Source organism: Panulirus ornatus, chromosome 67 (genome assembly GCF_036320965.1).
Source record: "Panulirus ornatus isolate Po-2019 chromosome 67, ASM3632096v1, whole genome shotgun sequence".
Taxonomy (NCBI): domain Eukaryota; kingdom Metazoa; phylum Arthropoda; class Malacostraca; order Decapoda; family Palinuridae; genus Panulirus; species Panulirus ornatus.
The window spans coordinates 14378438-14450526 of record NC_092290.1 but is presented as its reverse complement, the minus strand read 5'-3'; the positions used below and the strand labels follow the sequence as shown (position 1 = coordinate 14450526).

At 42.3% G+C, this 72089-nt stretch overlaps 1 protein-coding gene across 1 annotated transcript; it reads left to right on the top strand.

Moving 5' to 3' along the window:
• Positions 1–31758: 31758 nt before the first annotated feature.
• LOC139747024 (uncharacterized) lies at positions 31759–64444 on the top strand. Its single transcript, XM_071658761.1, has 8 exons — positions 31759–31829; positions 32270–32479; positions 57744–57825; positions 57973–58147; positions 58774–60070; positions 60964–61178; positions 61319–61546; positions 62773–64444. The coding sequence occupies exons 1-8, from the start codon at positions 31796–31798 to the stop codon at positions 63112–63114; spliced, it is 2583 nt and encodes an 860-aa protein (XP_071514862.1). The 5' UTR covers positions 31759–31795; the 3' UTR covers positions 63115–64444.
• The last annotated feature ends 7645 nt before the right edge of the window (positions 64445–72089 follow it).

Genomic DNA, 72089 nt, shown 5'->3' with positions numbered 1-72089 from the left:
CTCAAGTTACTGATGGCTGCAAACTTAGGCCATATTTCAGGGAAATTTAATCATAGATTGATAATTTTACGTCACTTGATTACAGTAATCAGGTTGGAAAACTTAGGATATTGAGTGCTGTTGTAATCAATTCACCTATCCTTGGTAATTAGTGATAACTAGTCATTAAGGCTCCGCATGCCAATTAAGTGGAGTAATTAACTGATTACTGATTACTGGCGACGGACACCTCACTATGGGAGTACGTGAGGTGGGTGGAGGTAGCCTGCCCCGTATATGTCAACAGAGGAAAGGTCCTTATGGAAGTCAGACTCGACGTCGTGTCGATCTTCAGTACCCGGGTCTAGACCTCAGTACCCGGGTCTAGAACTCAGTACCCGGGTCTAGACCTCAGTACCCGGGTCTAGACCTCAGTACCCGGGTCTTGACCTCAGTACCTGGGTCTTGACCTCAGTACCCGGGTCTAGACCTCAGTACCTGGGTCTTGACCCTCAGGACCAGGGTCTTGACTTCAGTACCAGGGTCTTGACCTCAGGATCAGGGTCTTGACCTCAGTACCCGGGTCTTGACCTCAGTACCCGGGTCTAGACCTCAGTACCCGGGTCTTGACCTCAGTACCTGGGTCTTGACCCTCAGGACCAGGGTCTTGACTTCAGTACCAGGGTCTTGACCTCAGGATCAGGGTCTTGACCTCAGTACCAGGGTCTTGACCTCAGTACCCGGCCTTGACCTCAGTACCCGGGTCTTGACCTCAGTGCCTGGGTCTTGACCCTCAGTCCCAGGGTCTTGACCTCAGTACAAGGGTCTTGACCTCAGTACCCGTGTCTTGACCTCAGTACCCGGGTCTTGACCTCAGTACCTGGATATTGACCTCAGTATCCGGGTCTTGACCTCAGTACAAGGGTTTTGACCTCAGTAACTGGGTCTTGACCCTCAGTAACCGGGTCTTGACCTCAGTACAAGGGTTTTGACCTCAGTAACTGGGTCTTGACCTCAGTACCCGAATCCTGACCTCAGTACCTGGGTCTTGACCCTCAGTACCCGGGCCTTGACCTCAGTAACTGGATCTTGACCCTGAGTACGCGGGTCTTGACCTCAGTACCTGGGTCTTGACCCTCAGGACCAGGGTCTTGACTTCAGTACCAGGGTCTTGACCTCAGGATCAGGGTCTTGACCTCAGTACCAGGGTCTTGACCTCAGTACCCGGCCTTGACCTCAGTACCCGGGTCTTGACCTCAGTGCCTGGGTCTTGACCCTCAGTCCCAGGGTCTTGACCTCAGTACAAGGGTCTTGACCTCAGTACCCGTGTCTTGACCTCAGTACCCGGGTCTTGACCTCAGTACCTGGATATTGACCTCAGTATCCGGGTCTTGACCTCAGTACAAGGGTTTTGACCTCAGTACACGTGTCTTGACCTCAGTACCCGGGTCTTGACCTCAGTAACTGGATCTTGACCCTGAGTACGCGGGTCTTGACCTCAGTACCTGGGTCATGACCTTAGCAACCGGGTCTTGACCTCAGTACCTGGGTCTTAACCTCAGCACCCGAGCCTTGACCTCAGTACCCGAGTCTTGACCTCAGTACCCGGGTCTTGACCCTCAGTGCCAGGGTCTTGACCTCAGTACTCGGGTCTTGACTTCAGTACCCGGGTCTTGACCTCAGTACCCGGGCCTTGACCTCAGTACTCGGGTCTTGACTTCAGTACCCGGGTCTTGACCTCAGTACCCGGGCCTTGACCTCAGTACCCGGGCCTTGACCTCAGTACCCGAGTCTTGACCTCAGTACTCGGGTCTTAACCTCAGTACCCGGGTCTTGACCTCAGTACCCGGGTCTTGACCCTCAGTACCAGAGTCTTGACCTCAGTACCCGGGCCTTGACCTCAGTACCCGGGTCTTGACCTCAGTACCCGAGTCTTGACCTCAGTACCTGGGTCTTGACCCTCAGTATCACAGTCTTAACCCGTGTACCCGGATCTTGACCCTCAGTACCAGGGTCTTGACCTCAGTACCCGGATCTTGACCCTCAGTACCAGGGTCTTGACCTCAGTACTCGGGTCTTGACCTCAATAATCGGGTCCTGACTCTCAGTACCACAGTCCTGACCTCAGTACCCGGGTCTTAACTCTCAAAACCTTTGTCTTGACCTCAGTACCGGGGTACCTGGTTGTTATCAACAGCTGTTTCCTTCCACACTCATGAGTCATCATTATCAAGAACTGTGTGAACCCTTATCTTATCTCCATTATCAAGGGAGCCGCATTGTGGCGTTGCCTCACAGTAAGTACCGTGGGTAAAAACATGTGCTCACAATCGACCTAATGTTGCTGTGGAGTCGCCAAAGACAAAGCATCATAATTACACGTGATGCGATCCTTTTTATCATGAATATATAGGTGACTCAATCCTCATTATCATGAATATATAGGTGATTCGATCGTCTCCGTCATGGATATATGTCATACGATCGTCTTTGTCAAGAATAAACGTGATCCGATCCTCTTTGTCAAAATCACACGTGATTCGATCCTCTTTGTCAAGATTATACGTGACACGAAACTCTTTGTCAGGATGATGCAAGACTCGATCCTCTCTGAAAGGCGTTCACATCTGACCTGTGACGCTGCGGGTAGTGGGTTATTACAGTACTTCTTGTCCTGTGTTATGTTTCCTGGAAGACGACTTGAAAAGTGGATTCGAACATCGAATTTGTTGTCTAGAGTTTCTCCTAGTGAGACTGAAACAAAAATCAACATAGTGTTTCCCGTCAATCCTACGTACTTCATTGTATCTCGTTCCGTTTCATTGCTTACTCTGATACTCTGTTGGACATTTTCTCTATCTAATGTCTTCTCACCAACACTATTACTATTACTACTATTACTCCAAGTTTCATACCACAAACCTAAAAATCCTCAACACATTTCAAAGTATTATGAATAAATCTATGGCCATCTATCATCTCTTTCATTACTTACTCGATCAAACCACCTCACATCACATATTGACCTCAAACATCTCATTTCCAGCACATCCACCCTCCCCGCACAACTCTATTTATAGCCCACGCCTCGTAACCATATATCATTGTTGGAACCACTATTCCTTCAAACATACCCATTTTTGTTTTCCAAGATAACGTTCTTGACTTCCACACATTCTTCAGGGCTCCCAGAACTTTCGCCCCCTCCCCCACTCAATGATTCACCTCTTCCTCATGGTTCCATCCGCTGCCAGATCCACTCCCAGATATCTAAATCACTTCACTTCCTCCAGCTTTTCTCCTTTCAAACTTACCTCCCAGTTGACTTGTCCCTCAACCCTACTGTACCTAATGACCTTGCTCTTACTCATATCTACTCTCAGCTTTCTCCTTTCACACACTTTACCAAACTCTTTTACCGGTTTCTGCAGTTTCTCACACGAATCAGCCACCAGCGCTGTATCATCAGCGAACAACAACTGACTCACTTCCCAAGCTCTCTCATCCACAACAGACTGCATACTTGCACCTCTTTCCAAAACTCTTGCATTCACCTCACTAACAACCTCATCCATAAACAAATTAAACAACCATGGAGACATCATGCACCCTGCCGCAAACCAACATTCAATGAGAACCAATCCATGAGTCATTTTCCCCGTGGACTCATAGGAATATTTACACACATATATATATATATATATATATATATATATATATATATATATATATATATATATATATATATATATATATATATATATATATATATGAGAAGGAGATGGAGTGAGTATTTTGAAGGTTTGTTGAATGTGTTTGATGATAGAGTGGCAGATATAGGGTTTTTTGGTCGAGGTGGTGTGCAAAGTGAGACGGTTAGGGAAAATGATTTGGTAAACAGAGAAAAGGTAGTAAAAGCTTTGCGGAAGATGAAAGCCGGACACGCATCAGGTTTGGATGGTATGCAGTGGAAGTTATTAAAAAAGGGGGTGACTGTATTGTTTACTGGTTGGTAAGGTTATTTAATGTATGTATGATTCATGGTGAGGTGCCTGAGGATTGGCGGAATGCGTGCATAGTGCCACTGTACAAAGGCAAAGGGGATAAGAGTGAGTGCTCAAATTACAGAGGTATAAGTTTGTTGAGTATTCCTAGGAAATTATATGGGAGGGTAATGACTGAGAGGGTGAAGGCATGTACAGAGCATCAGACTGGGGAAGAGCAGTGTGGTTTCAGAAGTGGAAGAGGATGTGTGGATCAGGTGTTTGCTTTGAAGAATGTATGTGAGAAATACTAAGAAAAGCAAATGGATTTGTATGTAGCATTTATGGATCTGGAGAAGGCATATGATAGAGTTGATAGAGATGCTCTGTGGAAGGTACTAAGAATATATGGTGTGGGAGGCTAGTTGTTAGAAGCAGTGAAAAGTTTTTATCGAGGATGTAAGGCATGTGTACGTGTAGGAAGAGAGGAAAGTGATTGTTTCTCAGTGAATGCAGGTTTGCAGCAGGGGTGTGTAATGTCTCCATGGTTGTTTAATTTGTTTAGAGATGGGGTTGTTAGGGAGGTGAATGCAAGAGTTTTGGAAAGAGGGCCAAGTATGCAGTCTGTTGTGGATGAGAGAGCTTGTGAAGTGAGTCAGTTGTTGTTGGCTGATGATACAGCGCTGGTGGCTGATTTATGTGAGAAACTGCAGAAGCTGGTGACTGAGTTTGGTAAAGTGTGTGAAAGAAGAAAGTTTAGAGTAAATGTGAACAAGAGCAAGGTCATTAGGTACAGTAGGGTTGAGGGTCAAGTCAACTGAGAGGTACGTTTGAATGGAGAGTGGATCTGGCGGCGGATGGAACCATGGAAGCGGAAGTGAATCATAGGGTGGGGGAGGGGGCGAAAATCCTGGGAGCCTTGAAGAATGTGTGGAAGTCGAGAACATTATCTTGTAAAGCAAAAATGGGTATGTTTGAAGGAATAGTTGTTCCAACAATGTTGTATGGTTGCGAGGCGTGGGCTATGGATAGAGTTGTGCGCAGGAGGGTGGATGTGCTGGAAATGAGATTTTTGAGGACAATGTGTGGTGTGAGGTGGTTTGATCGAGTACGTAACGTAAGGGTAAGAGAGATGTGTGGAAATAAAAACAGCGTGGTTGAGAGATCAGAAGAGGGTGTTTTGAAATGGTTTTTGCACATGGAGAGAATGAGTGAGGAAAGATTGACCAAGAGGATATATGTGTCGGAGGTGGAGGGAACGAGGAGAAGTGGGAGACCAAATTGGAGGTGGAAAGATGGAGTGAAAAAGATTTTGTGTGATCGGGGCCTGAACATGCAGGAGGGTGAAAGGCGGGCAAGGAATAGAGTGAATTGGATCGATGTGTAATACCGAGGTCGACGTGCTGTCAATGGATTGAATCAGGGCATGTGAAGCGTTTGGGGTAAACCATGGAAAGTTCTGTCGGGCCTGGATGTGGAAAGGAAGCTGTGGTTTCGGGCATTATTGCATGACAGCTACAGACTGAGTGTTAACGAATAGGGCCTTTGTTGTCTTTTCCTAGTGCTACCTCGCACACATGAGGGGGGGGGGGGGATGTTACTCCATGTGTGGCGAGGTGGCGATGGGAATGAATAAAGGCAGACAGTGTGAATTATTTGCATGTGTATATATGTATGTGTCTGTGTATGTATATATATGTGTACATTGAGATGTGTGGGTATGTATATTTGCGTGTGTGGACGTGTATGTATATACATGTGTATGGGGTTGGGTTGGGCCATTTCTTTCGTCTGTTTCCTTGCGCTACCTCGCAAACGCGGGAGACAGCGACAAAGCAAATATATATATATATATATATATATATATATATATATATATATATATATATATATATATATATATATATATATATATATATATCTTGATTTGTCGCTATCTCCCGCGTTAGCGAGGTAGCGCAAGGAAACAAACGAAAGAATGGCCCAACCCACCCACATAAACATGTATACACATACACGTCCACACACGCAAATATACATACCTATACATCTCAATGTACACATATAAATACACACACAGACGTATACATATATACACATGTACATAATTCCTACTGTCTGCCTTTATTTATTCCCATCGCCACCCCACCACACATGGAATAACAACTCCCTCCTCCCTCAGTCTCTAGCTGTCATGTAATAATGCACCGAAACCACAGCTCCCTTTCCACATCCAGGCCCCACAGAACTTTCCATGGTTTACCACAGACGCTTCAAATGCCCTGGTTCAATCCATTGACAGATCGTCGACCCCGGTATACCACATCGTTCCAATTCACTGTATTCCTTGCACGCCTTTCACCCTCCTGCATGTTCAGGCCCCGATCACTCAAAATCTTTTTCACTCCATCTTTCCACCTCCAATTTGGTCTCCCACTTCTCCTCGTTCCCTCCACTTCTGACACATATATCCTCTTGGTCAATCTTTCCTCACTCATTCTCTCCATGCGACCAAACCATTTCAAAACACCCTCTTCTGCTCTCTCAACCACACTCTTTTTATTTCCACACATCTCTCTTACCCTTACATTACTTACTCGATCAAACCACCTCACACCACATATTGTCCTCAAACATCTCATTTCCAGCACATCCACCCTCCTACGCAAAACTCTATCCATAGCCCACGCCTCGAAACTATACAACATTGTTGGAACCACTATTCCTTCAAACATACCCATTTTTGCTTCCCGAGATAATGTTCTCGACTTCCAAACATTCTTCGAGGCTTCTACAATTCTCGCCCCCTCCCCCACCCTATGATTCACTTCCGCTTCCATGGTTCCATCCGCTGCCAGAGCCACTCCCAGATATCTAAAACACTTTACTTCCTCCAGTTTTTCTCCATTCAAACTTACCTCCCTATTAACTTGTCTCTCAACCCTACCGTACCTAAAATCCTTGCTCTTATTCACATTTACTCTTACCTTTCTTCTTTCACACACTTTACCAGACTCAGTCACTAGCTTCTGCAGTTTCTCACATGAATCAGCTACCAGCGCTGTATCATCAGCGAACAACAATTGACTCATTCCCAAGCTCTCTCATCCACAACAGACTGCATACTTGGCCCTCTTTCCAAAACTCTTGCATTCACCTCCCTAACAAACCCATCCATAAACAAATTAAACAACCATGGCGACATCACACACCCCTGCCACAAGCCTACATTCACTGAGAACCAATCACTTCCTTCTCTTCATACCCGTACACATGCTTTACCTCCTCGATAAAAACTTTTCACTGCTTCAAAAAACTTGCCTCCCACACCATATATTCTTAATACCTTCCACAGAGCATCTCTATCAACTCTATCATATGCCTTCTCCAGATCCATAAATGCTACATACAAATCCATTTGCTTTTCTAAATATTTCTCACATACATTCTTCAAAGCATACACCTGATCCACACATCCTCTACCACTTCTGAAACCACACTGCTCTTCCCCAATCTGATGCTCTGTACATACCTTCACTCTCTCAATCAATACCCTCCCATATAATTTACCAGGGATATTCAACAAACTCATACCTCTGTAATTTGAGCACTCACTCTTATCCCCTTTGCCTTTGTACAATGGCACTATGCAAGGATTCCGCAAATCCTCACGCACCTCATCATGAATCATACATACATTAAATACCCTTACCAACCAGTCAACAATACAGTCACCTCCTTTTTTAATAAATTCCACCGCAATGCCATCCAAACCTGATGCGTGTCCGGCTTTCATCTTTCGCTAAGCTTTTACTACCTCTTCTCTGTTTACCGAATCATTTTCCCTAACCTTCTCACTTTGCACACCACCTCGACCAAAACACCCTATATCTGCCACTCTATCATCAAACACATTCAACAAACCTTCAAAATACTCACTGCATCTCCTTCTCACATCACCACTACTTGTTATCACCTCCCCATTAGCCCCCTTCACTGAAGTTCCCATTTGCTCCCTTGTCTTACGCACTTTATTTACCTCCTTCCAATCATTTTTTTATTCTCCCTAAACTTTAAAGATACTCTCTCACCCCAACTCTCATTTGCCCCTTTTTTTTCCTGTCTTGCACCTTTCTGTTGACCTCCTGCCTCTTTCTTTTATACATCTCCCAGTCATTTGCATTTTTTCCCTGCAAAAATCGTCCAAATGCCTCTCTCTTCTTTTTCACTAATAATCTTACTTCTTCATCCCACCACTCACTACCCTTTCTAATCAACCTACCTCCCACTCTTCTCATGCCACAAGGATCTTTTGCGCAAGCCATCACTGCTTCCCTAAATACATCCCATTCCTCCACCACTCCCCTTCCCTCCTTTTTTCTCACCTTTTTCCATTCTGTATTCAGTCTCTCCTGGTACTTCCTCACACAAGTCTCCTTCCCAAGCTCACTTATTCTCACCACTCTCTTCACCCCAACATTCTCTCTTGTTTTCTGAAAACCCATACAAATCTCCACATTCGTCTCCACAAGATAATGATCAGACATCACTCCAGTTGCACCTCTCAGCACATTAACATCCAAAAGTCTCTCTTTCGCGCGCCTATCAATTAACACATAACCCTATAACGCTCTCTGGCCATCTCTCCTACTTACATTCGTATACTTATGTATATCTTGCTTTTTAAACCTGGCATATATATATATATATATATATATATATATATATATATATATATATATATATATATATATATATATATATATATATATATATATCTATATACATATATTTATATATATATATATATATATATATATATATATATATATATATATATATATATATATATATATATATATATATATATATATATTTCTTTTTTTTTTTTTTTTTGCTCTGTCGCTGTCTCCCGCGTTTGCGAGGTAGCGCAAGGAAACAGACGAAAGAAATGGCCCAACCCACCCCCATACACATGTATATACATACGTCCCCACACGCAAATATACATACCTACACAGCTTTCCATGGTTTACCCCAGACGCTTCACATGCCCTGATTCAATCCACTGACAGCACGTCAACCCCGGTATACCACATCGCTCCAATTCACTCTATTCCTTGCCCTCCTTTCACCCTCCTGCATGTTCAGGCCCCGATCACACAAAATCTTCTTCACTCCATCTTTCCACCTCCAATTTGGTCTCCCTCTTCTCCTCGTTCCCTCCACCTCCGACACATATATCCTCTTGGTCAATCTTTCCTCACTCATTCTCTCCATGTGCCCAAACCATTTCAAAACACCCTCTTCTGTTCTCTCAACCACGCTCTTTTTATTTCAACACATCTCTCTTACCCTTACGTTACTCACTCGATCAAACCACCTCACACCACACATTGTCCTCAAACATCTCATTTCCAGCACATCCATCCTCCTGCTCACCACTCTATCCATAGCCCACGCCTCGCAACCATACAACATTGTTGGAACCACTATTCCTTCAAACATACCCATTTTTGCTTTCCGAGATAATGTTCTCGACTTCCACACATTCTTCAAGGCTCCCAGGATTTTCGCCCCCTCCCCCACCCTATGATCCACTTCCGCTTCCATGGTTCCATCCGCTGCCAGATCCACTCCCAGATATCTAAAACACTTCACTTCCTCCAGTTTTTCTCCATTCAAACTCACCTCCCAATTGACTTGACCCTCAACTCTACTGTACCTAATAACCTTGCTCTTATTCACATTTCCTCTTAACTTTCTTCTTTCACACACTTTACCAAACTCAGTCACCAGCTTCTGCAGTTTCTCACATGAATCAGCCACCAGCGCTGTATCATCAGCGAACAACAACTGACTCACTTCCCAAGCTCTCTCATCCCCGACAGACTTCATACTTGCCCCTCTTTCCAAAACTCTTGCATTCACCTCCCTAACAACCCCATCCATAAGCAAATTAAACAACCATGAAGACATCACACACCCCTGCCGCAAACCTACATTCACTGAGAACCAATCACTTTCCTCTCTTCCTACACGTACACATGCCTTACATCCTCGATAAAAACTTTTCACTGCTTCTAACAACTTTCCTCCCACACCATATATTCTTAATACCTTCGACAGAGCATCTCTATCAACTCTATCATATGCCTTCTCCAGATCCATAAATGCTACATACAAATCCATTTGCTTTTCTAAGTATTTCTCACATACATTCTTCATAGCAAACACCTGATCCACACATCCTCTACCACTTCTGAAACCACACTGAAACCCCAATCTGATGCTCTGTACATGCCTTCACCCTCTCAATCAATACCCTCCCATATAATTTACCAGGAATACTCAACAAACTTATACCTCTGTAATTTGAGCACTCACTCTTATCCCCTTTGCCTTTGTACAATGGCACTATGCACGCATTCCGCCAATCCTCAGGCACCTCACCATGAGTCATACATACATTAAATAACCTTACCAACCAGTCAACAATACAGTCACCCCCTTTTTTAATAAATTCCACTGCAATACCATCCAAACCTGCTGCCTTGCCGGCTTTCATCTTCCGCAAACCTTTTACTACCTCTTCTCTGTTTATATATATATATATATATATGTATATATATATATATATATATATATATATATATATATATATATATATATATATATATATATATATATATATATATATATATAGATATATTGATATATAATGAGTAAGACAAGGGAACAAATGGGAACATCAGTGAAGGGGGCTAATGGGGAGGTGATAACAAATAGTTGTGACGTGAGAAGATGGAGAGAATATTTTGAAGGTTTGTTGAATGTGTTTGATGAAAGAGTTGCAGATAGAAGGTGTTTTGGTCGAGGTGTTTTGGAAAGTGAGATGGTTAGGGAGAATGATTTGGTAAACAGAGAAGAGGGAGTAAAAGCTTTGCGGAAGATGAAAGCCAGGAAGGTGGCGGGTTTGGACGGTATTGCAGTGGAATTTATAAAAGAAGGGGGTGACGTTAGCGTTGACTGGTTGGTAAGGTTATTTAATGTATATATGACTCATTGTGAGGTGCCTGAGGACTGACGGAATGCTTGCATAGTGCCACTGTACAAAGGCAAAGTGGATAAGAGTGAGTGCTCAAATTATAGAGGTATAAGTTTGTTGAGTATTCCTGGAAAATTATATGGGAGGGTATTGATTGAGAGGGTGAAGGCATTTACAAAGCATCAGATTGGGGAAGAGCAGTGTGGTGTTTGCTTTGAAAAATGTATGTGAGAAATACTTAGAAAAGTAAATCGATTTGTATGTAGCATTTATGGATCTCAATAAGGCCTATGATAGAGTTCATACAGATGCTCTGTGGAAGGTATTAAGAAATATGGTGCGGGAGGTAAGTTGTTAGAAGCAGTGTAAAGTTTTTATCGAAAAACTTGTAGGAAGAGAGGAAAGTGATTGGTTCTTTGCGAATATTGGTTTGCGACAGGGGTGCGTGATGTCTCCATGACCGTTTAATTCGTTTATGGATGGGGTTGTTAGAGAGGTGAATGCAAGAGTTTTGGAAAGAGGGGCAAGTATGCAATCTGTTGTGGATGAGAGAGCTTGGGAAGTGAGTCAATTGTTGTTTGCTGATGATACAGCGCCCTTGGCTGATTCGGGTGAGAAACTGCAGAAGCTGGTGACTGAGTTTGGTAAAGTGTGTGAAAGGAGAAAGCTGAGAGTACATGTGAGTAAGAGCAAGGTTATTAGGTATAGTAGGGTTGAGAGACAAGTCAATTGGGAGGTAAGTTTGAATGGAGAAAAACTGGAGGAAGTGAAGTGTTTTACATACCTTGTAGTGGATTTGGCAGCGGATGGAACCATGGAAGCGGAAGTGATTCATAAGGTGGGGGAGGGGGCGAAAATTCTGGGGAGGGTTGAAGACTGTGTGGGAGAGCAGGACATTATCTCGGAAAGCAAAATTGGGTATGTTTGAAGGAATAGTGGTTCCACCAATGTTATATGGTTGCGAGGCGTAGGCTATAGATAGGGTTGTGTGGAGGAGGGTGGATGTGTTGGAAATGAGATGTTTGAGGACAATATGTAATGTGAGGTTGTTTGATCGAGTAAGTAATGTAAGGTTAAGAGAGATGTGTGGTAATAAAATAAGTGTGGTTGAGAGAGCAGAAGAGGGTGTATTGAAATGGTTTGGTCACATGAAGAGAATGAGTTAGGAAAGATTGACCAAGAGGATACATGTGTCAGAGGTTGAGGGAACGAGAAGTGGGTGACCAGATTGGAGGTGGAAGGATGGAGTGAAAAAGATTTTGAGCGATTGAGGACTGAACATGCAGGAGGGTGAAAGGCATGCAAGGATTATAGTGAATTGGAATGATATGGTATACTCGGGTCGACGTGCTGTCAATGGAGATTGAACCAGGGTATATGTGAAGCGTCTGGGGGTAAGCCATGGAAAGTTCTGTGGAGCCTGGATGTTGAAAGGGAGCTGTGGTTTCGGTGCATTATACATGATAGCTAGAGACTGAGTGTGAACGAATGTGGCCTTTGCTGTCTTTTCCTAGTGCTACCTAGCGCTCGTGCGGGGGGAGGGGGTTGTCATTTCATGTGTGGCGGGGTGGCGACGGAAATGAATTTAGGCAGCAAGTATGAATTATGTACATGCGTATATATGTATATATCTGCGTATGTATATGTATATGTATACGTTGAAATGTATAGGTATGCATATGTGCGTTTGTGGACGTGCATGTATATACATGTGTATGTGGATGGGTTGGGACATTCTTTCGTCTGTTTCCTTGCGCTACCTTGCTAACGCGGGAGACAGCGACAAAGTATAATAATGATAACAATAGTAATAATAATAATGATATTAATAGTAATAATAATAATGATAATAATAATAACAATAATAATAATAATTATAATGATAGTGATAATAATAATAATAATAATAATAATTATTTTTTTTATTTATTATTATACTTTGTCGCTGTCTCCCGCGTTTGCGAGGTAGCGCAAGGAAACAGACGAAAGAAATGGCCCAACCCCCCCCCCCATACACATGTATATACATACGTCCACACACGCAAATATACATACCTACACAGCTTTCCATGGTTTACCCCAGACGCTTCACATGCCTTGATTCAATCCACTGACAGCACGTCAACCCCGGTATACCACATCGCTCCAATTCACTCTATTCCTTGCCCTCCTTTCACCCTCCTGCATGTTCAGGCCCCGATCACACAAAATCTTTTTCACTCCATCTTTCCACCTCCAATTTGGTCTCCCTCTTCTCCTCGTTCCCTCCACCTCCGACACATATATCCTCTTCGTCAATCTTTCCTCACTCATTCTCTCCATGTGACCAAACCATTTCAAAACACCCTCTTCTGCTCTCTCAACCACGCTCTTTTTATTTCAACACATCTCTCTTATCCTCACGTTACTTACTCGATCAAACCACCTCACACCACACATTGTCCTCAAACATCTCATTTCCAGCACATCCATCCTCCTGCGCACAACTCTATCCATAGTCCACGCCTCGCAACCAAACAACATTGTTGGAACCACTATTCCTTCGAACATACCCATTTTTGCTTTCCGAGATAATGTTCTCGACTTCCACACATTCTTCAAGGCTCCCAGAATTTTCGCCCCCCTCCCCCACCCTATGATCCACTTCCGCTTCCATGGTTCCATCCGCTGCCAGATCCACTTCCAGATATCTAAAACACTTCACTTCCTCCAGTTTTTCTCCATTCAAACTCACCTCCCAATTGAATTGACCCTCAACCCTACTGTACCTAATAACCTTGCTCTTATTCACATTTACTCTTAACTTTCTTCTTTCACACACTTTACCAAACTCAGTCACCAGCTTCTGCAGTTTCTCACATGAATCAGCCACCAGCGCTGTATCATCAGCGAACAACAACTGACTCACTTCCCAAGCTCTCTCATCCCCAACAGACTTCATACTTGCCCCTCTTTCCAAAACTCTTGCATTTACCTCCCTAACAACCCCATCCATAAACAAATTAAACAACCTATGGAGACATCACACACCCCTGCCGCAAACCTACATTCACGGAGAACCAATCACTTTCCTCTCTTCCTACACGTACACATGCCTTACATCCTCGATAAAAACTTTTCACTGCTTCTAACAACTTGCTTCCCACACCATATATTCTTAATACCTTCCACAGAGCATCTCTATCAACTCTATCATATGCCTTCTCCAGATCCATAAATGCTACATACAAATCCATTTGCTTTTCTAAGTATTTCTCACATACATTCTTGAAAGCAAACACCTGATCCACACATCCTCTACCACTTCTGAAACCACGCGGCTCTTCCCCAATCTGATGCTCTGTACATGCCTTCACCCTCTCAATCAATACCCTCCCATATAATAATGATAATAATAATAATGATAATTATAATAATAATAATAATTTACATTATTTCTATTGTGATCCTTATTGATGTCGATGAGTGACTCCTTATGCAAAGTTCCACAGACTTCAATACTGAGCTGGATATTCGGTTCTGAAATCTCCTCAAAATGATCGAACAAGGATGAGAGATCACTCGTTTGAGAGATATAACCACCATGTACTAACTACGAGGTGCATATAAGAGGGTCGAAATGCTTTTTGAACTCTTCCAAGATGTTACATTTGATCCATTATCCATGATGGAGTTTTGTGTGGCTAAATCCGCCAAGGTCTACAGATGAGATTCTTTACTGTACATATAAAAGCTATTGGGTTTGAAGACGTTTATTTTTTGTGATTTAGGTCAATAGACTGGCTGGGCCATAATGGCCGTCAAAATCAAGCTGTAAACACAATAGAAATATCTTGAGCATCTCCTTCTATTCCTCAGTCTAATTATGATATCATAGATACTTTCACTGCCAATTTGTCGTCATCTTTAGGTCGAAATTCTCAGTAATATCAACCTGTCTGGAATGTTTAATAAGGGAATATACTTTGATTCTGTGACTAACATCAAGCTTACCTTGGTTTTTCAAGACAAAATTAGGAAACAGAAACTCTGGTCAGTATAATTTCCGAATAAAAATCTAGTTTGTCAGAATGAAATTAGGAGTCAAGACCAAAATCATAAGATTGAATTTGTTTGTTGAATTTAACATCAGAGTTCCTGTGAAAACGTTTTCTGTTAGACGTCAATTTAGATACAAAGAAAATGTTACTTTAATGTATAACCATTGTAAATGGTCTGATCTTATGAAACATTCATAGATAAACGAAAGTAACTTAGATTAAGGCACAAACGCGTGAAATGACTCAAAAATAAGCAGAAATATACATTCAGGACATAAGAAATGTACCTGAAGTTAAGGAATTGTGCGGTAGAAGTGAAAATTTAAGAGATGGGGCCCAACGAGTGTAGAACCCCTCTAAGTACAAGTAGGTAAGTTACATACACATGCATGAACATTACACATATGCATACACTTAAGAAAAAGAGACAGAAAACAGGAAAGTTAATGGGAAATGCTTGAACAAGATAAAGAAGGGCAAACAAACGATTGAAACAAAACGTTAGAAATTGAGTGAATGAAAAGCAATTTATGAAGTGAATATGCACACATATTCAGAATATATATGCTAAACTTTCATCAGGACCATGAGCCTTATATGAATCAAGATCCTTTACTATTTTGTTAATATCTCCTCTAGAAACATCAGTGCTTTCCAAGCTCTCCTCATATGTGTGAGATTATTATTCATTTCGTGGGCCAACTCTAGCCTTTTTGGAGGCATAAGCTAAGTCTCTGCTTTGGGGCTTTCCCCCCCTTCAAACTCTCCCTTAAATCGTGAGCTTAACGAGTGGGGTATGTGGGGAATGTCCTCTGGAGAATTTGAAGATTTAGTGTGTTCGAGATGCGATTTCCTACTTTCTGAAGAATGGCATATAATGGTCGGGACTAAGACCCTCCCTTATCGTCGGGGTTCTACGTTATGAGTTTATACAGCGTATAAGAAGGGCCGACTCTGTTTGTGATTACTGTCTGTGTTACAAGGAAAGAGGTTACACTGGTGTTGCCTTGTCGCCCAACCTAGTATACATGCACTATTTCTCTACTCATTTGTATGTATGCATACACACACACACACACACACACACACACACACCGCAACCTAAGCCAGGTACCTATTTAATGCCCAGTCCTGAGGGAAGGATGAACACCTGGGTTGGGTGTAGGCCTACTGCCACGCCCAGGATTCGAACCCATGCGGATCCGACCCCTTGGCCGGTCCGTGCAGACTCATATGTAAAAGAGTCACCAACTAAAAGCCAAGTAGAGATTCATGGCAATGCTAATCCATTCTCTGGTGTACCATTACTGGCACAGGGCGCGTCTAAATGGATATTGGTCAGTTACATGGACTTTAGGCCTGTCAATAGCCAAGGTCATTGACAGCCTTTCGTCCGATGTTATGTTCCCTCCTGTGCATATACCTATACGCATGTCTGTACTTCAAACGCAAACAAAAAAGTACTCAAAAAGAATATATATATATATATATATATATATATATATATATATATATATATATATATATATATATATATATATATATATATATATATATATATATTAACAGAAACATGAAAGACACAAATTTCATAACATTGTTAACATCTGTTATTTGATCAGATTCCCTATAAGCTTATGGTAATTATATGAATAGATTTCCCTTATAAATATATATAAATTCAGTTCTTTTGCTGCCCTGTATGAGTTTTATTTTATAGTTTACAATCATTATCATTTCTGCCTTAAATTATATTACTTCACGTGAAGGTAAAGGAGCGTACTAATGAATTTTTTTTTCATTTATATCTATGGGAAGTTTCATATGTGTTTCAGTACATCATATTAAATAGAAATACATATTTGTAATCTTAATTTGATTGAAAGCTTTTGCTGATTGTTAGTATGGAAAAGATTATAAATATTGGTGAGCATATGAAAAAGGATAGGCTATTGTGATAATTTTAGGAAAATGTTCAGAGAAAAAGGTTGGAAATATTGGTCGAGATATGTTAACTAGCACAAAATTTAAAGCAGAATTGATTCCAATTATAAAGAAGGTAGAACTGGTGCTCAGCCCCTTAAATTTTACAAAGGCAGAAGTAGAACTGCTTCCAAGCAGTAGTATTGAATTAGAATTTTTGTGCAGTGCAAAGATGCTGGCAAAACTTTAGCCCCTCATAATGGTTTAGGCAAAATTATCATATGTACAAAGGGGAAGGAAGATCTGTTACAGACCACATTACCATGACCAGATCGAATCATTACCTTTTAGAAAGGTTGCTGCAGAACTATATCCCAACATGCTGGTTTGGATAGAAATGTTACCTTCTACAAAAATGCAGATTTGCTTGTATCCCTTCACCATTGTACAAGATAGATTTGTCGTCCTGTATAAAGTAGTGGGTAGAACTATTACCTACCTCTGTAGTTTTGTATGGTATAGTTTGTCTTTACTAAAGTGTTGGTAAAACTGCTACTTAGCACTGTGGTTCAGAAGAAGGTTGTTGTCCCTTAGAGATGTGCATTCATGAATTTCACAGCATTATGATTAAGGATAGAAATGTTTTACCTTGTATAAAGGTGGAGGCATAACTGTTTCCAGCAGTGCAGTTCAAGATAGAATCATTACCTTGAACACAGATGCAGGCGTAACTATTAATCATACTGGTTCAAAATAGAATTCTTGTTTTGTATATGTATTTAGGCATAACTGATGCTGAGAACCATACTTAAAGATAGAATTATTGTCCCTTAAAGAGTTGCAGGCAGAATTGTGTGGAATGGTACCTAATATGTACAAAGGTGCAGGCGGTGCTGTTTTACCCAAAAATATAACATAAATCCCCTATCCCTGGGGATAGGGGATTTAGAATACTTCCCACGTATTCCCTGCGTGTCGTAGAAGGCGACTAAAAGGGGAGGGTGCGGGAGGCTGGAAATCCTCCCCTCTCGTTTTTTTTTTTTTTTTAAATTTTCCAAAAGAAGGAACAGAGGGGGGCAAGGTGAGGATATTCCACAAAGGCCCAGTCCTCTGTTCTTAACGCTACCTCGCTAACGCGGGAAATGGCGAATAGTTTAAAAGAAAAAAAGAATATATGTATATATATATATATATATATATATATATATATATATATATATATATATATATATATATATATATATATAGATGGAAGATGGAAGCCGGCAAGGCAGCGGGTTTGGATGGTATTGCAGTGGAATTTATTAAAGGGGGGGGGGGGGTGACTGTATTGTTGACTGGTTGGTGAGGTTGTTTGGTTTATGTATGACTCATGGTGAGGTGCCTGAGGATTGGCGGAATGCGTGCATAGTGCCATTGTACAGGGGCAAAGGGGATGGGAGTGAGTGCTCAAATTACAGAGGTATGAGTTTGTTGAGTGTTCCTGGTAAGTTGTGTGGGAGGGTGTTGATTGAGAGGGTGAGGGCATGTACAGAGCATCAGATTGGGGAAGAGCAGTGTGGTTTCAGAAGTGGTGGAGGATGTGTGGATCAGGTGTTTGCTTTGAAGAATGTATGTGAGAAATGCTTAGAAAAGCAAATGGATTTGTATGTGGCATTTGTGGATCTGGAGAAGGCGTGTGATGGAGTTGATGGAGATGCTCTGTGGAAGGTGTTGGGAATGTATGGTGTGGGAGGAGAGTTGTTGGAAGCAGTGAAAAGTTTTTGTCGGGGATGTGGGGCGTGTGTACGTGTGGGAAGAGAGGAAAGTGATTGGTTCTCGGTGAATGTAGGTTTGCGGCGGGGGTGTGTGATGTCTCCGCGGTTGTTTGATTTGTTTATGGATGGGGTTGTTAGGGAGGTAAATGCAAGAGTTTTGGAAAGAGGGGCAAGTATGAAGTCTGTTGGGGATGAGAGAGCTTGGGAAGTGAGTCAGTTGTTGTTCGCTGATGATAGAGCGCTGGTGGCTGATTCATGTGAGAAACTGCAGAAGCTGGTGACTGAGTTTGGTAAAGTGTGTGGAAAAAGAAAGTTAGGAGTGGGTGTGAGTAAGAGCGGGGTTATTGGGTACAGTGGGGTTGAGGGTCAAGTCAATTGGGAGGTGGGTTTGAATGGAGAAAAACTGGAGGAAGTGGAGTGTTTTAGATATCTGGAAGTGGATCTGGCAGCGGATGGAACCATGGAAGCGGAAGTGGATCATAGGGTGGGGGAGGGGGCGAAAATTCTGGGGGCCTTGAAGAATGTGTGGAAGTCAAGAACATTATCTCGGAAAGCAAAAATAGGTATGTTTGAGGGAATAGTGGTTCCGACAATGTTGTATGGTTGCGAGGCGTGGGCTATGGATAGAGTTGTGCGCAGGAGGATGGATGTGCTGGAAATGAGATGTTTGAGGACAATGTGTGGTGTGAGGTGGTTTGATCGAGTGAGTAACGTAAGGGTAAGAGAGATGTGTGGAAATAAAAAGAGCGTGGTTGAGAGAGCAGAAGAGGGTGTTTTGAAGTTGTTTGGGCACATGGAGAGAATGAGTGAGGAAAGATTGACCAAGAGGATATATGCATCGGAGGTGGAGGGAACGAGGGGAAGAGGGAGACCAAATTGGAGGTGGAAAGATGGAGTGAAAAAGATTTTGTGTGATCGGGGCCTGAACATGCAGGAGGGTGAAAGGAGGGCAAGGAATAGAGTGAATTGGATCGATGTGGTATACCGGGGTTGACGTGCTGTCAGTGGATTGAATCAGGGCATGTGAAGCGTCTGGGGTAAACCATGGAAAGTTGTGTAGGTATGTATATTTGCGTGTGTGGACGTATGTATATACATGTGTATGGGGGTGGGTTGGGCCATTTCTTTCGTCTGTTTCCTTGCGCTACCTCGCAAACGCGGGAGACAGCGAAAAAATATATATATGAGAGAGCTTGGGAAGTGAGTCAGTTGTTGTTCGCTGATGATACAGCGCTGGTGGCTGATTCATGTGAGAAACTGCAGAAGCTGGTGACTGAGTTTGGTAAAGTGTGTGAAAGAAGAAAGTTACGAGTAAATGTGAATAAGAGCAAGGTTATTAGGTACAGTAGGGTTGAGGGTCAAGTCAATTGGGAGGTGAGTTTGAATGGAGAAAAACTGGAGGAAGTGAAGTGTTTTAGATATCTGGGAGTGGATCTGGCAGCGGATGGAACCATGGAAGCGGAATTGGATCATAGGGTGGGGGAGGGGGCGAAAATTCTGGGAGCCTTGAAGAATGTGTGGAAGTCGAGAACATTATCTCGGAAAGCAAAAATGGGTATGTTTGAAGGAATAGTGGTTCCAATAATGTTGTATGGTTGCGAGGCGTGGGCTATGGATAGAGTTGTACGCAGGAGGATGGATGTGCTAGAAATGAGATGTTTGAGGAAAATGTGTGGTGTGACGTGGTTTGATCGAGTAAGTAACGTAAGGGTAAGAGAGATGTGTGGAAATAAAAAGAGCGTGGTTTAGAGAGCAGAAGAGGGTGTTTTGAAATGGTTTGGGCACATGGAGAGAATGAGTGAGGAAAGATTGACGAAGAGGATATATGTGTCGGAGGTGGAGGGAACGAGGAGAAGAGGGAGACCAAATTGGAGGTGGAAAGATGGAGTGAAAAAGATTTTGTGTGATCGGGGCCTGAACATGCAGGAGGGTGAAAGGAGGGCAAGGAATAGAGTGAATTGGAGCGATGTGTTATACCGGGGTTGACGTGCTGTCAGTGGATGGAATCAAGGCATGTGAAGCGTCTGGGGTAAACCATGGAAAGCTGTGTAGGTATGTATATTTTCGTGTGTGGACGTATGTATATACATGTGTATGGGGGTGGGTTGGGCCATTTCTTTCGTCTGTTTCCTTGCGCTACCTCGCAAACGCGGGATACAGCGACAAAGCAAAAAAAAAGAAAAAAAAAATATATATATATATATGTATATATATATATATATATATATATATATATATATATATATATATATATATATATATATATATATATATATATATGCAAGCATTCCGCCAATCATCAGGCACCTCACCATGAGTCATACATACATTAAATAACCTTACCAACCAGTCAACAATACAGTCACCCCCTTTTTTAATAAATTCCACTGCAATACCATCCAAACCTGCTGCCTTGCCGGCTTTCATCTTCCGCAAAGCTTTTACTACCTCTTCTCTGTTTACCAAATCATTTTCCCTAACCCTCTCACTTTGCACACCACCTCGACCCAAACACCCTATATCTGCCACTCTGTCATCAGACACATTCAACAAATCTTCAAAATACTCATTCCATCTCCTTCTCACATCACCACTACTTGTTATCACCTCCCCATTTACGCCCTTCACTGAAGTTCCCATTTGCTCCCTTGTCTTACGCACCCTATTTACCTCCTTCCAGAACATCAGTTGTTGTTCGCTGATGATACAGCGCTGGTGGCGGATTCATGTGAGAAACTGCAGAAGCTGGTGACGGAGTTTGGTAAAGTGTGTGGAAGAAGAAAGTTGAGAGTAAATGTCAATAAGAGCAAGGTTATTAGGTACAGTAGGGTTGAGGGTCAAGTCAATTGGGAGGTGAGTTTGAATGGTGAGAGGCTGGAGGAGGTGAGGTGTTTTAGATATCTGGGAGTGGATCTGTCAGCGGATGGAACCATGGAAGCGGAAGTGGATCATAGGGTGGGGGAGGGGGCGAAAATTTTGGGAGCCTTGAAAAATGTGTGGAAGTCGAGAACATTATCCCGGAAAGCAAAAATGGGTATGTTTGAAGGAATAGTAGTTCCAACAATGTTGTATGGTTGCGAGGCGTGGGCTATGGATAGAGTTGTGCGTAGGAGGATGGATGTGCTGGAAATGAGATGTTTGAGGACAATGTGTGGTGTGAGGTGGTTTGATCGAGTAAGTAACGTAAGGGTAAGAGAGATGTGTGGAAATAAAAAGAGCGTGGTTGAGAGAGCAGAAGAGGGTGTTTTGAAATGGTTTGGGCACATGGAGAGAATGAGTGAGGAAAGATTGACCAAGAGGATATATGTGTCGGAGGTGGAGGGAACGAGGAGAAGAGGGAGACCAAATTGGAGGTGGAAAGATGGAGTGAAAAGGATTTTGTGTGATCGGGGCCTGAACATGCAGGAGGGTGAAAGGAGGGCAAGGAATAGAGTGAATTGGAGCGATGTGGTATACAGGGGTTGACGTGCTGTCAGTGGATTGAATCAAGGCATGTGAAGCGTCTGGGGTAAACCATGGAAAGCTGTGTAGGTATGTATATTTGCGTGTGTGGACGTGTGTATGTACATGTGTATGGGGGGGGTTGGGCCATTTCTTTCGTCTGTTTCCTTGCGCTACCTCGCAAACGCGGGAGACAGCGACAAAGTATAAAAAAAAAAAAAAAAAAAAAAAATATATATATATATATATATATATATATATATATATATATATATATATATATTGATTAGAAAGGGTAGTGAGTGGTGGGATGAAGAAGTAAGATTATTAGTGAAAGAGAAGAGAGAGGCATTTGGACGATTTTTGCAGGGAAAAAATGCAATTGAGTGGGAGATGTATAAAAGAAAGAGACAGGAAGTCAAGAGAAAGGTGCAAGAGGTGAAAAAAGGGCAAATGAGAGTTGGGGTGAGAGAGTATCATTAAATTTTAGGGAGAATAAAAAGATGTTCTGGAAGGAGGTAAATAAAGTGCGTAAAGCAAGGGAGCAAATGGGAACTTCAGTGAAGGGCGCAAATGGGGAGGTGATAACAAGTAGTGGTGATGTGAGAAGGAGATGGAGTGAGTATTTTGAAGGTTTGTTGAATGTGTTTGATGATAGAGTGGCAGATATAGGGTGTTTTGGTCGAGGTGGTGTGCAAAGTGAGAGGGTTAGGGAAAATGATTTGGTAAACAGCGAAGAGGTAGTAAAAGCTTTCCGGAAGATGAAAGCCGGCAAGGCAGCAGGTTTGGATGGTATTGCAGTGGAATTTATTAAAAAAGGGGGTGACTGTATTGTTGACTGGTTGGTAAGGTTATTTAATGTATGTATGACTCATGGTGAGGTGCCTGAGGATTGGCGGAATGCGTGCATAGTGCCATTGTACAAAGGCAAAGGGGATAAGAGTGAGTGCTCAAATTACAGAGGTATAAGTTTGTTGAGTATTCCTGGTAAATTATATTGGAGGGTATTGATTGAGAGGGTGAAGGCATGTACAGAGCATCAGATTGGGGAAGAGCAGTGTGGTTTCAGAAGTGGTAGAGGATGTGTGGATCAGGTGTTTGCTTTGAAGAATGTATGTGAGAAATACTTAGAAAAGCAAATGGATTTGTATGTAGCATTTATGGATCTGGAGAAGGCATATGATAGAGTTGATAGAGATGCTCTGTGGAAGGTATTAAGAATATATGGTGTGGGAGGCAAGTTGTTAGAAGCAGTGAAAAGTTTTTATCGAGGATGTAAGGCATGTGTACGTGTAGGAAGAGAGGAGAGTGATTGGTTCTCAGTGAATGTAGGTTTACGGCAGGGGTGTGTGATGTCTCCATGGTTGTTTAATTTGTTTATGGATGGGGTTGTTAGGGAGGTAAATGCAAGAATTTTGGAAAGAGGGGCAAGTATGAAGTCTGTTGGGGATGAGAGAGCTTGGGAAGTGAGTCAGCTGTTGTTCGCTGATGATACAGCGCTGGTGGCTGATTCATGTGAGAAACTGCAGAAGCTGGTGACTGAGTTTGGTAAAGTGTGTGAAAGAAGAAAGTTAAGAGTAAACGTGAATAAGAGCAAGGTTATTAGGTACAGTAGGGTTGAGGGTCAAGTCAATTGGGAGGTGAGTTTGAATGGAGAGAGACTGGAGGAAGTGAAGTGTTTTAGATATCTGGGAGTGGATCTGGCAGTGGATGGAACCATGGAAGCGGAAGTGGATCATAGGGTGGGGGAGGGGGCGAAAATTCTGGGAGCCTTGAAGAATGTGTGGAAGTCGAGAACATTATCTCGGAAAGCAAAAATGGGTATGTTTGAAGGAATAGTGGTTCCAACAATGTTGTATGGTTGCGAGGCGTGGGCTATGGATAGAGTTGTGCGCAGGAGGATGGATGTGCTAGAGATGAGATGTTTGAGGACAATGTGTGGTGTGAGGTGGTTTGATCGAGTAAGTAACGTAAGGGTGAGAGAGATGTGTGGAAATAAAAAGAGCGTGGTGGAGAGAGCAGAAGAGGGTGTTTTGAAATGGTTTGGTCACATGGAGAGAATGAGTGAGGAAAGATTGACCAAGAGGATATATGCGTCGGAGGTGGAGGGAACGAGGAGAAGAGGGAGACCAAATTGAAGGTGGAAAGATGGAGTGAAAAAGATTTTGTGTGATCGGGGCCTGAACATGCAGGAGGGTGAAAGGAGGGCAAGGAATAGAGTGAATTGGATCGATGTGGTATACCGGGGTTGACGTGCTGTCAGTGGATTGAATCAGGGCATGTGAAGCGTCTGGGGTAAACCATGGAAAGCTGTGTAGGTATGTATATTTGCGTGTGTGGACGTATGTATATACATGTGTATGGGGGTGGGTTGGGCCATTTCTTTCGTCTGTTTCCTTGCGCTACCTCGCAAACGCGGGAGACAGCGACAAAGCAAAAAAAAAAAAAAAAAAAAAAAAAAAAATATATATATATATATATATATATATATATATATATATATATATATATATATATATATATATATATATATATCTTTCTTTCTTTCAAACTATTCGCCATTTCCCGCATTAGCAAGGTAGCGTTAAGAACAGAGGACTGGGCCTCTGAGGGAATATCCTAACCTGGCCCCCTCTCTGATCCTTCTTTTGGAAAATCAAAAAAAAAAAAACAAGAGGGGAGGATTTCCAGCCCCCCGCTCCCTCCCCTTTTAGTCGCCTTCTACGACACGCAGGGAATACTTAGGAAGTATTCTTTCTCCCCTATCCCCAGGGATAATATATATATATATTTTTTTTTTTTTTTTCATACTATTCGCTATTTCCCGCGATAGCGAGGTAGCGTTAAGAACAGAGGACTGGGCCTTTGAGGGAATATCCTCACCTGGACCTCTTCTCTGTTCCTTCTTTTGGAAAATTAAAAAAAAAAAAAAAAAAAAAACGAGAGGGGAGGATTTCCAGCCCCCCGCTCCCTTCCCTTTTAGTCGCCTTCTACGACACGCAGGGAATACGTGGGAAGTATTCTTTCTCCCCTATCCCCAGGGAATATATATATATATATATATATATATATATATATATATATATATATATATATATATATATATATATTTTTCTAAACTATTCGCCATTTCCCGCATTAGCGAGGTAGCGCTAAGAACAGAGGACTGGGCCTTTTTTGGAATATCCTCACCTGGCCCCCCTCTGTTCCTTCTTTTGGAAAATTTGAAAAAAAAAACGAGAGGGGAGGAATTCCAGCCCCCCGCTCTCTACCCTTTTAGTCGCCTTCTACGACACGCAGGGAATACGTGGGAAGTATTCTTAAACCCCTATCCCCAGGGATATGTATATATATATATATATATATATATATATATATATATATATATATATATATATATATATATATATATATATATATATATATATGATCCCTGGGCATAGGGAAGAAAGAACACTTCCCACGCATTCCTCACGTGTCGTAGAAGGCGACTAAAGGGGACGGGAGCGAGGGGCTGGAAACCTTCTCCTCCTTGAATTTTAACTTTCTAAAAGGGGAAACAGAAGGAGTCACGCGGGGAATGCTCATCCTCCTCGAAAGCTCAGACTGGGGTGTCTAAATGTGTGTGGATATAACCAAGATGAGAAAAAAGGAGAGATAGGTAGTATGTTTTAGGAAAGGAACCTGGATGCTTTGGCTCTGAGTGAAACGAAGCTCAAGGGTAAAGGTGAAGAGTGGTTTGGGAATGTCTTGTGAGTAAAGTCTGGGGTTATTGAGAGAGCAAGAGCAAGGGAAGGAGTAGCACTATTCCTGAAACAGGAGTGGTGGGAGTATGTAATAGAGTGTAAGAAAGTCTTCTCTTTCTTTCGTACTATTCACCATTTCCCACAATAGTGAGGTAGCGTTAAGAACAGAGGACAGGGCCTTCGAGGAAATATCCTCACCTGGCCCCCTTCTCTGCTCCTTCTTTTGGAAAATTGAAAAAAACGAGAGGGGAGGATTTCCAGCCACCCGCTCCCTCCCCTTTTAGTCGCCTTCTACGACACGCAGGGAATACGTGGGAAGTATTCTTTCTCCCCTATCCCCAGGGATAAAAGAAAAGTGTAAGAAAGTAAACTCTAGATTTATATGGCTAAAACTGAAAGTGGATGGAGAGAGATGCGTGATTATTGGTGCATATGCACCTGGGCAAGAGAAGAAAGATCATGAAAGGCAAGTGTTTTGGGAGCAGCTAAGTGAGTTTGTTAGTAGTTTTGATGCACGAGACCGGGTCATAGTGATGGGTGATTTGAATGCAAAGGTGAATAATATGGCAGTTGAGGGAATAATTGGCGTACATGGGGTGTTCAGTGTTGTAAATGTAAATAGTGAGGAGCTTGTAGATTTTTGGGCTGAAAAAGGACTGGTGATTGGAAATACCTGGTTTAAAAAGAGAGACATACATAAGTATTCGTATGTAAGTAGGAGAGATGGCCAGAGAGCGTTATTGGATTACGTGGTAATTGATAGGCGCGCGAAAAAGAGACTTTTGGATATTAATGTGCTGAGAGGTGCAAATGGAGGGATGTCTGATCACTATCTTGTGGAGGCAAAAGTGAAGATTTGCAGAGGTTTTCTGAAAAGAAGAGAGAATGTTGGGGTGAAGAGAGTGGTGAGAGTAAGTGAGCTTGGGAAGGAGACTTGTGTGAGGAAGTACCAGGAGAGAATGAGTACATAATTAAAAAATGTGAGAACAAAGGAGGTAAGGGGAGTTGGGGAGGAATGGGATGTATTTAGGGAAGCAGTGTTGGCTTGTGCAATAGATGCTTGTGGCATGAGAAGCGTGGCAGGTGGGCAGATTAGGAAGGGTAGTGAGTGGTGGGATGAAGAATTAAGATTTTTGGTGAAAGAGAAGAGAGAGGCATTTGGACGATTTCTGCAGGGAAATAGTGCAAATGAATGGGAGATGTATAAAAGAGAGAGGCAGGAGGTCAAGAGAAAGGTATAAGAGGTGAAAAAGAGGGCAAATGAGAGTTGGGGTGAGGGAGTATCATTAAATCTTGGGCAGAATAAAAAGATGCTTTGGAAGGAGGTAAATAAAGTGCGTAAGACAAGGGAATCAATGGGAACTTCAGTGAAGGGGGCAAATGGGGAGGGGATAGCAAGTAGTGGTGATGTGAGAAGAAGATGGAGTGAGTATTTTGAAGGTTTGTTGAATATGTTTGATGATATGCAGATATAGGGTGTTTTGGTCGAGGTGGTGTGCAAAGTGAGAAGGTTAGGGAGAATGATTTGGTAAACAGAGAAGAGGTAGTAAAAACTCTGAGGAAGATGAAAGCCTGCAAGGCAGCGGGTTTGGATGGTATTGCGTTGGAACTCATTAAAAAACGGGGTGACTGTATTGTTGACTGGTTAGTAAGGTTATTTAAGGTATGCACGACTCCTGGTGAGGTGCCTGAGGATTGGCGGAATGTTTGCATAGTGCCATTGTACAAAGGCAATGGGGATAAAAGTGAGTGCTCAAATTACAGAGGTATAAGTTTGTTGAGTATTCCTGGGAAATTATATGGGAGGAATTGATTGAGAGGGTGAAGGCAGGTACAGAGCATTAGATTGGGGAAGAGCAAATGTGGTTTCAGAAGTGGTAGAGGATGTGTGGATCAGGTGTTTGCTTTGAAGAATGTATGTGAGAAATACTTAGAAAAGCATATGGGTTTGTGTAGCATTTATGGATCTGGAGAAGGCATATGATATATTGATAGAGATGCTCTGTGGAAGGTATTAAGAATATATGGTGTGGGAGCCAAGTTGTTAGAAGCAGTGAAAAGTTTTTATCGAGGATGTAAGGCATGTGTACTTGTGGGAAAAGAGGAAAGTGATTGGTTCTCAGTGAATGTTGGTTTACGGCAGGGGTGTGTGATGTCTCCATGGTTGTTTAATTTGTTTATGGATGGGGTTGTTATGGAAGTGAATGCAAGAGTTTTGGAAAGAGGGGCAGGTATGCAGTCTGTTGTGGATGAGAGAGCTTGGGAAGTGAGTCAGTTGTGGTTCGCTGATGATACAGCGCTGGTGGCTGATTCGTGTGAGAATCTGCAGAAGCTGGCGACTGAGTTTAGTAAAGTGTGTGAAATAAGAAAGTTAAGAGTAAATGTGAATAAGAGCAAGGTTATTAGGTAGAGTAGCATTGAGGGAAAAGTCAATTGGGAGTTAAGTTTGAATGGAGAAAAAGTGGAGAAAATGAAGTGTTTTAGATATCTGGGAGTGGATTTGGCAGCGGATGGAACCATGGAAGCGGAAGTGAATCATAGGGTAGAGGAGGGGGCAAAGTTCTGGGAGCGTTGAAGAATGTGTGGAAGTCGAGAACATTATCTCGGAAAGCAAAAATGGGTATGTTTGAAGGAATAGTGGTTCAAACAATGGTATATGGTTGCGAGGGGTGGGCTATAAATAGAGTTGTGAGGAGGAGGGTGGATGTGCTGGAAATGAGATATTTGAGGACAATATGTGGTATGAGGTGGTTTGATCGAGTAAGTAATAATAAGGTAATGGAGATGTGTGTTAATAAAAAGAGTGTGTTTGAGAGAGCAGAAGAGGGTGTTTTGAAATGGTTTGGTCACATGGAGAGAATGAGTGAGGAAAGATTGACCAAGAGGATATCTTTGTCAGAGGTTGAGGGAACGAGGAGAAGTGGGAGAACAATTTGTAGGTGGAAAGATGGAGTGAAAAAGATTTTGAGTGATCGGGGCCTGAACATGCAGTTGGGTGAAAGGCGTGCAAGGAATAAAGTGAATTGGAACGATGTCGTATACCGGGGTCGACATGCTGTCAATGGATTGGAAGAGGGCATATGAAGCGTCTTGGGTAAACCATGGAAAGTTGTGTGGGGCCTGGATGTGGAAAGGGAGCTGTGGTTTCGGGCATTATTACATGACAGCTAGAGACTGAGTGTGAACAAATGTGGCTTTTGTTGTCATTTCCTAGCGCTACCTCGCGCACATGAGGGGGGAAGGGGCTGTTATTTCATGTTTCGGAGGTGGCGATAGGAATGAATAAAGGCAGATAGTATGAAATGTGTACATGTGTATATATGTATATGTCTGTGAGTATATACATATATGCATAAGTTGAGATGTATAGGTATGTATATTTGCGTGTGTGGACGTGTATGTATATTCATGTGAATGTGGGTGGGTTGGGCCTGTTTCCTTGCGCTACCTTGCTTACGCGGGAGACAGCGACAAAGCAAATATATATATATATATATATATATATATATATATATATATATATATATATATATATATATATATATATATATATATATATATATATATATATATATATATATATATATATATATATGTTTCAATGTCAAAGCGACCAACTTGTTAGTTTTTAGGTGTTGAAAATGACATTCCAAACCCATGTAACCAATTCTGAATGTATGAGAAGGGATCCATAATACAAAGATTGATGGAATATTGGGTTTACTGATTCATGCACAAATTCTCAAAAAATAAAGGTGTCTCTGTTCTCCTACTAGAATTTGTCAAAGCTTGGCGTTATACGGGAAATGTTGATCAATATTTTGAAATCGAACACCTGATATCTTAGTGTCTGAGGACAGATCTTACAAAATCTATTTACCTGACGAATATTATTTTCTTAGTATCATCAGAACGAACGTTTAAATCTAGACTTAAAGGAAGGGAATAATTCTTTTGGATCTGCTGAAGACGAGAATGATGAAAACGAGTCATTAAAACAATTAAAGACAAAGAAGAGATGATAGATCAGAATGAAAGAAGAAACACTAGCCAATCAAATTCTCCCTTCCCCAAGAAGGAAGGGTACACAGAATTCAAAGCGTTTCATAACTTCAGGAACATAATGACATATAGATACTTAGCCACATACCTAAATATATCTTTTCTATATTTGAACTGTGGAGATCTAGAGAGAACAGGAAACGTCTCGTCTTGAAGTAATGAGATATGTAATATTGCGTTTCTGAAGCCTATTATGTGTTACTGGTAAAGATTATGAATCCTTAAGTTTCGAACCAAAGTGTACATATGAGAGAGAGAGAGAGAGAGAGAGAGAGAGAGAGAGAGAGAGAGAGAGAGAGAGAGAGAGAGAGAGAGAGAGAGAGAGATAATGTATGGCTCCGTCGTTCCACATTACAAGCTCGCCAATGTAGGAGGCTTAGTCTGGGGATAAACGAAGACCTCGCAGCTACAGTGGGTGAAAGAAAGAAAAAGAGAAGCGAAAAAGAAAAAATACTGAGAAAGAAAAGACATCCCTATCTATAAAGTGGACACAAAACTAAATCCTAAAACCAACCCCGATATCCTCTTTTTCCAAATCAGACCACTGCAGAAGCTTTTACTATTTTTTCTTACCACTCACGCATATGTGACCCTACCCTTTGTTCTGGTGCTGGGTAAGGTACGCGCCTGCGCTCAAGTGCTGGGACGGTTCGCATGATCCAGCTCGAGAGAGGTATTGAACGCTCCTTTTTTTTTTTTTTTTTTTACATACACTTAACCTTTGAGTTCAGTGGCACTCACTATCCCCTTGACATTCAGTGGGACCTCCACTAGACCAATAGCAAAGTATTGGTCTCCACTTATGAATATCTGGGACTATACCCAATAACACTATCAGGCCGGCAGCAGACTTTTATCGGATCTCTTCCTTTGTATATTTCAAACACAACACATTATACACAATGCAGAACATGAAGAATATGCGTGGTCCCTAATTCTGGGCCACTATTTGGAGATTGTAATGTGGTTTCTAAATTCCTGAAGAAGGAGTGGTAAGATTTTGCGTGTGGGTGGATGAAACTTGACGTAGGGGGCCTTGATGATATCAGTGACCCTTGGTACTTACGTGACTAGGCTTACATCCAAACAACCAGTCAACCAAAGTCTCCTGATGCCATGAACATTGAAGGGGAATCGAGTATAGCTTCAGGCTCGAGATTGAGTTTCGATTGTGAGGTCGTAAATACAGAACGGTTTTCAAATGGCAACCAGAGTTAAGAGGGTCGGATATATCCCCAGGAGTCCCAGTGGGAGGTGCTGCCGGGCCTTTACAAGAGATGCTCATACTGGTCCCTCTCCAGTGAGGCGTCCTCAGAACCTAGGTGATGTCCAGTTCTTACTCAAAGGTGAGGAACTGATCGCAGTATTTTCATTTGACTGGAGTCGAGGAGGTGTCTAAAGGAGGCCTCTGGGAGGAGGTGTTTGGAGGCGAGAGCGGGCGAGGTGGCGTCTGAGAGGTGTTCGGACACAAGGAAGCGTCCAGAGTACCTCATCTGAAAGGTATTTAGAGGTAAGAGGGCGTCTTGAGGGTTTCATCTGGTAGGTGTCTGGATTTTTGGATTCTGAATTTACCATACACTTGTGATATGATATTTGTTTTGGGGGGCTTGTCCATTTCATGGTCAAGACTAGTTTTCTAAATACCTCAAGGACTTTTTCTTGAGTTCTCTGGGAGCCATCAAGTGAAAACTGATTAACTCTTTTAAACAAGGTGACCCCCCACCCCCCCCCCCCCCCCCCCCCCCCCCCCCCCCCGACACTTGCAGTGAAGATGGTGTCTGGCTGGATCAACAAGACGGCTTTGCGACGAGGTGTGATGCTGCTCTTGGGGCTGTTGCTTCTGTTTCAAGGTGAGGGGATGGCCCTGGACCAGGATGGGTTAACAGATGGATCATCTGTCCTTCTAACCGTTAGTTGCCAATAACCTTTGATGCTATCTAACAAATGGCCCATTTGTCTCTGACTGTCAGCTCTCATTAACTTTAGTGTTAACAGTTTGGACTAACTTTCCATTTAACAGTTCACTGTTAGATACATTTGTGCACACAAGGGTGGCTCATGGTGCACGGATACACAAGGATGGCTCAATCATTCCTTCAGACCAGATGGGAAATCGTAGTTATAGTCTGTCATTTGTCTTTGTGTATAGGTTTCTGTTATCATCCTTTGACAAATGCTCTAGAATTCCATCTCCAGGTACTATTCCTCGTACTTCCAGTAGTCCCCTGGCCACTCGCAATTTTCATTTTCATTTCTCCCATCATTCATCTGGAATCCACGTCTATTCCAGGCACCGCGAGCATCCAGGTGCTGGAGTTCCAGAAGGACGGTGTGGCTAGCTGGTGGACGGTGGCAGAGTATCCCGAGGAAGTCGACCGAACTCGGAGGATGGATTCCCTCACCATGTGCGCCCGCTTCAAGATCTTCTTTCTCCATAGTCGAGGAACCTTCTTCCAGTTGTACGACCGCGTCGAGAACCTCGAGTCGCAGCTCAAGGGCGGTCAGTGCTGGTTATATAGAAACAAGGAAGAACGCTGGGCAGTAGGAGACGATATATATATATATATATATATATATATATATATATATATATATATATATATATATATATATATATATATATATATATATATATATGTATATTTTCCCTGGGGATAGGGGAGAAAGAATACTTCCCAGGTATTCCCTGCGTGTCGTAGAAGGCGACTAAAAGGGAAGGGAGCGGGGGCTGGAAATCCTCCCCTCTCTTTTTTCTTTTTTTTTCCAAAGGAAGGAACAGAGAAGGGGGCTGGATGAGGATGTTTCCTCAGAGGCCCAGTCCTCTGTTCTTAACGCTACCTCGCTGACGCGGGAAATGGCGAATAGTATGAAAGAAAAAAGAAATATATATATATATATATATATATATATATATATATATATATATATATATATATATACATATATATATATATATATATATATATATATATATATATATATATATATATATATATATATGTATATATATATATATATATATATATATATATATATATATATATATATATATATATATATATATATCTTTTTCTTTCAAACTATTCGCCATTTCCCGCATTAGCGAGGTAGCGTTAAGAACAGAGGACTGGGCCTTTGAGGGAATACCCTCACCTGGCCCAATTCTCTGTTCCTTCTTTTGGAAAAAAAAAAAAAAAAAAAAAAAAAAAAAAAAAAAAACGAGAGGGGAGGATTTCCAGCCCCCCGCTCCCTCCCCTTTTAGTCGCCTTCTACGACACGCAGGGAATACGTGGGAAGTACTCTTAATCCCCTATCCCCAGGGATATATATATATATATATATATATATATATATATATATATATATATATATATATATATATATATATATATATATTTTTTTTTTTTTTTTTTTTTTTTTTTGCTTTGTCGCTGTCTCCCGCGTTTGCGAGGTAGCGCAAGGAAACAGACGAAAGAAATGGCTCAACCCACCCCTATACACATGCCTTGATTCAATCCACTGACAGCACGTCAACCCCGGTATACCACATCGCTCCAATTCACTCTATTCTTTGCCCTCCTTTCACCCTCCTGCATGTTCAGGCCCCGATCACACAAAATCTTTTTCACTCCATCTTTCCACCTCCAATTTGGTCTCCCTCTTCTCCTCGTTCCCTCCACCTCCGACACATATATCCTCTTCGTCAATCTTTCCTCACTCATTCTCTCCATGTGACCAAACCATTTCAAAACACCCTCTTCTGCTCTCTCAACCACGCTCTTTTTATTTCCACACATCTCTCTTACCCTTACGTTACTTACTCGATCAAACCACCTCATACCACACATTGTCCTCAAACATCTCATTTCCAGCACATCCATCCTCCTGCGCACAACTCTATCCATAGTCCACGCCTCGCAACCATACAACATTGTTGGAACCACTATTCCTTCAAACATACCCATTTTTGCTTTCCGAGATAATGTTCTCGACTTCCACACATTCTTCAAGGCTCCCAGAATTTTCGCCCCCTCCCCCACCCTATGATCCACTTCCGCTTCCATGGTTCCATCCGCTGCCAGATCCACTCCCAGATATCTAAAACACTTCACTTCCTCCAGTTTTTCTCCATTCAAACTCACCTCCCAGTCGAATTGACCCTCAACCCTACTGTACCTAATAACCTTGCTCTTATTCACATAGGGGATAGGGGAGAAAGAATACTTCCCACGTATTCCTTGCGTGTCGTAGAAGGCGACTAAAAGGGGAGGGAGCGGGGGGCTGGAAATCCTCTCCTCTCATTATTTTTTTTTTTTTTGTTTTTCCAAAAGAAGGAACAGAGAAGGGGGCCAGGTGAGGATATTCCCTCAAAGGCACAGTTCTCTGTTCTTAACGCTACCTCGCTAACGCGGGAAATGGCGAATAGTTTGAAAGAAAAAGAAATATATTCCTATGAGTCCACGGGGAAAATGAAACACGATAAGTTCCCAAGTGCACTTTCGTGTAATAATCACATCATCAGGGGAGACACAAGAGAGAAATATAACAGTCAGTTGATATACATCGAGGAGACGAAACTAGGACGCCATTTGGTAAACATGTGATTGTCCAAAACATACCACGAGCGTTCATAAACTTCTCATTTTACAAATTTTATCAACAATAAAGTTATCTAATTTGTATAGACCATCACTAATATTAAGATTATAATTCTTTGTGTATTTGATAATAGAAGATTCAATGATATTTCTCTTGGTAATAGAGTTACAGTTAATAACTGAGATGGCGTTATTCCAATCAATACAATGATGATAGTTTTTAACGTGATTAAACAAGGCATTTGATTCTTGTCCCGTTCTTATACTATATTTATGTTGCTTAAGTCTAACAGAAAGATCCTTACCAGTCTGACCAACATAAAATGTATCACAGTTTCCACAAGGCACTTTATAGATGCATCCAAGAGAACTTTCTGGTGAATTCCTGATTAAGATATTCTTTATAGTATTATTGTTGCTAAAGGCAACATTTATATTAAAGGATTTAAGCAACATGGGAAGCAAAGTAAAATCATTATTAAAAGGGAGAACTAAAAGATTCTTGGTGTCATCACCAAACTCATCATCAATATATATATATATATATATATATATATATATATATATATATATATATATATATATATATATATATATATATATATATATTTCTTTTCTTTCAAACTATTCGCCATTTCCCGCATTAGCGAGGTAGCGTTAAGAACAGAGGACTGGGCCTTTGAGGGAATACCCTCACCTGGCCCAATTCTCTGTTCCTTCTTTTGGAAAAATAAATAAAAAAAAAAAAAAACCGAGAGGGGAGGATTTCCAGCCCCCCGCTCCCTCCCCTTTTAGTCGCCTTCTACGACACGCAGGGAATACGTGGGAGGTATTCTTAATCCCCTATCCCCAGGGATGATATATATATATATATATATATATATATATATATATATATATATATATATATATATATATATATATATATATATATATATATATACACAAGTAGTGGTGATGTGAGAAGGAGATGGAGTGAGTATTTTGAAGGTTTGTTGAATGTGTTTGATGATAGAGTGGCAGATATAGGGTGTTTTGGTCGAGGTGGTGTGCAAAGCGAGAAGGTTAGGGAAAATGATTTGGTAAACAGAGAAGAGGTAGTAAAAGCTTTGCGGAAGATGAAAGCCGACAAGGCAGCAGGTTTCGATGGTATTGCAGTGGAATTTATTAAAAAAGGGGGTGACTGTATTATTGACTGGTTGGTAAGGTTATTTAATGTATGTATGACTCATGGTGAGGTGCCTGAGGATTGGCGGAATGCGTGCAGGCCCCGATCACTCAAAATCTTTTTCACTCCATCTTTCCACCTCCAATTTGGTCTCCCACTTCTCCTCGCTCCCTCCACTTTTGACACATATATCCTCTTGGTCAATCTTTCCTCACTCATTCTCTCCATGTGACCAAACCATTTCAAAACACCCTCTTCTGCTCTCTCAACCACACTGTTTCTATTTCCACACATCTCTTTCACCCTTACATTACTTACTCGATCAAACCACCTCACACCACATATTGTTCTCAAACATCTCATTTCCAGCACATCCACCCTCCTACGCACAACTCCATCCATAACCCACGCCTCGCAACCATACAACATTGTTGGAACGACTATTCCTTCAAACATACCCATTTTTGCTTTCCGAGAGAATGTTCTCGACTTCCACACATTCTTCAAGGCTCCCAGAATTCTCGCCCCCTCCCCCACCCTATGATTCACTTTCGCTTCCATGGTTCCATCCGCTGCCACATCCACTCCCAGATATCTGAAACACTTTACTTCCTGTAGTTTTTCTCCATTCAAACTTACCTCCCAATTGACTTGACCCTCAACCCTACTGTACCTAATAACCTTGCTCTTGTTCACATTTACTCTTAACTTTCTTCTTTCACACACTTTACCAAACTCAGTCACCAGCTTCTGCAGTTTCTCACATGAATCAGACACCAGCGTTGTATCATCAGCGAACAACAACTGACTCACTTCCCAAGCTCTCTCATCCACAACAGACTGCATACTTGCCACTCTTTCCAAAACTCTTGCATTCACCTCCCTAACAACCCCATCCATAAACAAATTAAACAACCATGGAGACATCACACACCCCTACCGCAAACCTACATTCACTGAGAACCAATCACTTTCCTCTCTTCCTACACGTAGACATGCCTTACATACTCGAGAAAAACTTTTCACTGCTTCTAACAACTTGCCTCCCACACCATATTTCTTAATACCTTCCACAGAGCATGTCTATCAACTCTATCATATGCCTTCTCCAGATCCATAAATGCTACATACAAATCCATTTGCTTTTCTAAGTATTTCTCACATACATTCCTCTACCACTTCTGAAACCACACTAATCTTCCCCTATCTGATGCCCTGTACATGCCTTCACCCTCTCAATCAATACCCTCCCACATAATTTCCCAGGAATACTCAACAAACTTAAACCTCTGTAATTTGAGCACTCACTCTTATCCCCTTTGCCTTTGTACAATGGCACTATGCATACATTCCGCCAATTCTCAGGCACCTCACCATGAATCATACATACATTATATAACCTTACCAACCAGTCAACAATACAGTCACCCCTTTTTTAATAAATTCCACTGCCATACTACCCAACCCTGCTGCCTTGCCAGCTTTCATCTTCCGCAACTCTTTTACTACCTCTTCTCTGTTGACCAAATCATTTTCTCTAACCCTCTCACTTTGCACACCTCCTCGATCAAAACATCCTATATCTGCCACTCTGTCATCAAACACATTCAACAAACCTTCAAAATACTTACTCCATCTCCTTCTCACATCACCACTACTTGTTATCACCTCCCCATTAGCCCCCTTGGCTGAAGTTCCCATTTGCTCCCTTGTCTTACGCACTTTATTTACCTCCTTCCAAAACATCTTTTTATTCTCACTAAAATTTAATGATACTCTCTCACCCCAACTCTCATTTGCCCTCTTTTTCACCTCTTGCACCTTTCTCTTGACCTCCTGCCTCTTTCTTTTATACATCTCCCTCTCATTTGCATTTTTCCCTGCAACAATCGTCCAAATGCCTCTCTCTTCTCTTTCACTAATAATCTTACTTCTTCATCCCACCACTCATTACCCTTTCTAATCAACCCACCTCCCACGCTTCTCATGCCACAAGCACCTTTTGCGCAAGCCATCACTGCTTCCCTAAATACATCCCATTCCTCCCCCACTCCCCTTAACTCCTTTGTTCTCACCTTTTTCCATTCTGTACTCAGTCTCTCCTGGTACTTCCTCACACAAGTCTCCTTCCTAAGCTCACTTACTCTCACCACTCTCTTCACCCTAACATTCTCTCTTCTTTTCTGAAAACCCCTACAGATCTTCACCTTCGTCTCCACAATATAATGATCAGACATCCTTCCAGTTGCACCTCTCAGCACATTAACATCCAAAAGTCTCTCTTTCGCGCGCCTATCAATTAACACGTAATCCAATAAATCATTTTCCCTAACCCTCTCACTTTGCACACCTCCTCGACCAAAACACCCTATATCTGCCACTCTGTCATCAAACACATTCAACAAACCTTCAAAATACTCACTCCATCTCCTTCTCACATCACCACTACTTGTTATGACCTCCCCATTAGCCCCCTTGGCTGAAGTTCCCATTTGCTCCCTTGTCTTACGCACTTTATTTACCTCCTTCCAAAACATCTTTTTATTCTCCCTAAAATTTAATGATACTCTCTCACCCCAACTCTCATTTGCCCTCTTTTTCACCTCTTGCACCTTTCTCTTGACCTCCTGCCTCTTTCTTTTATACATCTCCCTCTCATTTGCATTTTTTTTCCCTGCAAAAATCGTCCAAATGCCTCTATTTTCTCTTTCACTAATAATCTTACTTCTTCATCCCACCACTCATTACCCTTTCTAATCAACCCACCTCCCACGCTTCTCATGCCACAAGCACCTTTTGCGCAAGCCATCACTGCTTCCCTAAATACATCCCATTCCTCCCCCACTCCCCTTAACTCCTTTGTTCTCACCTTTTTCCATTTTGTACTCAGTCTCTCCTGGTACTTCCTCACACAAGTCTCCTTCCTAAGCTCACTTACTCTCACCACTCTCTTCTCCCTAACATTCTCTCTTCTTTCTGAAAACCCCTACAGATCTTCACCTTCGTCTCCACAAGATAATGATCAGACATCCCTCCAGTTGCACCTCTCAGCACATTAACATCCAAAAGTCTTTCTTTCGCGCGCCTATCAATTAACACGTAATCCAATAACGCTCTCTGGCCATCTCTCCTATTTACATACGTATACTTATCCATATCTCGCTTTTTAAACCAGGTATTCCCAATCACCAGTCCTTCTTCAGCACATAAAGGTACAAGCTCTTCACCATTTCCATTTACAACACTGAAAACCCCATGTATACCAATTATTCCCTCAACTGCCACATTACTCACCTTTGCATTTAAATCACCCATCACTATAACCCGGTCTCGTGCATCAAAACCACTAACACACTCATTCGGCTGCTCCCAAAAAACTTGCCTTTCATGATTTTCTTCTCATGCCCAGGTGCATATGCATCAATAATCACCCATCTCTCTCCATCAACTTTCAGTTTTACCCATATCGATCTAGAATTTACTTTCTTACACTCTATCGCATACTCCCACAACTCCCACAACTCTTGTCCTCTCACTAACCCCTGACTTTACTCACAAGACATTCCCGAACCACTGTTCCCCTGTACTCTTGAGCTTCGTTTCACTCAGCGCCAAAACATCCAGGTTCCTTTCCTCAAACATGCTACCTATCTCTCCTTTTTTCTCATCTTGGGTACATCCACACACATTTAGACACCCCACTCTGAGCCTTCGAAGAGCATGAGCACTCCCCACGTGACTCCTTCTTCTGTTTCCCCTTTTAGTAAGTTAAAATACAAGGAGGGGAGGGTTTTTGGCCCCCGCTCTTGTCCCCTTTAGTCGTCTTCTACGATACTTGAGGAATTCGTGGGAAGTATTCTTTCTCCCCTACCCCCAGGCATAATATATATATATATATATATATATATATATATATATATATATATATATATATATATATATATATATATATATATATATATATATATATATATATATATATATATATATATATATATATATATATATATATATATATATATATATATATATATATATATATATATATATATATACACATGTGCGTGTGTATGTGTATGTGTGTGTGTGTGTGTGTGTATGTATATATATATGTATATTATCCCTGGGGATAGGGGTGAAAGAATACTTCCCACGTATTCCTCGCGTGTCGTAGAAAGCGACTAGAGGGGACGGGAGCGGGGGGCCAGAAATCCTCCCCTCCTTGTATTAACTTTCTAAAATGGGAAACAGAAGAAGGAGTCACGCGGGAGTGCTCATCCTCCTCGAAGGCTCAGAGTGGGGTGCCTAAATGTGTGTGGATGTAACCAAGATGTGAAAAAAGGAGAGATAGGTAGTATGTTTGAGGAAAGGAACCTGGATGTTTTGGCTCTGAGTGAAACGAAGCTCAAGGGTAAAGGGGAAGAGTGGTTTGGGAATGTCTGGGGAGTAAAGTCAGGGGTTAGTGAGAGGACAAGAGCAAGGGAAGGAGTAGCAATACTCCTGAAACAGGAGTTGTGGGAGTATGTGATAGAATTTAAGAAAGTAAATTCTCGATTAATATGGGTAAAACTGAAAGTTGATGGAGAGAGGTGGGTGATTATTGGTGCATATGCACCCGGGCATGAGAAGAAAGATCATGAGAGGCAAGTGTTTTGGGAGCAGCTGAATGAGTGTGTTAGTGGTTTTGATGCACGAGACCGGGTTATAGTGATGGGTGATTTGAATGCAAAGGTGAGTAATGTGGCAGTTGAGGGAATAATTGGTATACATGGGGTGTTTAGTGTTGTAAATGGAAATGGTGAAGAGCTTGTAGATTTATGTGCTGAAAAAGGACTGATGATTGGGAATACCTGGTTTAAAAAGCGAGATATACATAAGTATACTTATGTAAGTAGGAGAGATGGCCAGAGAGCGTTATTGGATTACTTGTTAATTGACAGGCGTGCGAGAGACTTTTGGATGTTAATGTGCTGAGAGGTGCAACTGGAGGGATGTCTGATCATTATCTTGTGGAGGCTAAGGTGAAGATTTGTATGGGTTTTCAGAAAAGAAGAGTGAATGTTGGGGTGAAGAGGGTGGTGAGAGTAAGTGAGCTTGGGAAGGAGACTTGTGTGAGGAAGTACCAGGAGAGACTGAGTACAGAATGGAAAAAGGTGAGAACAATGGAAGTAAGGGGAGTGGGGGAGGAATGGGATGTATTTAGGGAATCAGTGATGGATTGCGCAAAAGATGCTTGTGGCATGAGAAGAGTGGGAGGTGGGTTGATTAGAAAGGGTAGTGAGTGGTGGGATGAAGAAGTAAGAGTATTAGTGAAAGAGAAGAGAGAGGCATTTGGACGATTTTTGCAGGGAAAAAATGCAATTGAGTGGGAGATGTATAAAAGAAAGAGACAGGAGGTCAAGAGAAAGGTGCAAGAGGTGAAAAAAAGGGCAAATGAGAGTTGGGGTGAGAGAGTATCATTAAATTTCAGGGAGAATAAAAAGATGTTCTGGAAGGAGGTAAATAAAGTGCGTAAGACAAGGGAGCAAATGGGAACTTCAGTGAAGGGCGCAAATGGGGAGGTGATAACAAGTAGTGGTGATGTGAGAGGAGATGGAGTGAGTATTTTGAAGGTTTGTTGAATGTGTTTGATGATAGAGTGGCAGATATAAAGGTGTTTTGGTCGAGGTGGTGTGCAAAGTGAGAGGGTTAGGGAAAATGATTTGGTAAACAGAGAAGAGGTAGTGAAAGCTTTGCGGAAGATGAAAGCCGGCAAGGCAGCAGGGTTTGGATGGTATTGCAGTGGAATTTATTAAAAAAGGGGGTGACTGTATTGTTGACTGGTTGGTAAGGTTATTTAATGTATGTATGACTCATGGTGAGGTGCCTGAGGATTGGCGGAATGCGTGCATAGTGCCATTGTACAAAGGCAAAGGGGATAAGAGTGAGTGCTCAAATTACAGAGGTATAAGTTTGTTGTGTATTCCTGGTAAATTATATGGGAGGGTATTGATTGAGAGGGTGAAGGCATGTACAGAGCATCAGATTGGGGAAGAGCAGTGTGGTTTCAGAAGTGGTAGAGGATGTGTGGATCAGGTGTTTGCTTTGAAGAATGTATGTGAGAAATACTTAGAAAAGCAAATGGATTTGTATGTAGCATTTATGGATCTGGAGAAGGCATATGATAGAGTTGATAGAGATGCTCTGTCGAAGGTATTAAGAATATATGGTGTGGGAGGAAAGTTGTTAGAAGCAGTGAAAAGTTTTTATCGAGGATGTAAGGCATGTGTACGTGTAGGAAGAGAGGAAAGTGATTGGTTCTCAGTGAATGTAGGTTTGCGGCAGGGGTGTGTGATGTCTCTATGGTTGTTTAATTTGTTTATGGATGGGGTTGTTAGGGAGGTAAATGCAAGAGTTTTGGAAAGAGGGGCAAGTATGAAGTCTGTTGGGGATGAGAGAGCTTGGGAAGTGAGTCAGTTGTTGTTCGCTGATGATACAGCGCTGGTGGCTGATTCATGTGAGAAACTGCAGAAGCTGGTGACTGAGTTTGGTAAAGTGTGTGGAAGAAGAAAGTTAAGAGTAAATGTGAATAAGAGCAAGGTTATTAGGTACAGTAGGGTTGAGGGTCAAGTCAATTGGGAGGTGAGTTTGAATGGAGGAAAAACTGGAGGAAGTGAAGTGTTTTAGATATCTGGGAGTGGATCTGGCAGCGGATGGAACCATGGAAGCGGAAGTGGATCATAGGGTGGGGGAGGGGGCGAAAATTCTGGGGGCCTTGAAGAATGTGTGGAAGTCGAGAACATTATCTCGGAAAGCAAAAATGGGTATGTTTGAAGGAATAGTGGTTCCAACAATGTTGTATGGTTGCGAGGCGTGGGCTATGGATAGAGTTGTGCGCAGGAGGATGGATGTGCTGGAAATGAGATGTTTGAGGACAATGTGTGGTGTAAGGTGGTTTGATCGAGTGAGTAACGTAAGGGTAAGAGAGATGTGTGGAAATAAAAAGAGCGTGGTTGAGAGAGCAGAAGAGGGTGTTTTGAAGTGGTTTGGGCACATGGAGAGAATGAGTGAGGAAAGATTGACCACGAGGATTTATGTGTCGGAGGTGGAGGGAACGAGGAGGGGGGGGGGGAGACCAAATTGGCGGTGGAAAAATGGAGTGAAAAAGATTTTGTGTGATCGTGGCCTGAATATGCAGGAGGGTGAAAGGAGGGCAAGGAATAGAGTGAATTGGATCGATGTGGTATACCGGGGTTGACGTGCTGTCAGTGGATTGAATCAGGGCATGTGAAGTGTCTGGGGTAAACCATGGAAAGCTATGTGGGTATGTATATTTGCGTGTGTGGACGTATGTATATACATGTGTATGGGGGGGGGGGGGCTTGGGCCATTTCTTTCGTCTGTTTCCTTGCGCTACCTCGCAAACGCGGGAGACAGCGACAAAGTATAATAAAAATGATAATATAAATAAAATAATATAATATATATATATATATATATATATATATATATATATATATATATATATATATATATATATATATATATATATATATATGCTACATACAAATCCATTTGCTTTTCTAAGTATTTCTCACATACATTTTTCAAAGCAAACACCTGATCCACACATCCTCTACCACTTCTGAAACCACACTGCTCTTCCCCAATCTGATGCTCTGTACATGCCTTCACCCTCTCAATCAATACCCTCCCATATGATTTGCCAGGAATACTCAACAAACTTATACCTCTGTAATTTGAGCACTCAATCTTATCTCCTTTGCCTTTGTACAACGGCACTATGCACGCATTCCGCCAATCCTCAGGCACCTCACCATGAGTCATACATACATTAAATAACCTTACCAACCAGTCAACAATACAGTCACCCCCTTTTTTAATAAATTCCACTGCAATACCATCCAAACCTGCTGCCTTGCCGGCTTTCATCTTCCGCAAAGCTTTTACTACCTCTTCTCTGTTTACCAAATCATTTTCCCTAACCCTCTCACTTTGCACACCACCTCGACCAAAACACCCTATATCTGCCACTCTATCATCAAACACATTCAACAAACCTTCAAAATACTCACTCCATCTCCTTCTCACATCACCACTACTTGTTATCACCTCCCATTTGCGCCCTTCACTGAAGTTCCCATTTGCTCCCTTGTCTTACGCACTTTATTTACCTCCTTCCAAAACATCTTTTTATTCTCCCTAAAATTTAATGATACTCTCTCACCCCAACTCTCATTTGCCCTTTTTTTCACCTCTTGCACCTTTCTCTTGACCTCCTGTCTCTTTCTTTTATACGTCTCCCACTCAATTGCATTTTTTCCCTGCAAAAATCGTCCAAATACCTCTCTCTTCTCTTTCACTAATACTCTTACTTCTTCATCCCACCACTCACTACCCTTTCTAATCAACCCACCTCCCACTCTTCTCATGCCACAATCATCTTTTGCGCAATCCATCACTGATTCCCTAAATACATCCCATTCCTCCCCCACTCCCCTTACTTCCATTGTTCTCACCCTTTTCCATTCTGCACTCAGTCTCTCCTGGTACTTCCTCACACAAGTCTTTCTTCCCAAGCTCACTTACTCTCACCACCCTCTTTACCCCAACATTCACTCTTCTTTTCTGAAAACCCATACAAATCTTCACCTTAGCCTCCACAAGATAATGATCAGACATCCCTCCAGTTGCACCTCTCAGCACATTAACATCCAAAAGTCTCTCTTTCGCGCGCCTGTCAATTAACACGTAATCCAATAACGCTCTCTGGCCATCTCTCCTACTTACATAAGTATACTTATGTATATCTCGCTTTTTAAACCAGGTATTCCCAATCATCAGTCCTTTTTCAGCACATAAATCTACAAGCTCTTCACCATTTCCATTTACAACACTGAACACCCCATGGATACCAATTATTCCCTCAACTGCCACGTAACTCACCTTTGCATTCAAATCACCCAACACTATAACCCGGTCTCGTGCATCAAAACCACTAACACACTCATTTAGCTGCTCCCAAAACACTTGCCTCTCATGATCTTTCTTCTCATGCCCATGTGCATATGCACCAATAATCACCCATCTCTCTCCATCAACTTTCAGTTTTACCCATATTAATCGATAATTTACTTTCATACATTGTATCACATACTTCCACAACTCCTGTTTCAGGAGTTGATAGAGATGCTCTGTGGAAGGTATTAAGAATATATGGTGTGGGAGGCAAGTTGTTAGAAGCAGTGAAAAGTTTTTATCGAGGATGTAAGGCATGTGTACGTGTAGGAAGAGAGGAAAGTGATTGGTTCTTAGTGAATGTAGGTTTGCGGCAGGGGTGTGTGATGTCTCCATGGTTGTTTAATTTGTTTATGGATGGGGTTGTTAGGGAGGTGAATGCAAGAGTTTTGGAAAGAGTGGCAAGTATGAAGTCTGTTGGGGATGAGAGAGCTTGGGAAGTGAGTCAGTTGTTGTTCGCTGATGATATAGCGCTGGTGGCTGATTCATGTGAGAAACTGCAGAAGCTGGTGACTGAGTTTGGTAAAGTGTGTGAAAGAAGAAAGTTAAGAGTAAATGTGAATAAGAGCAAGGTTATTAGGTACAGTAGGGTTGACGGTCAAGTCAATTGGGAGGTGAGTTTGAATGGAGGAAAACTGGAGGAAGTGAAGTGTTTTAGATATCTGGGAGTGGATCTGGCAGCGGATGGAACCATGGAAGCGGAAGTGAATCATAGGGTGGGGGAGGGGGCGAAAATTCTGGGAGCCTTGAAGAATGTGTGGAAGTCGAGAACATTATCTCGGAAAGCAAAAATGGGTATGTTTGAAGGAATAGTGGTTCCAACAATGTTGCATGGTTGCGAGGCGTGGACTATGGATAGAGTTGTGCGCAGGAGGATGGATGTGCTGGAAATGAGATGTTTGAGGACAATGTGTGGTGTGAGGTGGTTTGATCGAGTAAGTAACGTAAGGGTAAGAGAGATGTGTGGAAATAAAAAGAGCGTGGTTGAGAGAGCAGAAGAGGGTGTTTTGAAATGGTTTGGTCACATGGAGAGAATGAGTGAGGAAAGATTGACCAAGAGGATATATGTGTCGGAGGTGGAGGGAACGAGGAGAAGTGGGAGACCAAATTGGAGGTGGAAAGATGGAGTGAAAAAGATTTTGTGTGATCGGGGCCTGAACATGCAGGAGGGTGAAAAGAGGGCAAGGAATAGAGTGAATTGGAGCGATGTGGTATACAGGGGTTGACGTGCTGTCAGTGGATTGAATCAAGGCATGTGAAGCGTCTAGGGTAAACCATGGAAAACTGTGTAGGTATGTATATTTGCGTGTGTGTGGACATATGTATATACATGTGTATGGGGTGGGTGGGTTTGGCCATTTCTTTCGTCTGTTTCCTTGCGCTACCTCGCAAACGCAAAAAAAAAAAAAAAAAAAAAAAATATATATATATATATATATATATATATATATATATATATATATATATATATATATATATATATATATATATATATATATGAAGTGGTAGAGAATGTGTGGATCAGGTGTTTGCTTTGAAGAATGTATGTGAGAAATACTTAGAAAAGGAAATGGATTTGTATGTAGCATTTATGGATCTGGAGAAGGCATATGATAGAGTTGATAGAGATGCTCTGTGGAAGGTATTAAGAATATGTGGTGTAGGAGGCAAGTTGTTAGAAGCAGTGAAAAGTTTTTATCGAGGTTGTAAGGCATGTGTACGTGTAGGAAGAGAGGAAAGTGATTGGTTCTCAGTGAATGTAGGTTTGCGGCAGGGGTGTGTGATGTCTCCATGGTTGTTTAATTTGTTTATGGATGGGGTTGTTAGGGAGGTGAATGCAAGAGTTTTGGAAAGAGGGGCAAGTATGAAGTCTGTTGTGGATGAGAGAGCTTGGGAAGTGAGTCAGTTGTTGTTCGCTGATGATACAGCGCTGGTGGCTGATTCATGTGAGAAACTGCAGAAGCTGGTGAGTGAGTTTGGTAAAGTGTGTGAAAGAAGTAAGTTAAGAGTAAATGTGAATAAGAGCAAGGTAATTAGGTACAGTAGGGTTGAGGGTCAAGTCAATTGGGAGGTAAGACTGAATGGAGAAAAACTGGAGGAAGTAAAGTGTTTTAGATATCTGGGAGTGGATCTGGCAGCGGATGGAACCATGGAAGCGGAAGTGGATCATAGGGTAGGGGAGAGGGCGAAAATCCTGGGAGCCTTGAAGAATGTGTGGAAGTCGAGAACATTATCTCGGAAAGCAAAAATGGGTATGTTTGAAGGTATAGTAGTTCCAACAATGTTGTATGGTTGCGAGGCGTGGGCTATGGATAGAGTTGTGCGCAGGAGGGTGGATGTGCTGGAAATGAGATGTTTGAGGACAATATGTGGTGTGAGGTGGTTTGATCGAGTAAGTAATGTAAGGGTGAGAGAGATGTGTGGAAATAAAAAGAGTGTGGTTGAGAGAGCAGAAGAGGGTGTTTTGAAATGGTTTGGTCACATGGAGAGAATGAGTGGGGAAAGATTGACCAAGAGGATATATGTGTCAGAGGTGGAGGGAACGAGGAGAAGTAGGAGACCAAATTGGAGGTGGAAAGATGGAGTGAGAAAGATTTTGAGTGAACGGGGCCTGGACATGCAGGAGGGTGAAAGGCGTGCAAGGAATAGAGTGAATTGGAACAATGTGGTAAACCGGGGTCGACGTGCTGTCAATGGATTGAACCAGGGCATGTGAAGCGTCCGGGGTAAACCATGCAAAGTGTGTGGGGCCTGGATGTGGAAAGGGAGCTGTGGTTTCGGTGCATTATTACATGACAGCTAGAGACTGAGTGTGAACAAATGGGGCCTTTGGTGTTTTTCCTCGCGCTACCTCGCACACATGAGGGGGGAGGGGGTTGTTATTCCATGTGTGGCGAGGTGGCGATGGGAACAAGTAAGGGCAGACAGTATGAATTATGTACATGTGTATATATGTATATGTCTGTGTGTGTATATATATGTGTACATTGAGATGTATAGGTATGTATATTGCGCATGGGTGGACATGTATGTATATACATGTGTATGTTTATAAAAAAAGGGGGTGACTGTATTGCTGACTGGTTGGTAAGGTTATTTAATGTATGTATGACTCATGGTGAGGTGCCTGAGGATTGGCGGAATGCGTGCATAGTGCCATTGTACAAAGGCAAAGGGGATAAGAGTGAGTGCTCAAATTACAGAGGTATAAGTTTGTTGAGTATTCCTGGTAAATTATATGGGAGGGTATTGATTGAGAGGGTGAAGGCATGTACAGAGCATCAGAATGGGGAAGAGCTGTGTGGTTTCAGAAGTGGTAGAGGATGTGTGGATCAGGTGTTTGCTTTGAAGAATGTATGTGAGAAATACTTAGAAAAGCAAATGGATTAGTATGTAGCATTTATGGATCTGGAGAAGGCATATGATAGAGTTGATAGAGATGCTCTGTGGAAGGTATTAAGAATATATGGTGCGGGAGGAAAGTTGTTAGAAGCAGTGAAAAGTTTTTATCGAGGATGTAAGGCATGTGTACGTGTAGGAAGAGAGGAAAGTGATTGGTTCTCAGTGAATGTAGGTTTGCGGCAGGGGTGTGTGATGTCTCCATGGTTGTTTAATTTGTTTATGGATGGGGTTGTTAGGGAGGTAAATGCAAGAGTTTTGGAAAGAGGGGCAAGTATGAAGTCTGTTGGGGATGAGAGAGCTTGGGAAGTGAGTCAGTTGTTGTTCGCTGATGATACAGCGCTGGTGGCTGATTCATGTCATAAACTGCAGAAGCTGGTGACTGAGTTTGGTAAAGTGTGTGGAAGAAGAAAGTTAAGAGTAAATGTGAATAAGAGCAAGGTTATTAGGTACAGTAGGGTTGAGGGTCAAGTCAATTGGGAGGTGAGTTTGAATGGAGAAAAACTGGAGGAAGTAAAGTGTTTTAGATATCTGGGAGTGGATTTGGCAGCGGATAGAACCATGGAAGCGGAAGTGGATCATAGGGTGGGGGAGGGGGCGAAAATTCTGGGGGCCTTGAAGAATGTGTGGAAGTCGAGAACATTATCTCGGAAAGCAAAAATGGGTATGTTTGAAGGAATAGTGGTTCCAACAATGTTGTATGGTTGCGAGGCGTGGGCTATGGATAGAGTTGTGCGCAGGAGGATGGATGTGCTGGAAATGAGATGTTTGAGGACAATGTGTGGTGTGAGGTGTTTTGATCGAGTGAGTAACGTAAGGGTAAGAGAGATGTGTGGAAATAAAAAGAGCGTGGTTGAGAGAGCAGAAGAGGGTGTTTTGAAGTGGTTTGGGCACATGGAGAGAATGAGTGAGGAAAGATTGACCAAGAGGATATATGTGTCGGAGGTGGAGGGAACGAGGAGAAGAGGGAGACCAAATTGGAGGTGGAAAGATGGAGTGAAAAAGATTTTGTGTGATCGGGGCCTGAACATGCAGGAGGGTGAAAGGAGGGCAAGGAATAGAGTGAATTGGAGCGATGTGGTATACCGGGGTTGACGTGCTGTCAGTGGATTGAATCAAGGCATGTGAAGCGTCTGGGGTAAACCATGGAAAGCTGTGTAGGTGCATATTTGCGTGTGTGGACGTATGTATATACATGTGTATGGGGGGGGGGGGGTTTGGGCCATTTCTGTCGTCTGTTTCCTTGCGCTACCTCGCAAACGCGGGAGACAGCGACAAAGTATAATGAAAATAAAATAAAAAAAATGTGGGCGGGATGGGCCATTCTTTCGTCTGTTTCCTTACGCTACCTCGCTAACACGGGAGACAGAGACAAAGCAAATACATATATATATATACATATATATGTGCTTATATATATATACATATATATATATATATATATATATATATATATATATATATATATATATATATATATATATATATATATATATATTCTTTTTTTTTTCTTTTAAACTATTCGGCATTTTCCGTGTTAGCGAGGTAGCGTTAAGAACAGAGGACTGGGCCTTTTTTCGAATATCCTCACCTGGCCCCCTCTGTTCCTTCTTTTGGAAAATTGAAAAAAAAACGAGAGGGGAGGATTTCCAGCCCCCCACTCTCTCCACTTTTAGTCGCCTTCTACGACATGCAGGGAATACGTGGGAAGTATTCTTAATCCCCTATCCCCTATATATATATATATATATATATATATATATATATATATATATATATATATATATATATATATATTTCTTTTTCTTTCATACTATTCACCATTTCCCGCGTTAGCAAGGTAGCGTTAAGAACAGAGGACTGGGCCTTTGAGAAAATATCCTCATCTGGCCCCCTTCACCGTTCCTTCTGGAAAATTAAAAAAAAAACGAGAGGGGAGGATTTCCAGCCACCCGCTCCCTTCCCTTTTAGTCGCCTTTTACAACACGCAGGGAATACGTGGGAAGTATTCTTTCTCCCCTATCCGCAGGGATAATATATATATATATATATATATATATATATATATATATATATATATATATATATATATATATATATATATTTTTTTTTTTTTTTCTTTGTCGCTGTCTCCCGCGTTTGCGAGGTAGCGCAAGGAAACAGACGAAAGAAATGGCCCAACCCACCCCCATACACATGTATATACATACATACCTACATACATACATACATACCAATACATACCTACACACCTTTCCATGGTTTACCCCAGATGCTTCACATGCCCTGATTCAATCCACTGACAGCACGTCAACCCCGATATATCACATCGATCCGATTCACTCTATTCTTTGCCCTCCTTTCACCCTCCTGCATGTTCAGGCCCCGATCACACAAAATCTTTTTCACTCCATCTTTCCACCTCCAATTTGGTCTCCCACTTCTCCTCGTTCCCTCCACCTCCGACACATATATCCTCTTGGTCAATCTTTCCTCACTCATTCTCTCCATGTGCCCAAACCATTTCAAAACACCCTCTTCTGCTCTCTCAACCACGCTCTTTTTATTTCCACACATCTCTCTTACCCTTACGTTACTTACTCGATCAAACCACCGCACACCACACATTGTCCTCAAACATCTCATTTCCAGCACATCCATCTTCCTGCTGACAACTCTATCCATAGCCTACGCCTCGCAACCATACAACATTGTTGGAACCACTTCCAAGAATGTTGTATATATATATATATATATATATATATATATATATATATATATATATATATATGTTGTATATATATATATATATATATATATATATATATATATATATATATATATATATATATATATATATATATATATATATTTATATGTGTATATATATATATATATATATATATATATATATATATATATATATATATATATATATATATATATATATATATATATATAATCCCCTATCCCTGGGGATAGGGGATTAAGAATACTTCCCACGCATTCCTCACGTGTCGTAGAAGGCGACTAAAGGGGACGGAGCGGGGGGCCAGAAACCCTCCCCTCCTTGTATTTTAACTTTCTGAAAGGGGAAACAGAAGAAGGAGTCACGCGAGGAGTGCTCATCCTCCTCGAAGGCTCAGATTGGGGTGTCTAAATGTGTGTGGATGTACCCAAGATGAGAAAAAAGGAGAGACAGGTAGTATGTTTGAGGAAAGGAACCTGGATGTTTTGGCTCTGAGTAAAACGAAGCTCAAGGGTAAAGGGGAAGAGTGGTTTGGGAAGGTCTTGAGACTAAAGTCAGGGGTTAGTGAGAGGACAAGAGGAAGGGAAGGAGTAGCACTACTCCTGAATCAGGAGTAGTGGGAGTATGGGATTGAGTGTAAGAAGTAAATTCTAGATTGATATGGGTAAAACTGAAAGTTGATGGAGAGAGATGGGTGATTATTGGTGCATATGCACCTGGGCATGAGAAGAAAAATCATGAGAGGCAAGTGTTTTGGGAGCAGCTGAATGAGTATGTAAGTGGTTTTGATGCACAAGACCGGGTTATAGTGATGGGTGATTTGAATGCAAAGGTGAGTAATGTGGCAGTTGAGGGAGTAATTGGTATATATGGAGTGTTCAGTGTTGTAAATGGAAATAGTGAAGAGCTTGTAGATTTATGTGCTGAAAAAGGACTGGTGATTGGGAATACCTGGTTTAAAAAGCGAGATATACATAAGTATACGTATGTAAGTAGGAGAGATGGCCAGAGAGCGTTATTGGATTACGTGTTAATTGACAGACGCACGAAAGAGAGACTTTTGGATGTTAATGTGCTGAGAGGTGCAGCTGGAGGGATGTCTGATCATTATCTTGTGGAAGCAAAGGTGAAGATTTGTGGGGGTTTCCAGAAAAGAAGAGAGAATGTTGGGGTGAAGAGAGTGGTGAGAGTAAGTGAGCTTGGGAAGGAGACTTGTATGAGGAAGTACCAGGAAAGACTCAGTACAGAATGGAAAAAGGTGAGAACAAAAGAGGTAAGGGGCGTGGGGGAGGGATGGTATGTATTTAGGGAAGCAGTGAAGGCTTGCGCAAAAGATGCTTGTGGCATGAGAAGCGTGGGAGGTGGGTTGATTAGAAAACGTAGTGAGTGGTGGGATGAAGAAGTAAAATTATTAGTGAAAGAGAAGAGAGAGGCATTTGAACGATTTTTGCAGGGAAAAAATGCAAATGAGAGGGAGATGTATAAAAGAAAGAGGCAGGAGGTCAAGAGAAAGGTGCAAGATGTGAAAAAGAGGGCAAATGAGAGTTGGGGCGAGAGAGTATCATTAAATTTCAGGGAGAATAAAAAGATGTTCTGGAAGGAGGTAAATAAAGTGCGTAAGACAAGGGAGCAAATGGGAACTTCAGTGAAGGGGGCAAATGGGGAGGTGATAACAAGTAGTGGTGATGTGAGAAGGAGATGGAGTGAGTATTTTGAAGGTTTGTTGAATGTGTTTGATGATAGAGTGGCAGATGTGGGGTGTCTTGGTCGAGGTGGTGTGCAAAGTGAGAGGGTTGGGGAAAATGATTTGGTAAATAGAGAAGAGGTAGTAAAAGCTTTACGGAAGATGAAAGCCAGAAAAGCAGCAGGTTTGGATGGTATTGCACTGCAATTTATTAAAACAGGGGGTGACTGAATTGTTGACTTGTTGGTAAGGTTATTTAATGTATGTATGATTCATGGTGAGGTGCCTGAGTATTGGCGGAATGCTTGCAAAGTGCCATTGTACAAAGGCAAAGGGGATAAGAGTGAGTTCTCAAATTACAGAGGTATAAGTTTGTTGAGTATTCCTGGTAAATTATATTGGAGGGTATTGATTGAGAGGGTGAAGGCATGTACAGAGCATCAGATTGGGGAAGAGCCGCGTGGTTTCAGAAGTGGTAGAGGATGTGTGGATCAGGTGTTTGCTTTGAAGAATGTATGTGAGAAATACTTAGAAAAGCAAATGGATTTGTATGTAGCATTTATGGATCTGGAGAAGGCATATGATAGAGTTGATAGAGATGCTCTGTGGAAGGTATTAAGAATATATGGTGTGGGAGGCAAGTTGTAAGAAGCAGTGAAAAGTTTTTATCGAGGATGTAAGTATGTACGTGTAGGAAGAGAGGAAAGTGATTGGTTCTCAGTGAATGTAGGTTTGCGGCAGGGGTTTGTGATGTCTCCATGGTTGTTTAATTTGTTTATGGATGGGGTTGTTAGGGAGGTGAATGCAAGAGTTTTGGAAAGAGGGGCAAGTATGCAGTCTGTTGTGGATGAGAGAGCTTTTGAAGTGAGTCAGTTGTTGTTCGCTGATGATACAGCGCTGGTGGCTGATTCATGTGATAAACTGCAGAAGCTGGTGACGGAGTTTGGTAAAGTGTGTGAAAGAAGAAAGTTATGAGTAAATGTGAATAAGAGCAAGGTAATTAGGTACAGTAGGGTTGAGGATCAAGTCAATTGGGAGGTAAGTTTGAATGGAGAAAAACTGGAGGAAGTGAAGTGTTTTAGATATCTGGGAGTGGATCTGGCAGCGGATGGAACCATGGAAGCGGAAGTGAATCATAGGGTGGGGGAGGGGGCAAAAATTCTGGGAGCCTTGAAGAATGTTTGGAAGTCGAGAAATCTGAGGAAACTTCCTCATCCAGCCCCCTTCTCTGTTCCTTCCTTTGGAAAAAAAAAATAAAAAAGAGACAGGGGATGATTTCCAATTCCCCGCTCCCTTCCCTTTTAGTCGCCTTTTACGACACGCAGGGAATACGTGGGAAGTGTTCTTTCTCCCCTATCCCCAGGGAATGATATATATATAATATATATAATAATTTATATATATATATATATATATATATATAATATAATAATATATATAATAATAATATATATATATATGTGAATAAGAGCAAGGTTATTAGGTACAGTAGGGTTGAGGGTCAAGTCAATTGGGAGGTGAGTTTGAATGGAGAGAAACTGGAGGAAGTGAAGTGTTTTAGATATCTGGTAGTGGATCTGGCAGCGGATGGAACCATGGAAGCGGAAGTGGATCATTGGGTGGGGGAGGGGGCGAAAATTCTGGGGGCCTTGAAGAATGTGTGGAAGTCGAGAACATTATCTCGGAAAGCAAAAATGGGTATGTTTGAAGGAATAGTGGTTCCAACAATGTTGTATGGTTGCGAGGCGTGGGCTATGGATAGTGTTGTGCGCAGGAGGATGGATGTGCTGGAAATGAGATGTTTGAGGACAATGTGTGGTGTGAGGTGGTTTGATCGAGTGAGTAACGTAAGGGTAAGAGAGATGTGTGGAAATAAAAAGAGCGTGGTTGAGAGAGCAGAAGAGGGTGTTTTGAAGTGGTTTGGGCACATGGAGAGAATGAGTGAGGAAAGATTGACCAAGAGGATATATGTGTCGGAGGTGGAGGGAACGAGGAGAAGAGGGAGACCAAATTGGAGGTGGGAAGATGGAGTGAAAAAGATTTTGTGTGATCGGGGCCTGAACATGCAGGAGGGTGAAAGGAGGGCAAGGAATAGAGTGAATTGGAGCGATGTGGTATACCGGGGTTGACGTGCTGTCAGTGGATTGAATCAAGGCTTTTGAAGCGTCTGAGGTAAACCATGGAAAGCTGTGTAGGTATGTATATTTGCGTGTGTGGACGTATGTATATACATGTGTATGGGGTATGTTGGGCCATTTCTTTCGTCTGTCTCTTTGCGCTACGTCGCAAACGCGGGAGACAGCGACAAAGTATAAAAAAAAAGAAAATATATATATATATATATATAATATGATATATATATATATATATATATATATATATATATATATATATATATATATATATATATATATATATATATATATATATATATATATATATATATGGTGTGGGAGGCAAGTTGTTAGAAGCAGTGAAAAGTTTTTATCGAGGATGTAAGGCATGTGTACGTGTAGGAAGAGAGGAAAGTGATTGGTTCTCAGTGAATGTAGGTTTGCGACAGGGGTGTGTGATGTCTCCATGGTTGTTTAATTTGTTTATGGATGGGGTTGTTAGGGAGGTGAATGCAAGAGTTTTGGAAAGAGGGGCAAGTATGAAGTCTGTTGTGGATGAGAGAGCTTTTGAAGTGAGTCAGTTGTTGTTCGCTGATGATACAGCGCTGGTGGCTGATTCATGTGAGAAACTGCAGAAGCTGGTGACTGAGTTTGGTAAAGTGTGTGGAAGAAGAAAGTTAAGAGTAAATGTGAATAAGAGCAAGGTAATTAGGTACAGTAGGGTTGAGGGTCAAGTCAATTGGGAGGTAAGTTTGAATGGAGAAAAACTGGAGGAAGTAAAGTGTTTTAGATATCTGGGAGTGGATCTGGCAGCGGATGGAACCATTGAAGCGGAAGTGGATCATAGGGTGGGGGAGGGGGCGAAAATCCTGGGAGCCTTGAAGAATGTGTGGAAGTCGAGAACATTATCTCGGAAAGCAAAAATGGGTATGTTTGAAGGAATAGTGGTTCCAACAATGTTGTATGATTGCCAGGCGTGGGCTATGGATAGAGTTGTGCGCAGGACGGTGGATGTGCTGGAAATGAGAGGTTTGAGGATAATATGTGGTGTGAGGTGGTTTGGTCGAATAAGTAATGTAAGGGTAAGAGAGATATGTAGAAATAAAAAGAGTATGGTTGAGAGAGTAGAAGAGGGTGTTTTGAAATGGTTTGGGCACATGGAGAGAATGAGTGAGGGAAGATTAACCAAGAGGATATATGTGTCAGAGGTGGAGGGAACGAGGAGAAGTGGGAGACCAAATTGCAGGTGGAAAGATGAAGTGAAAAAGATTTTGAGTGATCGGGACCTGAACATGCAGGAGGGTGAAAGGTGGGCAAGGAATATAGTGAATTGGATCGATGTGGTATACTGAGGTCGACGTGCTGTCAATGGATTGAATCAGGGCATGTGAAGCGTCTGGGGTAAAACTTGGAAAGTTCTGTCGGGCCTCTATGTGGAAAGGGAGCTGTGGTTTCGGTGCATTATTGCACGACAGCTAGAGACTGAGTGTGAACGAATGGGGCCTTTGTTGTCCTTTCCTAGCGCTACCTCGCACACATGAGGGGGGGAGGGCGATATTATTCCATGTGTGGCGAGGTGGCGATAGGAATGAATAAAGGCAGACAGTATGAATTGTGTGTATGTGTATATATGTATGTGTCTGTGTGTGCATATGTATGTGTACATTGAGATGTATGGGTATGTATATTTGCGTGTGTGGACGTGTATGTATATACATGTGTATGGGGGTGGGTTGGGCCATTTCTTTCGCCTGTTTCCTTGCGCTACCTCCCATATATATATATATATACATATATATATATATATATATATATATATATATATATATATATATATATATATATATATATTTTTTTTTTTTTTTTTCATACTATTCGCCATTTCCCGCGATAGCGAGGTAGCGTTAAGAACAGAGGACTGGGCCTTTGAGGGAATATCCTCACCTGGCCCCCTTCTCTGTTCCTTCTTTTGGAAAATTAAAAAAAAACGAGAGGGGAGGATTTCCAGCCCCCCGCTCCCTTCCCTTTTAGTCGCCTTCTACGACACGCAGGGAATACGTGGGAAGTATTCTTTCTCCCCTATCCCCAGGGATAATATATATATATATATATATATATATATATATATATATATATATATATATATATATATATATATATGTATATATATATATATATATATATATATATATATATATATATATATATATATATATATACATATATATATATAGATAGATAGATAGATAGATAGATAGATAGATAGATAGAGAGAGAGAGAGAGAGAGAGAGAGAGAGAGAGAGAGAGAGAGAGAGAGAGAGAGAGAGAGAGAGAGAGAGAGAGAGATAAATTAGAGTACATGTGAATGCATGGTGAAGGTTAGATTACAGGAGACCTGATGGTTCATGCCGCAATGATGTGCGGTCATAGGAAGTCGCAGAAACAGGCCAGGAAAGCAGAGGGCGCCTGGAGAATAATCTGAAATTATTAATGGACTGAGTTATTAAGTGGGTTGCATGTGATAAGAGATAAGGGACTCAGGGAATGTAATTATAGACAAATAAAGCAACGGAGAAAAGAGCTACATGTCGGGGTAGAAGATATGAACAGATATGATGGAAGAGTGGAGGACATTTCAAGGTCAGTGGATGAGATGGATGTAGGTGGGCCACTGGAAAAAAAACATGCGTTGGGGTTAGGGAATTTTGACGAGAGATATCAGTGAGTCAGATGTTATCACTCTTTCAGATTCACGTCACGAAATACACAAGGTAGTGACATGTTGCAGTGCAAGTCATCCAGAAGATCAGAAATGATTTGTAATAGAGATAAGACTGGTGCTCTAAGATAGGGATGTGATGCTTAACTATAGAATGCAAGGCCGAAAGAATATGAGGAAATAAATGAGGTAGCTAGGGTGGTGGGGAGAATCAAAGAGAACGGGTGTATAGGGACAGTGGGAAGAACGACAGAGACTTCCTTGTAAACACCTTGGTTACAAATGACTGAATTCCCTTCACCTTTGGCCAACAGAGCTGTGGCTGGACCGGGTGAGACCAGTGATTGCCCATCGCTGGAAGTTTCAGCTCGTGAAGAACAAGTTGAGAGCATACAGGTGGGTGCTGCACTAACTCTTCATTCTTTTTACTCATGACCCTTTACCTATTTCTCTCAAGGCTCATGATTACATGCAGTTCTTTATGATATCTCCTCTTTCTCTTCGTCTCTGTCTGTTTACCTCCCTCCTCTCCTCCACCTCCAGGTGGTACCACCTGTGCTTCACCTACAACCACCTGACGCACGTGTACAACACCTTTATAAACGGGGAACTCATCTACGAGATGACCTACAACGTGGGCCGCCAGATTTACGGTGACTACGCTCGTCTCGGCCAGTCAGACGAACTCTACGAGAGTTTCAGTGGCGCTCTGTCGCAGGTGAGAGCTCTTCCAGCATCCGAGAAAACATCTGGATTTAATTGCATCCGAAACTTTAAATTTCGAGGCTTCGTGAAGCCTTTGAAGCCTTGTGTTAAAAGGCTTCATCATCATTCTGGGGCTTAAGGAGATCAAGCAGAGTTTCTGAGGATTTTTAAGTATTTTTGACAAAATCTGGGGCTACGTAGCCGTTCTGAAAATGCAATGGAGTTTTGTGAGTCTGTAGTGAGAGCCTAAGATAATCAATTACAAGTTTTAACCGAACTCTATATAAGTGCAGGTTCTATGGACATCAATCTATGGCTTGTAAGGATTCTTTAAACGTTTTTAGAAAATATGCATAAGATTTGGGATGCAAGTTGAAGCTCTTGAATAATTCTTACTCCTGTGGGCCAAGGATATGTTTACGTTTAGACCTTTTCTTAGCACGGAATTATATCTCAATAGATTTTGCAGTCAATGAATTGATGTACAGGTTACGTTGTTGGGGAAGATAGCCAGGTTCGAATATGACACAGTAAATGACTGAACTCAGGTTATGGTAACGAGTCTCTGTTGAAATGGGTTTCACTTGAGTATCACAGTCAGAATGTTATAAGGAATGTTTTTACTGACGCTTCCCGCAGGTCAACATCTGGGATTATGTTCTCAGCGCGGACACGATAGCAGAGATGGCTGCCTGTAGGGCCGACCCTCACGGCAACTTTATATCCTGGGAAGTGGAGTGGAAATTGTCTAACGTCACCGAGTATGACGTCCCACTGGAGTACTTCTGTCAGAGGACCACTGACTTCATCTACTTTTGGTTCCCCAAGACGCCAAAGGACTTTGGATTCTACATTTGTGAGGCCCTGGGCACCCACCTGCCTCTCCCGCTCAGCATGGATGAGGTGAACTTTTGGTTCAACCTCTCGGCCCAGACGTGGCCTGATGAGCCGGTCTTGTGTAGGGACGACTTTTGGGCCTCCATCATCGACATCCGCGACGAGGGCACGTGGGTCACCCACTACGACAACGCCCTCGCCCCAGCACCAGCCTGGAAAGACGGGGAACCTAACGGCGTTTTCTACGAGAACTGCGTCAAGGTCGAACCCTTCGGTCTGGCTGACATTGACTGCCTCACTAACCTTAGGTGTGCTATATGTGAGTTCCCCGAGCTGCAGATCTTCTCGTTCCTCGGGACGTGTGAGCTGGAGCTGAGGAACGTTCACCTCATCGCCTATCAGGAGGAAATGGGTGGTCTTATCTTCAGGGGATATGGCGAGTACCAAATCCACAAAGAGGAGGAAGAATGGCTTTGGACGAACGTCGTCAAGAACCAGACTCTGGCGAGACTCGACGCCAACGCGCCAATGGGCATGCCCATGGGGCGCCGCGTCTGGCACCTGGAGGCCAAAGTCTGCAACCAACTAAGAGGGACGAGGACTCTAGTCCTAACGCCATGTTCCTCGGACAGCTACACTTGCGACGACGCCGCCTGCATCCCGCTCGAGCACCGCTGCGACCTGAAGTATGACTGTCTCGATCGCAGTGACGAGGCCGACTGTGAAATCGTCAGCAAACCCGAGGACTACAAGAAAGACTTGCCGCCGAGGCTCAGCAGTGAAAAAGACGCCGCCAGTCTGCCAGTGATGCTCCGGATCAGCATCGAATCTGCGACTATCTACACGACCCAGATGACGATGCAGCTCTCGTACGAGATGGAGATGACCTGGTTCGACAACCGCCTTATGTACCGCAACCTGAAGACGAACGACACGCTCAACCAGGTGCCCTTCGCCAGCATGATGGACTTGTGGTCACCGACCATCGGTTTCATCAACACAGAGGGACACCAGCACACGGCGGTGGATGTGGAGACGTCGCTACACCTCCAGCGACTGAAGCCCCCAGCAAGGAGGGACAGCGGCGCCCCTGGGGAAGGTAAGAGGCTTGGGTGTATCATGAGCAGGGGCGATACTTCTGCACGTGAGACGTGCAAGAGGCTGAGTTGTGATGTAACTCATGCCTAACGGCAAACAGTGTAACAGATGTTGATAATGAAGGTGAAATTGCACTTCTGTAGATCATACAATTTTACTTAACATATAATTTTTCTATACATGTAGCACGACATGTTTCGTAGAGACAACCCACCTCATCAGGTACCTGTATTTAAAAATGTTATTTAAATCCCAACATCACACTTGGTTTCCGCCGTCCAACACCAGTCTTCTAAGCCAAGCACTATCTGCTATGTCTGGTCGTAACCCTTGTAAGGGAGAGTGATTAAGGAGGCTCAAGTGGCGGGGGTTGACCTGGGTAGCTGGGTGCGTCATGAACAGCTTTTTTAATGTTTTCGCGTTTTGTCAATTCTCTCATAATGATTTGGTTAATGCTAGGATAGGCTTTAAAACTGCCTGGGGACAAAGTTCTTAGTATTAGCAATTAAGACAGATATAGTGACGTTACTTGTGGCATAATCAGCAGAGGAGTATAGAATAACGGGATTTTCAAGATCTATAGGGTGATCTTTTTCATGACAATGTTTAGCGATCCCATTTTGTGGTCATCCCTGCATACTGAAAGTCAGTGTCAATAACACCTCTCCGTTACAGTCTTACCAGTCTGGTCTACACAGATATATTTACATGCCTCGCATTTAACGGCGTAAACACTCCTAATTTTTGCAGGGTTTGGCCTAATGCTTATTAAGGCCAGAATAAGTGATTATAAAGTCAGCATTTACAAAGGGGAGGAGAAAAGTTTCTATCCACGAAAGATTTCACCAGCAATCTTCATCACGCGGATGATGACTTCTCGTTTTCCTCCTGCAGTGGACCTATTCCCGGGCGAAGAGAATCCTCTCATCATCTCCAGGAAGTATAGCACCACCTTCGTTTGCGACTTCAACTTGGTGCTCTACCCGTTCGACGTCCAGCACTGCGACATGCACCTCCGCATGCTCTCTGCCTCCAAGAACTACCTCATGTTCGACGGCTTGACCACCACCGCCTCTTACCACGGCAGCGAGCTCCTCCTCGAGTATCAGGTCTGTATGGCTGGGTCCATATGGAAGAATCTGAGGTTCTCCTCCACTCAGAAAAACGAAACTCTCCAAAAACCATCGAAGTCTGATTTGTTTCTCGTACATGTGAGTTCGGAACTTGAATCTTTCCCCTTCTTCCGCAGCTTGAGCAGCCTCATCTTCTATATGACAACATTGGGGAGTACGATGAGATGAGGGTTCGGATCCCACTCCAGCGGCGCTCTGGGTATGCTATCCTGAACATCTATACGCCGTCCCTGATCCTCTTGCTGATCAGCTACGTCAGCCTCTTCTTCCGTCCGCACATCTTCGAGGTTCGAGTCATGACTACTCTGACCTCACTGCTCGTCATGGCTACACTATTTACACAGGTGAGGATGGAAGAGAGAGAGAGAGAGAGAGAGAGAGAGAGAGAGAGAGAGAGAGAGAGAGAGAGAGAGAGAGAGAGAGAGAGAGAGAGAGAGAGAGAGAGAGAGAGAGAGATGCTTAAGTCTCAAAATGTAAACGTGAGGTTAAGGTGACGCATGTCTAAAGAGTCTCGGTCTTACTCACCTTTTCCAACAAGGGATCGATCACTTGATTCCAGATCCACGTCAGATCACCATTACTGGATCTGTGTTTAGGATGATATAAAGTTAACGATAGCTGACATTCCTTTGCCGAGAGGAAGAACAGCGTTGGTGAGAGGAATCCCGCTGCCACAAGTGATTTTTTTGCTTCACTCGCATCTGAACTCTCATGCCTGTGAACAGCCTCCAAGTGTTTGGTTCTTGATTATTTCCTTGCAGTGACGATGGCATAATGAACACTTTCCAAACTCTGCCGCCGAATCAGAACGCTGGTGTTGGGCGTGTGTGTGTGTCCAGATAGGTCGACAAATTTTCTAAGATTTTTTATTATCTTTGCACTCACTGTTTCTCTCTCCATTTTCTTCTCTCACATTCCCATCTTAAACACACAGGACCCTTTGACACGACATTTTGTGTTTTTTTTTTTTTATTTTGAGAGTCGAATGAATACAGTTACATTCATTTAACTAAAATGAATGCAAAAGTTGTTACTGGACAAAGGAATTTAGGAATAAAGATGATCGCAAAGAATCTGTAGAGGAAACGCTGGCAGAGATAGCTGGATGAACAGGGTCTGAATGGTATAAATATCCTATATGTTCTTAGTTTTTCCACATAAATCTCCCAGGATCTAAGTAAAGAATTTCTGAGTGGCTCTTATATGTAGAAAACGGAGATACAGAAACTGGCATCATAGAAATATCATGCGCTACAGGTCAGTGCAATACACCTAATAAATATAGATATATACTTCTTATCGCTTTCATCCTTCCTTTTCAGTTTCTGTTTTACCGCTTTGGAATTTCTCTTGTCTGATTATTTTGTTCATTAATGCTCTATTTGTTAGCCTTTCCTCTGTTCTTTCTATTTGCGAGGAACGTCTAGTAATTCTATTATCACATTTTCTGCTCCTTAGTCATAATCAGTTGTCACTCTATCCTTCACCTCACTCTCGTCACCTCTCCCTCATGAGACTTTCAACTTAAGTCTCACTACTTTTCCCTCGCTCACTCTCAACTCCCTGCCAGGTGTCTGCGTCGCTGCCCAAGACCTCCTACTTCAAGATGGTGGACATTTGGCTCATCTTCTGCATTGTGGTGAGCTTCTTCATCATCATCTTCCACGCCGTCATCGACAATTCCCTGGGCGACGCCATACCTGGGGTCGCCACAGCCCCCACCTCCTTCCTGCCGGCACCGACGAAGGTGTTGCCCTTCTCCCCCGACGACAAGCCTCCTGCCAGCGCCTACCCTAAGGGCTTCGGCAGGATCAGCAATATTACCAAGGCCATCATCATTGCGTCTCGCTCCAGTGTCTTCGTCCTGTGTGTTCTCTTCAACTTGATCTATTGGTCTTACATCTTTGGGTAATGCGAGAGGGCAAAGTTTGGCCCTTTGGTCCTCTGGGATCATCCTTAATTCGTTCAAATTGTCGCTGTGTGCCTCGTCTGTGTTTCCGTAAGGCAAATGACCTGTTTTTTATTATGTTGATTTTTTTCTACCCAATCACACTATCATTATATGGCGAAGAAAGCTAATGTTATTTTTGTACTATAATTTCTCATATAATTTTTCCAAATGCTGAAACAAAACCTATCAATGTTTTTTTTTTTATTCTTCTCTTTACACTCCTACTCATTACTACTATCATCTTTTATTCCGGTGCACAATAGATTTACAGCTTGTAGGTTGAAGGTCTATATATAACTCTGGCATGTACTTGAGTGATTCCTCACGCTCCTTAGAGTCCACAGTAGCAGCTTTGTAATCTATCGCCCCCCTTTAGAACTGTCCTGTGAGGTGTCGATATGATCACGAGGCCCAGTCAGCTAGCCATGTCTCATATCCTAAGCCTCTAAATGCCACGTCTAATCTCACATGCTCCACTGGGGGGATGCTGATGTTCCACGCTCATCCACTACACTCCAGTAGCGATATCTAGTATCCAATGCTCATAGTTGATATGGCATGATCCACGAGCCGCCACGTCTGGTGCAGGATGCTCCGCTAATGTTCTGTGTCACAGGCTCTACTTGTTGGAATTCTCGGCGTCGTCTGCTCTATGTAGCAAGTTCAGTGTCACATGCTCCAGTGTCGGTGGGTTGTGTCGTCTACTCTTTCAGGGGACACTTTTATCGGAGTTCATCACATATTTTATTGTCCATTGCTACATAACCTTAAATCAGTGTCAAGTGACGCACGATTCCTTTTTGTTGTGTTGAATGATGAATATAATCCTCGCTTGGTGTCACATGACATAATGCTTGAGCTGTTTCAAATGACAATCGGTTCTTTTGCTGTGTCAGGTGATACATAACCCTTTCCTGGCGTAAAATGTCAATAAGCATTTGTGATGTCAATTGATACATGATTCTCAGAATGTCAAATTATGAGTAGTTTTTGCTCACTGTCAAATGATGCTATACGTCAATCTTTTAAGCGTGTCAGAGATTCTGTTGCCTTTGAAATGGTCTAGCTGCATATACTGGATAATATTCTTCCCAATATATAATGCCTTTATATGAGACATAATGAAGTTTATCATACTATTACGTTTTCTCTAAATTCATAAGAGCTAGGAGAAAACAAAATTATGTTCATCGTAATCTAAGGATAACTATTGAATAATCAATGACACCTATCTTGGATTCCATCTTTCACAGACATAATTGATATATGAACTTGGTGAGTGTAGTAAAAATTTGCAATGCAATCGAGTTTTCTTCAAACATTAGTTAAGATATAGAAAATTTGGGATTTCATTAATTTTATGAGGCAGAGCTGTAAAGGTGTCGTAATTCCTACTTCATATGAGCAGCTATTTCAATTACTATCATTTGCCCTAGAATAGAATACTGCTCATTTGGGATGTTAAGTAGTTTACCTTCCTCTGAATAAGAGCGAAATCAAAATCCTTCCTTCTAATCAATTCTCCTGGCATCATCTCTTTCTAGCGCTTCCTTTCTGACCGCCGTGAAGTTGCTGCCCTCTCCATGCTCTGCAGGTATCATTCTGGCCATTGCTCTCGTGGGATGCCTGCATGTGCCCCCAGTCAACAAGGCTTGGGTCTAAGGAAAGTTTCTCACTGCTACTTCCCACTGTTTGTATGGAACCCGATAACACGAAGATGGACCATTATGGTACCTCCTTTCTTCTGTAACAGATAGTCTGTGGAAGTCTCTTTCTTCTTTCCGTCTTCTGATAATCCTTTCTTCAAGGGTCAGGTCTATGAACGCCTGTGGAACCTTCATGAATTTCTTTATTTTCATTCTCTTACACAAGTTTTGAGAGTCATCAACAAATGTAGTATCGCCATTCATAACACATGCACTAACACATACGTTCACTAGCAGGGAAATAACAGTTTCCTTTGCAGATGGAAGTTCCTCACACAGATCGTACTACTTTTTATCCACTGGTGACACAGACTTGCTGATGATGACTTTACTCGCGGCGTACATGCATTCAGGCGGATCCCAGAAACGCCACAGAATATAGATTTCTTCATTGTGCTTGTTAAACATGCAGACAACTCCCCCCCCCCGCTCGCATTTGACATATCGGAAAAAGATCATCCCATATCCATGTTGACATGCAGAAAGCCAACATACGCGTGACAGATACAGAAAAGTCTTATGTATCCGTTGTAAGCACAGACATTATCTCTTCTTATGCTGAGTAAGCGTAGTATTACGCAGTTTTCCAGAACGTTTCCCCTTAAATGCAGCTGTTTCTTTATTTTCTTTTATTGCATCGAATTAGATAAGAGAAAATATCCTTTTTAGGGGATCCTTAACGAATGTACGATCTTGCTCATAAGTAAAGTAAAGTTTTGTGGAATTATGCAGTTCATCAATGCAGTTCTCAATCTGTCTGTGTCTGTATATCTATCAACCCACTTCTTCATCAAACCATCATCTATGTATACAGTATCTAGCAAGGAACACTGAGCACAGGTAAGCCAGGTACGTGAAAAGGCAATTCTCGTGGGCACTGGGACAAAGGTTTTGAGCCAATCTTACCTTGCTCCCGACAAGGAAGCTCCAGTCGCTTAGATATCGCAGTGACGCAATGATTCATCATTTCATAGGCTGCCATGTTCCCATTCCTGGCTCAGGTTGCTATCTTTTCTTCCTGCTTCAAATACACGTGGGTATTCAGTCCATAAACGCTCGCTCCATCTCACACAAAAATGGACGTATAACTCATATGACTCTTTGTTTCTAACTTTTTTATTCTGATAAGCGGAGGGTGCTAGGCACCAGCCTGCTTGATGGCTAGATATCACCATGGGTAAAGACAGCTTAAGAGAGGGGGGCCCCAAGCTTATAGAACTCACTCACCATACTGTACTAATAGGTAATTACACTGGAATATGACTTTAAGTTTATGACTAGGCGACGTTTTTCACATCTGTCATTTCTTCTTTTCCGAAAACCATGACAATCTCACGCATTTGCACTTCACAATCCCATTCAACAACCTCTCCTTTGCATTTCTGTCAAATAGCACATAATCCAATACAAATCACCGGTTGGCCTTCAACTCCACTCACCCATCTATGCTTATGTAATCACCTTTTGTAAATAAGTGTTTCCAAATTATCAATCCTCTTTGAGCGCCGAACTCAAGCAGCTCTTACCCATATTCATTCACAATTATGTTTTTCAGCCCCCAATCATTATCTCATTTGTTACATCACCTGCTCTTGCATTCTGACCTCCCTAACGCCAAGATTCGATCCCTTACATCAACACTGCCATAGCACTCACTCACAGCTTCCGCCAAAACGCACTTCCTCTCTTCTCCACGCATCTCACTACCAAGTGCATTAGCACTAACAGTCACTTACCTCTTATGGTTTACATTCATTCTGACCCACATCTATCTTGATCAATTTCTTTTACTCACTAACACACTCCTACAGCCCCTCCTTCGCCAGGAGTGCCAGTCCCACTTTCGTTCTAGCCATTCACACTAACCTAGATTTTGCCCCCACCGCTAATCATCCCCTAGATCATTCTTCCTCCTTCCCCTTCAGCTTAGTTAAGTGCAGGTTTACCCTCCACAGACGTGCGACCTATCCCTCCCTTCTTCTCATCCGAGTTACGTCCACGCACATTTGGACACTCCAGACTTGGCCTTCCTCCCTTCCTTTTTTTTTTTGGGAAGTCATAGTACAAGAGTTTGCAGCCCTCCTACTTTCCCTTCTGTTAGTCACCACCTCAGTCACACAGGACATATACAGTTAGAGTTCTTACTCCCGCCATCTTTAAGGAAAATGTAAAGATGATGTAACAATAACAGCAACAAGTTATGATGATAATCATAATTGTAATGATAATGATGATAATAATGATAATAATAATCTACAATGATACTGTTGCTACTACCGCTATTACTACTATTACTAATACCACTTCTACGACTACTACTAATTATGATAATGATAATGATCATAAGGCCAGTAATAATGATGATGGTGAGTTTGTCTGCCATTCTAAGGAAAAAGTTACATGCCAGTTTCGCATCTCAAAGCATCCGGCACCATACCTAGAAGAACCATCACCTTTCCTAATACAACTGGAACCGTACTTAGGGTAACCGTCACCATCCCTAGAACAACCGGTGCCATACCTAGGTCATCCAGCACCACATCCTCCTGTACACTGTCCACTCGGCCCCCGAAGCACCAATGGGTTCCAGAACATTCTGCAAAACGTAATTTTCAACACTAGTTTGGACTTGATAATGATATCATTATTTCTTTTTTTGTACAGGAAGAAAACACTTACCATTTTTTTTCTCTTCATAGGCTCAAGATAATTTTGAAGACAGAGACATCACACATTCACAGTTTGAAGTGATGAACGATCTCTCTCTCTCTCTCTCTCTCTCTCTCTCTCTCTCTCTCTCTCTCTCTCTCTCTCTCTCTCTCTCTTCCTTTCTTTTTTTCCCTACACCAGTCTGGGCGTGGGCCCCGTGTGTGTGTGTGTGTGTGTGTATGTGTACGGTTAAGTGGTCCTTCATCATGACCGCAGGCCATCAACCCTCTCGTTAGCCGAGACATAAACAACCATCTATATCCTCCTGTTTGCTTTTTGTAACCCTAAACTCCCTCCCTCCCTCCCTCCCTTTCTCGTTTCCTCCCTCAGCGTTACACGCCTGCCGCTTCCTCCCTCCCTCATAACGTCAGAGGCCACACGCCAGCTGCTCCCTCCCTCCCTCATAACCTCAGAGCTGCATACCAACACCTCCCTCATAGTAAAGATCTCACCGTGGGTACTGAATGGTTAAGGAATGTACTACCTACCTGCTTAAGGCATGGGTTGGTCGGGTGGGGGAGGGAGTGTAACAGCGAAACGTTGACCCAGGACCACAGTGGCTATCAAGGTCCCCTACCTAGCTCCCGTTCGCATGACCCCGAAACAAACACACAACTCCTTCCATCACGTGCAATATACCGCTCGACAACATGCAATTCACACGGCGCTTTATTCTAAACTTTTTTTTCTGCAGTGAGCACTACGCACTTATGGCATAAATCTACTCGTTGGTAGGTTCCCCCCCCCGTCTCTCTCTCTCTCTCTCTCTCTCTCTCTCTCTCTCTCTCTCTCTCTCTCTCTCTCTTTCTCTCATTCTCTCTCATTTTCAGTGGCGTTAAGGCCAGACCACCTCTCTGCGTGGTGTTTTGTATCTATGTCTAAGTAACACTTTATTATCACATCTCTCTTTTCCTCTATCCTTACTCTTTTCCTCTTCTCTCTCTGCCTTCCTCTCTCTCTCTCTCTCTCTCTCTCTATCCTCAACTCCTCCCCTCCGTCAGTCTAGTAAGGGCGCAACCGTGAAAGATCAGACAACAGGTGATGCCTGTGTGGGAAGGAAGGGTCCAGCCATCGAACATACAAACCCCGACAGCTACATACTTGGAAGTAGGCAGCCCGTTCTACAGGACTGTCTCTCTATATGACACCTAGTGTGTGAAGGCTTTTCAGTTTATCGTATGAATTCATTTTTCGTTCCTGAAACCCTGCTGATCTCTGATATGACCAACTATTGTCGTAGAGCGTTGAACGAGCCTGTATTTGTTAACAGGAACGTATATCGATTGTGGACGTATTGAGAGATAGTAGTTTGTTGTGTTAAATGATCACAGCGACTGGAGGAGCTGCAGTAAGTTTGGCGCAAGTGTAGGTAAAATGTCAGGTATACTGTGAGCCTACGACATCCAAGAAGATCGGTATGTCGTTAGGTGACGTCACCAGATGGATGAGTTGTACATCAAGGTGCGAGTTCCTTCAGCGACACACACATTCTTGTGCCCGAATCTTGCATTAACGTCGAAGAACCATTAGTGAAAATGGGAACCTTCAAACGATGCTACACAATCCATTCATAAAATGCCTTATATCCCCGCAGGTATTGAAATACACCTCAGTCACGCACGTGTGATCCAATTAGCATACAGTCGTATGGTAATTATGACACAAACACTTCAACAAACACAGAAAAACAGGATGTTATGCATAGCGTCTTTGATTTTCTTCTCTATAGAACTATCTTTTTCAAGCGAGCCACTTCAAATATAAAGCAACCATAGACAGACAAATGATCAAAAGAGACGTTTAAAAATACCTCATCACTCACCGACAAATGTTTGCTGAGCGTGCCGGCCGGGCAGGTGTTGATGACGTCGTCTGAATCCACTGATAGCTCGACCCAAATTTTTCCACCCGACTGGTAGGTGAATTGGAGTGGGTGACAGAGCTAACAGATGGGGCGCAGTGGTTGGACAAACATGCCAACATCGCTGGCCCTGACGTGGCCAGAGCCTCGGGTACCGCTGCTGGGAGTCGCTTGTCCAACACGGCACCACTCAGCACCTGGGGTAAGGGCGCTTCAGTGCTTTATTCTGTGCTTCATTCAGTGCTTCGCTCACGTGGTTCACTCGAGAGAATGGTCCCCGTTTTCTGTCTCGTGTTTAACTGTTAGATATCAATTCCTGATTCGGGCTTAAAAATTTGTATATCATTCAGGAATTTAAACACATATAATGAAGAAGTTTATCATTAGAAGCAATAACCTGTCGCAATAGCAGAACGAATGTGAAATATATACGTACATACGTACACACATATATATATATATATATATATATATATATATATATATATATATATATCTGTTTCCTCTTTTAGAAGGTTAAAATACAAGGAGGGGAGGATTTCCAGCCCCCCGCTCCCGTCCCCTTTAGTCGCCTTCTACGACACGCGAGGAATGCGTGGGAAGTATTCTTTCTTCCCTATCCCCTATCCCCAGCTAGAGACTGAGTGTGAACAAATGTGGCCTTTGTTGTCTTTTCCTAGCGCTACCTCGCACACATGAAAGGGGGAGAGTGTTGTTATTTCATGTGCGGCGGGCTGGCGATGGGAATGAATAAAGGCAGACAGTATGAATTCTGTATATAGGTACATGTCCGTGTGCGTATATATATGTATGCGTTGAGATGTATAGGTATGCATATTTGAGTGTGTGGACGTGTATGTATATACATGTGTATGTCTGTGGGTTGGGCCATTCTTTCGTCTGTGTCCTTGCGCTACCTCGCTAACGCGGGAGACAGCGACAAAACAAAATAATTGAATATAAATAATGTATATATATATATATATATATATATATATATATATATATATATATATATATATATATATATATATAAATGTGTGTGGATGTAACCAACATGAGAAAAAAGGAAAGATAAGTAGCATGTTTGAGGGAAGGAACCTGGATGTTTTGGCTCTGAGTGAAACGAAGCTCAAGGGTAAAGGGGAAGAGCAAGGGAAGGAGTAGCACTACTCCTGAAACAGGTGTGGTGGGAGTATGTGGTAGAGTGTAAGAAAGTAAACTCTAGGTTGATATGGATAAAATTGAAAGTGGATGGAGAGAGATGGGTGATTATTGGTGCATATGCACCTGGGCATGAGAAGAAAGATCATGAGAGGCAAGTGTTTTGGGAGCAGCTGAGTGAATATGTTATTAGTTTTGATGCACGAGACCGGGTTATAGTGATGGGTGATTTGAATGCAAAGGTGAGTAATGTGGCAGTTGAGGGTATAATTGGTGTACATGGGGTGTTCAGTGTTGTAAATGGAAATGGTGAAGAGCTTGTAGATTTATGTGCTGAAAAAGGACTGGTGATTGGAAATACCTGGTTTAAAAAGAGAGATATGCATAAGTATACGTATGTAAGTAGGAGAGATGGTCAGAGAGCGTTATTGGAATACGTTTTAATTGATAGGCACGCGAAAGAGAGACTTTTGGATGTTAATGTGCTGAGAGGTGCAACTGGTGGCGAAGGTGAAGATATGTAAAGGTTTTCAAAAAAGAAGAGAGAATGTTAGGGTGAGGAGAGTGGTGAGAGTAAGTGAGCTTGGGAGGGAGACTTGTGTGAGGAAGTACCAGGAGAGACTGAGTACAGAATGGAAAAAGGTGAGAACAAAGGACGTAAGGGGAATGAGGGAGGAATGGGATGTATTTAGGGAAGCAGTGATGGCTTGTGCAAAAGGTGCTTGTGACATGAGAAGCGTGGGAGGTGGGTAAATTAGAAAGGGTAGTGAGCTGTGGGATGAAGAAGTAAGATTGTTAGTGAAAGAGAAGGGAGAGGCATTTGGACGATATTTGCAAGGAAGTAATGCAAATGTGTGGGAGATGTATAAAAGAAAGAGGCAGGATGTCAAAAGAAAGGTGCAAGAGGTGAAAAAGAGGGCAAATGAGAGTTGGGGTGAGAGAATATCATTAAATTTTAGGGAGAATAAAAAGATGTTTTGGAAGGAGGTAAATAAAATGCGTAAGACAAAGGAACAAATGGGAACATCAGTGAAGGGAGTTAATGGGGAGGTGATAACAAGTAGTGGTGATGTGAGAAGGAGATGGGGTGCGTATTTAGAAGGTTTGTTGAATGTGTTTGATGATAGAGTGGCAGATATAGGGTGTTTTCGTCGAGGTGGTGAGCAAAGTGAGAGGATTATTGAGAATGATTTGGTAAACAGAGAAGAGGTAGTAAAAGCTTTGCGGAAGATGAAAGCCGGCAAGGCAGCGGGTTTGGATGGTATTACAATGGAATTTATTGAAAAATGGGTGACTATATTGTTGATTGGTTGGTAACGTTATTCAATGTATGTATGACTCATGGAGAGGTGCCTGAGGACTCGCGGAATGCTTGCATAGTGCCATTGTACAAAGGAAAAGGGCATGTACAGAGCATCAGATTGGGGAAGAGCAGTGTGGTTTCAGAAGTGGTAAAGGATGTGTGGATCAGGTATTTGCTTTTGAAAAATGTATGT

Excerpts from the sequence above, each read along its gene's own strand:
- LOC139747024 (XM_071658761.1), top strand. The coding sequence starts at position 31,796 with ATGCTGCTCTTGGGGCTGTTGCTTCTGTTTCAAG. Across the intron at positions 31,830-32,269 it reads GCTGTTGCTTCTGTTTCAAG|GCACCGCGAGCATCCAGGTG; the intron begins GTGAGGGGATGG and ends CGTCTATTCCAG. Across the intron at positions 61,179-61,318 it reads AGCTCCTCCTCGAGTATCAG|CTTGAGCAGCCTCATCTTCT; the intron begins GTCTGTATGGCT and ends CTTCTTCCGCAG.